Raw genomic sequence first — 53,412 nt, forward strand, 5'->3', positions numbered from 1 at the left:
ACTATTATGTCATGCAATTTAAAAAAAAATCATGTGAAAAAAATACATATACATTTATTAGTATCACAAAGTTACAGTTTAAAGGTGTAATTTTTGGAGGCAGAAAAGCTCTGTTTAATGTTTTCTTTATCCAAACTTATTAAACATACGTAACAAAAAAAACAAAACCCAAACAACTAAAAAAAATCAGTAAATTTTCCTGAGATAATTTTAAGTTGTTCATTAAATTATACTTGTACAGATGTATAACACATTTCTCCGCACATCAAATCACAGGCTCTGCGCATGTGTGTTAACAGACGACCCGGAAGTGGCACAGCTTTATAAAGAAAGGAATCTTTTCAGTAAGGAGGCGGACGTTGTAGAACGTCGAGAAGGTGAGAGTCCTCGCTTTGGTCTTATAATAATCAATCAATCATTCGCGAATGTATTTTAATTTTGAAAAGAAAGCCTTTTCTTTAGCTGCAGTGCGTTTCATTCGATTCCTGTGAAGCAATGACTCAGAATATGTGTTAAACGAACGTTTTGCTAATGATCTTAATAGTGTGCAATGTCACCTGGCTTTTCAATGCACTCTCTTGCCACCATGTTTCACTGTTATAGTTAGCCGTAAAACATATATGTAATGCTTTTATTTTTGCCCAATCTTAATAATAACAACGCATTCTGCGTTATTATTAAGATTGGGCCTGCAAGTGTAAGTTCACTTAGAGCTGGTACATGATGTAACCTTCAGGAACCACTCCCCAACGGCTTCTTGTTTTAGAACTTTATTTATTTATTTAATGAACTTTATTGGACAAACAAAGAGTATACAACATACAAACAGATGAAGTATACAAAAGAACAGAACATGAACACACAAAACCAGGGCTAAAATTCTTGCTTCATTCCTGCTTGCTCTGGTAATGTTTTATAAATGTATGTAAGCCTTATCCTTAATGGAGGGAGGATTTATTTGAAGATCATTGAATTAAACTATGTTACTTGCTGGCTGTAAGATGCACTGCAGCAGGAAGTACTTGTATTATCTGCAGGCTGACAAAATGTCTTCAAAGGACGTGACACATGGGGAAATCTTCCTCCTTTGAGTAAACCACACATGGCATGTTTCAATAGAAAGATTAGTAAATACGGTAACTCATAAGGAAGCAGACATCATTTAGATAGCACAAATATTTTTAGCTTATTTTTTCAGTATATATTTCCTGGTTACGTTCTTGGTGTTTTTAAATGCCAAAAAAAATGATGAAACGTTTTTGTTGTGTGGTGCCTTTATGTGATAAACTTGGTCACTGATATTAGTCGACCAACAATTACAGTTTTTTTTTTTTCTGATGTTTGCTGGTATGATAATGTTCCATAGTTTCATTTCAGTACAGTTTGTCCAGCAGAGAGACATAAACTATTACATCTTTAGTACTGGCTGTAATATTACTCCCCTGTAAGTTGATTAGAAAACTAAACATTGCTAGTATGAACCACTCGTGCCAACCATTGGGTGCGCTGGTTAACTGATGGATGTAATATATTAAGAAGCAGGCTGCTCCTGTTTGTTACAGGCCCACATCTTGTAGATGAGAGGGCTGGATAGCAGAAAGAGATGCTGTAATTCTGCACTGCACAGATCTCATTCTTCCCTTATACAGAGTATATAGTTAAACAGATTCTCACTCTATATGCACTTTGATCCACATAGTGTTAATAAAACAAATTTCAACAACAAACAGCACAGCCTTCATAAGGTGACACAGTATTGTATGCCAAGCAGAGCTGTAAACTGCATGGTACTGTAAAGACAATTGAATACTATTCTTTATCCTTATTTTACTTGAGAACTGGCTCAATTACTTATTTTCTGTTAACTTGTCGTCTGTGCGGGACCACAGGAGACAGCCCCTGCAGCTCTGCGCTGGCTTTTTTTTTTTGATACCAGATGTCCTTCCTGACCCCCTAAGGGATTTGTGTCTCCTCCATTATCGTCCAAGTCTTTCCTGCACATATTTGCATTCTTTGCATTCCCAAAAACAACCAGAAAAGCCAAATCCTGTGTGATCCACAGCTCAGATAGAGAATACCGTGTATATAAAACAAGGTTTTACTGTATATAAAATAAGGTTTTTAAGGCAGTTAGTGTAGAGGAAACACTCCACCCAGCAATTCCATGAATAGCTGCTCTGTTACCCGACTTGCTGCACGTCCTCCTTTTTCTTTTTTTCCCCCCCGCTCCCTTCTCTCTCGTGCGCTCTCCTGGCCTCTCTCTCTTTGCTGCCCACTGCCTCATCGCCTCTTTGTTCTATATTCTGTTTTTAGAACAACAACAAAACCAGGAGCGATGGATCAGATGAGATTGGCGTTTAACGGCGTGGTACGTTCACAGCCTACATTTTGCACATTGTCACGTCTTTATCATTGTTTGTATCATGAGCAAACTGATAAAACGGAAGGAATCGCAAAGTGACAAGCTTTGTTTAGCTTTTTTGTTTGTTTGGTTTTTTTTTTTTTTATTAAAAACAACTGTAGCATTGTCACTACTTATGGAGCTGCTGAATCTGGAGCATGTCGCTCTCATAGTTTTCACTCTGATCTTCTCCAGGTTAGAAGTGTGCGTTACAGCAGGTTCCCCCTGCAGCCCACAGAGAATGGAGAAAGGCATCTGGAGGTCAAACTGTCTGAAGATGGCACTGAGGAGTTTACAGACGTGGAGGCCGAGGGCTCACCAAGCTTCAGGCCGGCACCTCAAAATTATAGCCGGTGTTCCATTGCCTTCCTGCTCCTGGGAACCCTGCTGATATTGATCGTTGGTAGGTTATGCTCTGAAAACCTCTTATACTAATCCAAGTCTACAGAAAGGAAAATGACTCTTTATGTACTTTGTATGTATTACATTTTAATCGGTTTTGGTGTGTGCTGTGTCTTCCAGGCTATCTGGTTGGTTATATCAGTCACAGTAAACCTAAAGTGGAGTTGCTGAACTGCAGCCCAGTGACACAAGCTCCGGTTGCACAACCTGCAGAGGTTGAGATGGACTTCAAGAACATCTCTCAACTTCTTGCGAGGAAAATGACCAGGGAGGCCTTTCAAAAGACTCTAGGGTACACTGAATACGCACACACCTTCAAACCAAACACACATTTAATGTCAATCATTTCAAGACTAAACTGAGATGCCAACAGAAAAAGTAAATAAGATGTCCTTTCTGCAGGGACTTTGAAAATCCCGGGTGTTCAGCAGGAAGTGATAAAGACATGAGTTTGGCAAACAGCATCTTTGATGAATTCAAGAAACTAGAGATGGATCCCTGGACAGACATCCACGATGTTCAGCTGCCGATCCCAGACAGGTACCTGGAACTTTAAAAAAAACAAAACGTTTTTTATTTAATTAAATGATTGTGGCATTAATTCAGAGGGAGGCTTTCTATCTCTGTGATTTCCTGATTTGAGTTTTGCACACCAAACTGTTTAGTGTAAAAGGAGGAGTTACAAAATCAAAAAAAATAAATTCTACAAATTACACCTGGATTTGTCCATTGACATTTTCTAATGCTTCATTATAAGTTGTATATTTGTTAAATAAACACTGGAACACACATGCATGTTTGTGACGAGAAATGGATTGAAATGTCACAAACCTGTAAAATAAAGTGTGTCCAAGGAAAATAATTTTTAACAGGTTCTTGCCTTCTCCTTTGCAGCCAGAATCCAAACAAGGTTCAGTTTGGTTCAGAAGATTTCAGCCTTACTGGGTATCTGGCCTACAGCGCTACAGACAGAGTTCAGGTGAGCCTAAAGCTTTGGCAAAGAACCACCTTAGTTTCACTTTCTGAAACCTGTGACACAAACCACGAATGTCAGAAGATTTGTAGTTAGGACTGTTGTTCAGAAACCTTGTGTATCTTGTTAATTTAACTAACTGCTATTAATTGGTATTTACAGGGCAAACTTGTGTACGGCAACTATGGGCGTAAAGAGGACCTGGATATCGTGAATAAAAATAAGGTTGAGTTAAAAGGCTGCGTGCTGCTCGTCCGTGCTGGAAAGATCAGTTTTGCAGAGCAGGTATGTGTGCATGATGAAGATGGTGTAGGTAGGGCAGCAGAGTGAAGCGTTAGAAAAATGAATTCTACTTGTGAGTAACTCAAATTTAACTGCAACTTTGAGGAAATGGGTTCAGTTACTCACAGCTGGTTGTCAAAGTTTTCTTTAAATTGAAAAACTTTCAATTTAATTCAGCTTAAACTTTTATCTTTTACATTGATCAGCCTTCACTTGGAAGGCTTTGAGATTCATTTACATTAAGGAAGCTGACGAGCAGGTTTTGTTCCAGGAACAAAATTTAGTTTTTTGTTTTTTTTTTGTTTTTTTTTTTCCTCCCCTTCTTTCAGGTGGCCAATGCTGCAGATAGAGGGGCGTCTGCTGTTCTGATCTACCCCGATGAAGCTGATTACAATTATGTAGCTGACACTGTGCTCTATGGACATGTGAGTTTGTAAAATAAGTCAAGTAGGCAGTAAAGTGTTGTTTTGTTATGATAGTGGAATTTCCCCCCCCCCCTTTACCTGAATCTGTGTTTTCATGTCCCCTTCAGGTCCATCTGGGCTCAGGTGACCCCTACACCCCTGGATTCCCCTCCTTTAACCACACCCAGTTTCCCCCAACTCGGTCATCTGGCCTCCCCGAAATCCCAGCCCAGACTATCACCCGCAGTGTTGCTGTAAAACTTCTTCAGTAAGGCCACACACAGATCAATGCAGACATGAACAGTGTTCTACAGATTAAGAAACATTCATGTTTACCCGCTGTGTGATGACCATGATGATCATGGCTCAGCATCAGTTAAACAGGACAGCTGCCAGACACCTCAGTTCAGTATATATCTGCCACAGTTAAAACTTTTTTCATTTGTGTTCTTTTAGGAAAATTGGTGGTCCTGAACCAGATGAAACAAGTGGTTTTAAAGGTGGATTCAAGCAAGTGTCTTACAGGCTGGGAGGCGTTGAGAACATCACTGTTGAGGTCAACAACAAGCTGGTGAACAAGGAGATCCATAATGTGTTTGGGGTGATCAAAGGATTTGATGATCCTGGTAAGACTAAACTTTTATTTGGCGTGACTTAGCTTTTGCTTAGTCTTAGGCCAAGACGTGTGACATTAAGATGGATTTGTTCATGAATCTGCAGATCGCTACATTGTACTGGGAGCTCAGAGGGATGCCTGGGGTAGCGGCTACGCCAGAGCCACTGTTGGCACCTCAGTACTGGTGCAGCTGGCCAAAGCTTTCCGTGAAATGGTCGAGAATGGTAAGGAATAAAAACAAAATGCTATACAAACAACAGTTGGTGGGACTGGGTACACTGGACTGCAGTGCAAGAAGTATCATGTCGTCTATAGATGGGTTCAGGCCCAAGAGAAGCCTGGTGTTTGCGAGCTGGAGTGCAGGAGAATATGGAAGTGTTGGCGCTACAGAGTGGCTGGAGGTGAGAACTGAATACCTTTTGAAAGGAAATGCCTGCTGTGTTGATAGTGTTTTAACATGTCTCATCTGTTTGTTTGTTTTGTTTCCTTTTTAAGGGTTATATGGCCTCTATTGACAAAAAAGTGTTCACCTACATAAGCCTGGATGGGGTTGTCATGGGTATGTAGACAAATTTACACATGCAGGACATCTCAGCACTTAAACGGTGGCATTTGTCAGTTGACCTCTTTTTGTGTGTGTGTGTGTGTGTGTGTGTGTGTGTGTGTGTGTGTGTGTGTGTGTGTGTGTGTGTGTGTGTGTGTGTTTTTTCTTTTTTTCTTTTCTCTCCTTTACAAGGTAAGGGGGGCTTTATGGCCTCAGCAAGTCCACTGCTCTACAGCCTCCTTGAGACCACGATGAAAGAGGTATTACACTGATTCATAGTGATACACGTTTCGTACAAATGGATAGTTTGTGCTGACTGTAATCTGCCTTGTTCTTAAAGGTTAATAGTCCTGTTGGTGCTGGCACGGTGTACAACATGGCAGGAGAAACAATGTGGGAGGCTAATGTGTAAGTAGGAAACCAGTGTAGTGAAATGAACCACAGTGCATAAAACTTTAGTCAAGTAATAGAGAGGAACACTCTTGCATATGAAGGGTACAAATGGATTTACTATAAACAGGCCCCTGGACAATATTTGACTGATGATGATTGATTGTACTCTGAGATTGCACACCTTCATTTATTAAACTATCTGGCTGATGAGCTAGTCCTAAAACATTAAATATACATTTGCAAGTCGAAGCTTTTATGTAGGCAAAATTAAAGTGTGTGTGTGAGTGAGAATATGTATATTTTCAAAGTTGGCAAAGGTGATCTTTAGGGCTGCCACGATTAGTCGACGTAATCGTGATTAGTCGACTATCAAAATCGTCGACGACTGATTTAATAGTCGACGCGTCGTTTGAAGCTTTGTAAGATCACAAAAGATGCAGGAATAAGTAGTAGGATTTAAGAGTGTAATAACGGACTGAAACAGAAGATGGCAGCACTGCATGTACAAGGATGCCAGCTGCCGTTAAATCCCGAAGAAGTAGCTCTGTCCCAGAATTCATAGCACAGCCCAGCTCAGTTTCCAACAATGGCGGCAGCTAGTTAGTTTTAATATTACTCTTATTATTCTTTCTGGGTCACAAAATAAACGTTTAACATATTTTCAGGCGAGAATGTAGCTGTGTAAACCTCAAATATCGGCTCAGTTTATCAGGACACCACATATTTTCAAAAGCGCTCTGACGTTTTCGGAGACGTCTGTTACCCACTAGCTCGATAGCTAGCCGGGGGCAAGGCTCACTAGAGCCCGTGAGAACACCGGACTCCTGGCAAATCGTTTTCAAACCCACCGCCATCTTTCACTAATCAGGTTAAACATGATATACAAGTCATTTAGATAACTTAAAAATGTTATTGTTTGGCTTTTTTTTTTTAGTATTTTATTTGTTCCTGAGTAAATCTGTTTGGCTGAGATTAAAGTTATAGTTTTTACACAGCTGAATAAAAGTCAGACAACTGATTATCAGAAGTGTGAGATGCTCGAGAATATACTCCGGTGTCCTGTTAGATTTTAGATAGCAAGGAGTTTATTAAACACCACCGAAACAAACTATCATCTTGTCTTTATTTTTAGTTAGCACATACCTTAAACACTTAAAGCTGTAAGCTAATGATAGTTATATAAGAGCAGATGCTGCTAGTGCAATAAGCTGTACGTTTTACGTCCAATGGATGATGATCTGATTAGTCGACTAATCGCAAAAATAATCGGTGACTAGTCGACTATCAAAATAATCGTTTGTGGCAGCCCTAGTGATCTTAAATAGTTTGTACAGTAAAACGACTCTAATAATCAGTGAAATCTGATGTTCTTTAAGCTTGCAAATTTCTGCCAGTTATCAGAATCCAGGTATTTTCACATGTTGGTGCAGTTTTATAACCACCCTCTTGAGACAAAAGCTTGAGCTTCACACGGCTCTGAATGCCATAACGAGTGGAATATTGCTTAATATGGTCATCCCAGGTATTCCGGTTGTAACCCCAATCCACCTGTTGTTCGAAAGTGGGGAACCAATTGGAAGTAAGGAAGAGGAGCTAAAATGGCTCGTTTCAGACAGGATGAGCTGAGTGACTACACAAAGGCTCTGTATAAGATTAAAAAATATTAATAAGTGTGAGTCCTACAAAGCTGTTCTACTAGAGCCAAAAATAAGTATAATTGGCCCCTTTAAAATAACTGTCTAAACACTTATAAAAATGACTCTAAAGCAGTTATTTCATAGCAGATAATCAGGGATTACTTTGTTTCTTTCTGTTTTACCCATCTACAATAACTTTTTTTTTTCTTTTTCTTCTTCTTCTTCTTTCCCTGCATGCAGAATGAGACCGATGACAATAGATGACCCAGCCTATCCCTTCTTGGCTTTCTCTGGAATTCCCTCAGTCTCCTTTCACTTCATCAAACCAAATGTGAGGGGTGGTTCATTTATATATTTAAAAAAAAAAAAAAAAAAAGTCTGCTTGTCGTTTTAAACATTAAGCAAACAGTGATGTGTATTGAACTGTCTGTATGTTTCTCCACTTAAGTCTGAGGTCTACACTTATTATGGCACTCAATTGGACACCATGGACCAACTTAACTATGAAACCAACAATCAAACCAACGAGATCACGGCGATAGCAGCGCAGTTTGCTGGTCAGATGGCCCTGCACCTGGTTCACGACCACCTGCTGAGCTTGGATGTGAACCGGTACAGCAAAACTCTCACCAAGGCTGTGGCGGGCGTCTACAAACACATCCGGCTGCTCTCGCAGGTTGGCGTCTTCCTGACTCTTTTTTGTTTCATTTTTATCCATGTTATGAATTTCATGTGATTAAGAATATTTGTTTTGTCTGGTGAAGGATTTGAGTCCCAGCTGGTTGAACCGTGCACGAGGCTCCTTCCAGCGTGCTGCCAGTAACCTCTACAATGACATTGCCAACACCAACTTGGATGACAAAGAAGCCTGTCGAATCTTCAACAACAGGATCATGATGGTAATGCATGTATTACAAGACCTCTGCTGGGTCGTGTGTTGTAATTTAAAAAAACTATACATTTTGAAAATACTTTTCTGCTCCATACCCCTCATTTGTTCAGGTTTGATGAACCTCAATCTAATTTGTCTCTCCCCTCTCATTCCTAATTTTTGTAAGTTGTAATACCTAAAGCTCAACTGTGAGCTTGACGAGCATGCAAAACATCTGTGGCCCTAGTTTTCCTCTTTTACTAAAAGAGGAAAACTAAGGCCACATGGAATTGTAAGCTCAGTCAGTTTATAGATGTCACAGATGCTGACAGACCAAGCTTGGCGTCTGTGTTGCAGTGCTGTGCTCGCATCAGAAAATGTTGGTTTACACAAGATTGTCATTAACCAAAAGCTCAGACATGCCATTTTGTTACTTAGCAGAAGAATTTTAAGTTCAAACAAACAAAACAAAAAAACTACAAGATGCTGGATTTTGTATTTTAATTACAAAAAAAACTAGTGATGTGGTTTGACCCAACTTAAAATATTGTGCAAAAAATCTTGAGCACAATATTCTAAGGTTCCTTGCTTTATATTTTGATAGAAGAAATGGTAAGTGGGTGCATCGATTTATTGCAACGTGCAAACATGCATGGCATGGAAATGCATGCAATCTACACAAGTGGCCGACGTTGTTTTATGGCACCTTATCTGTTAGTTACTGTGTAGTGACGTCCTGGTGTCTTATATCCCAGCTGATGGAAATGAATAAAAAGCTGGGACTCTTTTTCTACACCTAGTCTAGCATTCTTTTCTGGAACCACAAGGAAAAAATGAGCAAGAGCTATTCTGTAGTTACTAATTATGTGAATTTTTGTTTTTTAACTAAAGGTTGAGCACAGCCTCCTCTCCCCATACGTCTCACCTGTTAAGGTTCCCTTCCGTCACCTACTGTTTGGCCGAGGCTCCCACACTCTGGCGTCCATTGCTGAGACTACTGACGTGGATGAACTCCACACCCAGCTGGCCTTAGCCACCTGGAACTTGCAGGGATGTGCCAATGCCATGGTGGGAAACATCTGGGACCTCGATGAAGAAATTTAAATTGGTGGGACGCAGAGATGTGAGGGTGGGAGTTGTGTGTTTGCATGTGTATTTTTTGGAAAGTAAATCATAGCGCTCCAATATCAGCACTTAAAAGCACAAGCCGTTAATCAGAAACCCCAACCTTTGTTATAGGCTCATGCTCAGATTTCAGGGGAATTCAAATCAATTCCACAAATAGTCTCGAAGAGGACAGTGTTAAAGTGTAGGGCTGAAGACTGTGAACAAGGATTACTTGAAGAAATGAAATGCTACTGACAAATCCACCTCCTCTCAAGTAGACTCGAAGCCCTTGCTGCGACCACTTGCCATCAAAGCACTAAAAGACCTTATATGTATTTGTTTTTTTAATTATTTATCAGTGGCAGTGTCCACTATAAAGCTGTTTGTCTTTTTATACGACATTATCGGAAGCAGTGTCTTCCATAATTATGACGGTTATACTGTCGAAACCTACGGCAGTATCTGCTACAGAAATGACTCCAAATGTTGCTGGGAAAAAAAGACCCAGATAAAGTTTAATCTTTCTACCCTCTTTTTCTTCCTTTAGCGTTGAGCTGCTGTAAAAGCAGGCTTTCACAAATAGACTGACATAAGTGCATCTGTGGAGAAATTAAGGGTATAAAAAATTGTATCTTGGTAGATTAAAAAAAAATGTATTTAATGAGATTTTTCCAATGCCTGACTAAAGCTGGCAAGGAAACAAAAAAATTGTCTGCAGTTTGTGGAAAATTGTTTATTTATCACAAGCAAAGAGGTTTATTCTGCAATTGGTGACAAAGTGAATGTCAAATAAGGTTTAAAAAAAACAAAAGCAATGCAGGCACAATACTAAATCCTCCGAGCTCAAAGAGACCTTTATGTTGCACTGTCTACTTTGGAGCATTTAATGAGTTGTAATATTTTTATCGGGAGCAGTGCCTTCCATAATTAAACCGCATTATCGGGAGCAGTGCCTTCCATAATTAAACCGCATTATCGGGAGCAGTGCCTTCCATAATGATAAACAGTGACGGTAGTTTTTGCCTACCATTGTGTGTTTTTTGTATACGTGTATTTATCGAGAGCAGTGTCTCTCATATTTCACTTGAAAAGTGGAACAACTTATCGGGAACAGTGTTTCCCAGAGTTTTATACTTTATTTATTTGTTTTGGGCTTTTGTTTTGTGTGCATATAGGTATTGTCCTTCATAGAGTGTGTGCACTCTTCTGGTTCCTACTGTTTTTGTTTGTGCATACATTTCCTCTTTAATACTATTTCTAATCATAGTGAGCCTCATCTGGGCAGGTCGAGGTAGAAAATGAGGACATTATTCCAAACGGCGCATAAACAAAGTCATCTAGATGAGGTGGTGGGAAAAGCAATTTGTCATTTGTATTGGTTATAAATCAGCTAGGAAAAACTCAATACTCACATTTCTAACTTTTCAATATGAATTGATAGTTCTGTGTCTATAGGGTTATTATAATCAGTAGGGGCTCATAGCCAATTAGGTTTAAATTGTGGCACCAATAAAAGTATACCAGTGTCAGTACCTGCATCAGATTCACAATTTTGCTCTTTGAGTTTAATCAGTTTTTCTTAATTTAATCAAATTGTAACTTGCTGATCCTCAAGGAGAAGTGGTTGGGAAAAGGAGAAAGGGGCTACACACCTAAATCTACCCTGCAGTAGCATATTGAAGCTTTTACAGGGTCTCGCTCTTTTAATAGCTGTGATGTCTATAACTACATTATTACTTTAATGTGACTTAGGCTTGCCTATCCTTCAAGGTTATTTTAAAATTCCGACATTTAATTGACATAACAGGGAAACTGCTGCTTTCATTATCATTTTTTTTTTTTTTTTTTTTTTAATTACCTACTGCCTTCCCAGTGAATCCAGTCCATATGAGGCTTTTACTGCTTATACAATAATTCTAAGCACTGGAGGATGTTGAAATGAGTGCACTATAATCATTAAAGTTATAGCAACAAACCTGGTCTGTTAGCCTTGTGACCTCAAAACCTCTTTTCTTTGTTAGTGACTGAAAACACAAATGAATTCACTTGCATGGGTTTTCTCCTCACTGCATGTTACTAAAGTATAGCTCAGAGTGGAACAATATTACAGTTTCACTTGTCCAAATTAAATTTATTTGTGGTTGTTTGATCATAATTCCAACCTTTTGAATTGTTATCCCTGAATTAGTAGAGTTATAACCGTCAAGTTAAAATGTCATAAATCAGTACAGGATATTAAAAGCTACTAATCGTATCAAAAGGATCAGTCACTGAAAAACTGTTTCATTATTTAAGCGATTTCATTAGTTCAACTACTCCTGTATTATCTTGCATCCATTACAAGAATAAGTTTCTCCACATCCTGAACTAGAAATGTGATCATTAGAAAATTTGTTTTGGCTCACTGTATTGCTGAAAAATACTGAGACTGATTTCTGTACTTCAGATGTTGTTGACATTCTTTATCGTGACATCCATGTTCAGTAGAAAATTGTAATAAACCCTTTGGCTTAGCATAAAGACTGTCTCGCTCCTTCATTGTCTTAATCCTTACGGTTTATGTTATAGCTAAAGGCAGGTTCAGCTTTGAGGGTTTTTTTTTAAAAGTTTTTCTCCCTCTTCAGATGTTCAGTAAATTGAAGATTTACTGAACTAATTTTCTCATTAATAATTTTAAATTTCAATCATGACTGTAGCTTGTGTAAAATAATTTTAAAAAGACAAATTTGTTTTTAGAGAAACTTTTGGTGTACCTCAAGAGTTTTGCAAGTAACCCTACATCGGACAACCGATATAAATCAAATACTTGCCTCCAATTTAATGAAGTAATGGTAAAGAGGACGTAAAAATTAGCGGGAAATAAAATAACTTCTGTAACGTGTGCTTTTACTTTGAAAGTTGAATTTCTAAACAAGATGTGCTGTTATTTTGGTGAGTTCCGTCTTCTGACGTGTCGTGACGCTCTGAAATCCCTGCACGCTCACTGGGAAGCGTCCCGGAATTAACGGAGGAAAGAGACGGAGATAACGGTTCAGGTGAATTTCACAGATACCCGATAAACGGCACGGCTGAGTACGGCGGGCAGAGTGAGGAGTGACCGGAGGAGAGGGACAGTCCCCTCCGGAAAGCCCGTCGTTTTAGGTCGGTACGATGGGGGTCATCTCTGTTGCTCTTTCTTGGATATGGTTTTTGTACATGTTGTACCAAAACAAACACGTTAAGTTCATAAATAAAAAAATTACAAGCGAACAATAGTGGAAAAAGTATAAAACAGTGTAAAAAGGGGGTGTAATATTATTAGCCTTGGCTCTTCATTGTATTGGGACGAGTGTGTGTCCACTTAGGGCTAATCAGCTTTAGGCTGACTGACTGAGAAGATGAATTAAAATCTTTTCTGCTCTCAGCATGAGAGAGATGCTATCTGCTTACTCTCAACTGTTTATCTGACTGATTTAACTTTATGTGGAACTTTTACAAAAACATAAAGCAATCTTATCTTTAGTCACGAATAAAGGGCCAGCCCACTATATGTACATGTCAGTTTATCAGTGTGCAGCTGCACTAAATAGTCTTGCAATGTCTGGTGTGGTTCTGCAGGGCAGGGATGTTATTTTACACTGTGGGCCGCATGCAGCCCACTTGGATCAGAACAGACCTCTTTCTGTCAGTGTAAACTACACGTTCAATCTGAGATATCTCAATATAAGAAAAAAGAAGTGCAGTTTCAGCAGTAGGGCACAGTTTTTCTACACAATAACAAAATGCTGTAGTAAATGAAAGTAACCATTACCACTAAACTTTGGGCTTAATTTGTAAGAAATAAGCAAAAGGGTGAAATTACAGAAAAAGTTCTGGGCACAGACTGTTCTGTGGTTACAAAATGTATTATTTGTTTTGAAATTTCAACAGTCGATAGTGAAAAAACAATAACTTTTATCTGATTTAAGTCTTTATCTACTATTTAAAGTCCAAAACTTATGTATCCTTCACATTTTCCAAAGCCTTCCAGGGGGCCTGAGCTTTGCCGTAGCGATTCTGGACCTGGGCCTTAGTTCTGACACTCCTGCTTAAGAGGACGCATTAGAAACTACCATATAAGTAGAGAAAGATTACAAACACAACTACCAAACACATTCATTAGTCATTTTTGGACTAGAGAGCATTTGTCAATCAGCCAGTAAAGTAACAGCTGTGAAATGCAGAAAATCCTGTACACTATGAATTCAAACACACCTCCTGCCATATGTTAATGAGATGCAATAGTGTGAAAGACTGTCTATGATCACTTGAATTAGTATTCAAACAGTTAACAATTTTAAACCCTAAAATAATCATTTTACACTTTAAAATCTTTTTTTAAAAGAGTTCATTCTCAAACAATTGACTTTCTACACTCTTTCTCAGCGATGAGGCAGCAGGTCTGTCTGAGCCTCCCCCGTGGTGACAATATGGGCACAGCCTGTTCCTGCGTGCTCGTTTTCACCTCCTGCACAATTTCTACCGGCTGTTGCTTCTGAGAGTTTTTCTGCTGCTCTCTTCACAGCAGCAGATGGAAATTTTTGTTGAAGTGTTTTGTTTTTTTCCTTTCTTGTTAATAGTTTTGACACTGACTTGCTCTCCGTCTCTCTTTAACTTTGTGTAGATGTGGAGTCCCTTCATCCATGGCTGCAGCCAGATGACCTCCAGTGACTCCACCAGAGGACCCCTGCAGGGTGCGACAGATAAGCCAAAACATTATGACCGTTCACAACCAATTCCACTAAATGCCTCAAAGTAACTGAGGGTGGTCTCTGCTGCCTCAGGTTACCTTTAGAAGTGCAGATCTTTATGGTTTGGAGCTGTTTGGACTAGCACTGTGTGTATTTGGAAGTTGGTTATAGGAATAAATATTAATGTACATTCTCAGTTCCTACTAATTACTAATGCCTCATCTCTCTCAACACATAGAACCATCAGATTTCGATTCACTATGCAGTAACATCTAGAAAGAATCTGATTGTTCAGCTTCATTTATTAGCATGGAAATTATTCCAAATACACTGCATACCTGGATTGGAAACATACAGTTAAACATTATGAGTCATGGTTTGGCCTCCCCAGTAACATTATTGAAACTAGAGACTTTATAAAAGAGAGACACGAGACTCAACAAATCCTGAATATGAGAAGTTTGTAACTCTAATAATGGCCGTCAACCTCACCTGTCTCCCAACAGCCAATCATATTGTTGCACTGACATATATCCATTTGTTATGGAAGTAAAAAATCAGCTGAGTGTCCTTATTCCTCTCAGCTTCCTGTGTCTATGGGATGAGCCATGAGTCATTGATCATATCCTAACTTTGGACTGAGCTGTTAAAGAAGCTGTAATGTGTAACTTTCAGCATGCGTGGTAAAAGTATAAGCTAAACTAAAAAAAAACAAACTCGTGCAATATTTATATTTATATCCTGCTGACCCTTGAAAGTGAGCTTATGGTTCTCATTCATCCATTTAGTCGCCTAGAGATATGACCAAAATGTCTGTGGTAAGATTTGTTTCTATAAGGAGTTTGCTGTGACAGTTATATTTTACTCTTTTCAGTAGGGCAATATGGCCAAAAATATTTATCACGATATATATTTGAACATTTGCAATAATGATATAACTGACGATATAATTGACGCGAGACAAAAAACTTTACAACTCTGCAACTTTATTAGTGCAAAAAAACCCCCATCAATGTATTTTTACTTAAACAAGCAGCTGTTTTTTTATGTGCATTAAAGTTATATAAAAATGTAACAGTGCAAATGCAAATTCCTTGCTGACAGTTTAACCAAAAGGCATTTCCAGTGGAAATTGGCCGACATATCCTGAGCAGAACCATGTAAAATATCCACAAAACTTAAGGTTATACAGGTTATACACACACAATACGGTAATATTATGTTGAAGCACAGCACGTATCACTCAGCGAGGCTCCTGACTACGGTAGCCATAATGCTCGGACAATCCATCAAGCGGTGCGGCTTCGTAGCTTCAAAGTTGTACTAAAACATTTTTTGACAGATTTTCGAGCGCTGTGTACCACATAAAATGGGTTCGAGGTCAGTAAGCACAACCAGAATTCATACATAAGGCACTGTCGATTTTTCAGAAAATCAAAGAATTTTAAGAGCGACTTAGATTCCGAAAAACACGGTAATAACGACGGGCCGCTTGCATGCTCTACCAAAAAATGTGCTTTGTTGTGTATCTGACGGACGAAAGCCAAACCAGTTCCACACCACTGAAGTTGCAGCATTTTTACAAACCAATTCTGGTTCATCCGTTTCATTTAACGATCCGCTTTCGCCCTTCTCATTCTCCGTCGCTGCCTTACTTTTTCTGCCATGTGCGTATGAAAACAAAGGCACTGCACATGCGCGTTTTACCCATATTCTATCGCCATATTCCATTTTGTTATCATTCCTTTTTTTTTTTGCGGCTGTCCCGTTTGGTTCTTTTGTCATCAGAATTCTTGTCTAAAGGTGAGGAAAGATGCCCAACGGATTTACTTTACCAAATTGACCATCCCAGCCTTGCTGTAGTGGTCTATTTGATTCACCTTTTATTGTTTATTTTATTTATTTTTTATTTTCACTTGCTAGATATGGGACAGACTTGAATGAGGAAAAGAAAAGGGAGAAAAGAAGAGGGGAAAAAAACAGTGGAGAAGAGGGACGGGGATAAAGGGCAAAAAAACTAACCAACTAAATAAGCAGACAAAAAAAAATACATATATCGATCACCTGGATCACCTGTTGAGAAAGAAAAAAGAAAACAAGCAGAAGAAAACGAGAGCAATAGAATAAACAACATCACGATGATATATGGGAATATAACAGTAGCTACTAAATATTAAACATTATTGTGCAGCACGTAATATCGACATTTTCTTATCATTCCTAACGTTATACCAGTATTATGAACTGTATGATATGGCCCAGCCCTACTTTTCAGTTTACTAATTTTCATCTGTTTGCAGTAAGACCAGCAATATTTCACCTGCATTAAATCACAATCATGTTTACATTTCCCTTCTTGACTGGAACATTTGGATCAGTTTTAAATCATATAACAAGCGATTAAATTACACAAGATCATGAGAAAAATCATGTTGACACCTCATGACCCTGATGAAGGCCACAAGCCGAAACGCGTTGGTCAATTATTAAAGTTGTTCATCTTCCTTCAAGTGTTGCTGGAGTTGCTGCATTGTGGCCTCTTTCACAGAAAGAAACCAAAACCTCAAACTTTTTATCTCATTAACTCTAGTGACCAAATATTTGGTGTAACATTTGAATTAGTTATGAAATTGCAGAAGAAAACTGTTGTTTTCTTTCCAAAGCACAGGCTGAATGAATCTCAAAGCTTTCTTTTCCTGCAGTGTTTTTTTTTCTTTTAAGGTGACTTATATCAGAAATATTGAAACACACAAACAAATATGGCAGGAAATTCTACCAGGTGCTGTTGAATTCATATCATGCTCTGCCTAAACCAGGACGGGCCAGGGATGAAATATGCAGAATAAATCCTCATCTGTGCACGTTGACAGTCCCGATTGAACCTCAGATATCTGATGCTAAGATGAGAGAAAAATTAAGCAGCCACTTCCCTCCTATTGCCACTGAACATAAGCTAAATTTAGCTCTCCTATTTTTGGACCATCACCCTCAATAAAACACATGATGCCGTGCAGAGATGAAAGATCTGCTTCTGTCCTCATTTAGGCCGCAGATGCGCCCACACACTCATACATGAGCATGAATGATCCAACCAGTGACTTCATGCACCAGTTAGCTCATCTTGCTGTCACATGTTGCTAATAGTAACAGCCCAGTTTCTCACATTTGCCTTTCTTTCATTTTTGAATTACAGCAGGATCTGCAGCACTGCACTTCAACACTGTTAACGGCTTTAACTGCCAAACAAGATGTACTTTGATATACGTAATCAGATCAGAAACTGTATATGGCAGCCCACCCACTTCTCAACCAGTTCAAACAAAGAAAAAGCCACACTGAGATCCTTTTATGTTAATAATATAAATTCAAAAAGAAAAGAAGAGAAAAAACAATCAAATGTTTTCCACAATAATTAGAGCTGCATAGAAAATAAATTATCTCATGGAGTAATTGATATTCTGATTTTCAGATATTATATCTGATCCAGCATCCATATGTTGTTGATAATCGTGAAATGTTTTTGGTTTTTTTTAATCTAGTTAAATAGCTAAAACATCTGTTTTAAGTCTGCTCAAATGAATTAAAACTGACTAATAAATTATATTTTGCTATAAACAGTATGAGTGTACACAGTAAATGCATAAAGGCTATGCAGTGTTTGCTGCTGATGTTAGGATTGCACCTAGACATGACAGGCAATGTAGCTTATATGCACAATTGTATATTTATTGCAAGTGAACTCTTTAGGAATATATATAAAAGAGGGAATGAGTGATATCCCAGATAATTTGGGTAATGATTTAGAATTCACCCAAAGCAAGCAGAAGACCATCTGTGAATGCATATTATATTGAACCTTGAATAAATAGGCTACGGTAGCAGAAGACCACACTGGGTTTCACTGTTGTCAGCTAAGAACAGGAACAACAGCAAACTGAGGCTTCAATTCGCACAGGCTGAGCAAAATTAGACAACAGAAGACTGGAAAAACATTGCCTGTTCTGATGGGCCTCGATTTCTGCCGTGACATTCGGATGGCAGGTACTGAATAGGGTGTAGCAGTTAAGGTTGGTGGTGGTGTAATGATGTGTTCTAGGCACACTTTGGGCTCCTTAGCCATTGTCCTTTCCATTCTTTGCCAGTGTTTTTTTGATCAATTAAACTCTAATTAAATAGTGATTAAATGCCTCACAGAACTATCTTAATTGCTTGTTGTGAGTCAAGACAAATTACGGTTGTCTTGACTCACAGCAGGACTATAATTTAAGACTGCTGTAGTAAAAGGAGGATTGTGACTTCCATCTGCACTAATTTAAATTCAGTGGTATAGCTTTATTCTGGGACACATCTCTAAGAGCAGGAGCAAGACCCCCACCCCCCGAGGCTGGGGTGGAGATGGTTTGTAATGTAAATTTTGCAGATATGCAGGAACTGTACACAATCTGAAGCAGCTTAAATAGCGCGCCCTATATGAGATTTGCTAATTGGATGTGCGGAAGCTTATCAGCTGAGGCGTCAGCTGATGTGATCTGGGATTGAGATCAGCTGATCTGCCTGGATTGTGACTGAGATTGACCTCATGATCTGCCTGAAACAGTACTGTGCTCGGTTAATATAGAACAGAGAAAAGCAGGAAATCCTCTCGTCTGCCAAACTGCAATCAGTGACTGTTTCACAGTTTTTACTTGACGAGAGATTTCAGCAACGTTTCTGACACTTCCTGAAATTGATGGCCACATCACGTTACCATCTTTTAGAAATGTTCTGCTTGTTTGGGTTGAGCTTAGCGCCTATGCCATCTGCATGTCAGAATCTATTAAATGCATGCTGGGAACTGTCTCCATCTCCTTTCTCTTCAGCCTGACCATCCATCTGTCCACCTATTTTTTTATCTGCAGTCTTTCCCCTCCTTCCTCTAAGATCTCCCTCTTCCACTCGCCCTCTCATTAGAGCTGCTGAATTATTTAACATCAGACAGTGGGCTTGGCTGCTGAGCCAGAAGGAGATGAAGAGGAGAGGAGGAAAAGCTGGAGAGACGGAGAAGCATGGAGGTGTCCGATACTGCGGGAAGTCGTGAGTCAGCAGGGAGAGAAAGGAGCAGTGGGAGGGAGGAGTGAAGGAGTTTATAGATAGCTTTAGGTGATACGACAGGAGAGAGTGGCGTCAAATGCCTCCCGGTGCGTTTGTGTCCGTGTTTGTGCATGCGCGCATCGATTGAGCGGAGAAGGTCATGGAGCTGAGAGGAGATTAGCAAACTAGACTCGGAGTAGGGGGAGCGCGGCAGCAGAGCTAACGCCTCCTCTGAATAGCGCAGAAACAGGAGGGCTCAATACAAAAAGGACAAGAGGAGCTGTTGCAGTATGGGGGAGAGCTATATGTACCAGCGACTCCCCTACACCAGAGGAGAGGGGGAGGGGGAGGATGAAGAGGCGGGAGACAGGAGTGTCGGTGGACAAATGGTAAAGTCTGAAGTTGTGGGTGGATGTGCAGCATCTCTTCTTCTCTGGCTGTAATTACACTATGTCTGTGTCTTTTTGTTCAGTGTTTTTCTATGAATATAAGTGTGGGTGTGGGGATGCAGGTGTATTGATCTTGGGTCTAATCTTACAACAGACACCAGATTTCATTTGATGTCTGTTTAAATTATTTAGTATCCTCATGGTTTAAAAAACAGTGTCTACTTTGTGAACCCTGTAACTGCACCAGTTATAAGTTAAACCAAAAAACTTCATTCTGAATTCAGTTTTAGGGTCTAAAATTACCCAACAGCAATTGACTATAAAGCAATAAATTAACAAACAAGCAAACAAATGTATTCCTGCCACTTAATTATGGAAGCTTGTTTCTGCAAGTCTGCAGAGGTAATATCAAGTTAATTTGGGTTATTGTCTCAAAATTTCATGTCAAAATTTTGACTTACTGATTGAGTATCTCAAAATTTAAAGTTACTTTTGATTAAGTAGGTCAACATTTTGAAATTTTAACGTACCTCTGCCTGGATTTTTTTGTTTTGTTTTGTTTGTTCTGGTTTTTAATTGTGAATGGCAGACAAAAGCCTTCACACTTAATGTTGCTTCCGTTAAATTTTAACTATTTTGTGTTGGGGTCCTGAATCCAGAGCGAACCTGCTAATGCTAGTCCAATGCTTAAGTCATGGTTCCACAATTGGGGCTGTTTGAACATGCGTTTGTCTATGGAGTGGGGATTTCAGCCAACTCAAACATGTTTCTGTGCTTAATGTGCTGCTCCCAAGGGTAAAGTTTAGTTTTGCAAAGAGCTCTATGACAGCGCTGTATTAATGCGTTTACATCTTTTAATAGTTTTGAAATATTAGGATGAAGCTATACAAAAAGCAAGAAGCTAGAGCTAGTGGTTGTTTACCTTAGCTTAACAAAGACTGTAGACTACAGTTACAGACAAATGCTGTAAAGGTAACGCTAACAAACACTCTAAAGATCTAATGAACATTTTGTATCTTTATTAATTATCCAAGAAAATTGTCACTTCACTTATTCTGCCTCAACAAACACACAATATTGCTAATTAGATGCGATTTACTTGGATCTTTCTCTTTCACATAGAGCCTGGCTAGCTCCTCTTTTCTTGGCTAAATTAAACCACTGTTGGTTTTAGGCTTGACATCAGTAAGTGAAGTTTGTATGTAAGAGTGACATTAGATTAAGGCAAAGTAAATGTTGTAGTATATTGTCACCGTATACGGTATACAATTAAAGCAATTAGTTAAGAGGAAATTGTAGTTTGCTTATCATGAAATGGTGCAAAACTGGTTTTAGTTAATAATTTAAAGTCTGTGAAAAACTTTAAAGGTCTTTCAACTTGTGAATCTGTGAATCTGCACATTTGCTGCACATGCAAAAATGACTCCTGCTTCGAGACACAAATTCCAGCCTTAAGGGGTCTCAAGCTAGTGTACTCCTCGTGTCTGCACAAAGCCTGGATAAGTGGGAGGGCTGCGTCAGGAAGAGCATCCAGCGTAAAATTGGTGCCAAATCAAATATGCAGATCTATCCACTTTGGCTACCCCTTGGGAAATAAAGGAGCAGCAGAAAGTACATTTTGCTGGGGAATCTGCAAAAAAAGATGAAACAGTAGCGTCCTAAACAATTGTCAGAAAATGTGTTTGTTGAATCTTGAAAGTCATTTTCAGGAGTAAAAATGCCCCAAATTTTCTTACTCCAGCTTCTTAAAATATGAGCACTTATTGTTTTCTGTTCTTGATGCTTTTCCAGATATCTAATCATTACATTGGTGCTGCAGATGTCACATCCCATCAGTCATTTTGGCTTTTCATAGCTGAGAGTAGCTCCTGCACTTAGAGCACACATTACAGTGTGCCCATTAATGGGGTCCATTAACATCACGCTCAGTAATGGAACAATTCAATCGCATAAGCAGAGCTATGTTAAAACTGGAGGCTGTTAACAGCACTGTATGCATCCTGATGCAGGTGAAATGTGTGTTTGCTGTGTAGATGCAGTGTGAGGAGGGCACAGAGTGGCTGCTGGAGCTGCTGACAGATGTGCAGCTGCAGCAGTACTTCCTTCGGATCCGTGATGATCTCAACGTCACACGACTCTCACACTTTGACTACGTCAAGAATGAAGACCTGGAGAAGATCGGCATGGGACGCCCAGGTACCTCTTTAAGTGTTTTTCACCCCAAACCTACGTGATAAACAGGTAATCTAAACAAATATCAGATGTGTCTGTGTGTTATCTTTTAGAAAAATACACTATAAACATACAATAAAATCCAGGTTTATTTGTGTTTGTATTTTTGCTGGTCCAGGTCAGAGGAGGCTCTGGGAGGCAGTCAAGAGGAGACGAGCCCTTTATAAAAGAAAATCCTGGATGAGCAAGGTGCAGTACCTCTCCTGTCCTGAAAGTTGCTCAAGCAAGGCTGCAATCTCACAATATGATATTCATGTATAAGCTGCATTTGTAAAAATGTCTGCTTTCACCCTCAGGTATATTTAGGAAAAGGAATTTTAGTTTGTATTGATGTGGCTTTGATTCTAATTTTATTTTATTTTTTCATGTTATGTCACATGGTCTATGTGTGTCTTTTATCAAAATAGGTTAATTTAGATTCATTCAGATTCAAATCAAGCGTGTTCGCATGCATAAGAAGTTTCTGGCCCTGCAGGTGTTTCCAGTGAAACGACCGGACGCTGACACACAGCAGCCCCACGGGGCATCGTCTGCCGCGGCCCCGGCCAGTAGTGAGTCAGGGGCCGCGCTCACCTGCCTGATTAGAGAGTCGGAGCTTCAGCTGTTTGAGCGGCTTGGAGACGGGACATTCGGGGTGGTGCGGCGAGGAGAGTGGACTGCACCCAACGGCAGAGTGGTGAGATGAAGAAACACAGTATGAGGCACTTGGGTCCCATCTAGGCTAAGCATGTGGGTCCCATAGCAGTTTATCCCTTTTGGGCCTGTAAGAAATATATCTGTGGGCAACTCGTAGTCTCCTTGCATGAGAAAACCTACGTAGGAGGTAGAAAGGGCAAAGATGCCATGGGCTCTGTGTGCACACCAACTAGGGGCCCACGTAGGATAAATGTGGGTTTGCAGCCCCACAGTTCACCCACAGCTACCCACTGAGGGCCCACACTGGCATGTTGGCTGGTATATTATTTATAAAAAAGAAACATTATACAAGGAAATGTGACTATTCTGGAGAAGATGAAAACACAGAACATGTTTTAGTACACAGTCAGAAATATGAGGCTGAGCGAAGGTGACTGATTCAAACCATTTTAGTAAAATGAATCTTATTGATATACTGAAAAAGAAGTGAATGTTATCAGTCCAATCTTTCATTTTCTGAAATATCACGCGTGTTCTGCGGCCCACTGTGGGTTGTGTGGGTCTGCCCGCAGCGAGGCCACACATGCCCCAAAAGGACACATTTGCTGGGTATTTGTCACTTCCTCTTAAGTTAGAGCATCCCATTTGAACTCCACAAAGTGATTTACTTATTTATTTTTTACAGAGGTTTCTCTAAAATCAGCTCTCCTTTTCTTTGTAGTTGTCAGTGGCAGTAAAATGCCTGAAATCAAATGTACTGGACTCAGACGGTCTGGATGATTTCATCAGAGAGGTGAATGCCATGCATTCACTGAGCCACCAAAACCTCATCCGCCTGTATGGCATCGTCCTCACACAGCCTATGAAGATGGTAATCCATGAGACACACACACACTTATAAGAGGGAGTTTGTCCTCTTTTTGAGAACTTGATTTATTTCCAACAGTCGATACATTGTAGCTGCTGAGCTATCAGATGTTTTCAGTGATTTTACGCTGAATGTTTCAGAGCTGTTAAGCTCAGTTTAGCCTGCAGGAGTTTCTGCTGCCTCAGGTCTGGCTACTTTAGAATAGCCCTGAATATAAGATCAGTGTTTCCCACACACAGAGGAAATTCAAGTACAAAAGAGTTCACACAGTCTACAAGTTAAAGATTTGCCGCTTCCAGATGTAACATATTTTTTAAAAAAGCACTGAAAAACAGTACAGACGGGATTATATATTTTAAAAGCAGTGCACAAAACATAAACACAATGAGCTCTGAGCACATTTTGTTTGTTGGAGTGTAGGTGACTGAGCTGGCTCCTCTGGGCTCCCTGTTGGATCGGCTCAGAAAGCGGCAGGGTCACATCCTCATCTCCTCGCTGTGTAACTATGGCGTGCAGGTCAGTTAATGCCGAAAGGAAAAAACCCCACAATGAAATTCAGTTTTATCACACTGTTCTCTCTATTAGATTTTCTTGAGTACAGTTTCCATAATATTTGTACATTTGTTTAAATTTAAATATTTATTTGTTGGAGATACAGCTCTATTTTATGACATTTCCCATGTGTAAGAATGCAAAAATGCTCCCATCTGTCACTCCACACCTTCTCCACAGGTGGCCTGTGGGATGGCTTACCTGGAGCAGAAGCGTTTCCTCCACAGGGACCTCGCAGCCCGTAATGTGCTGCTGTCCACCAATGAAACTGTGAAGATTGGAGACTTTGGCCTAATGAGGGCACTGCCTAAACACACCGACCAATACGTCATGGAGGAAGGCCACAAAATCCCTTTCCCATGGTGAGAGTGACTTTTTTCTGTCTCTACATACTATCTGTGTTTCATTATCTCAGCGTCTCAGTTGTTTTTCACCGATCTCTCCAGGTGTGCTCCAGAGTCTCTGAAGTCTCGCACTTTCTCTCACGCATCTGACACCTGGATGTTTGGGGTCACCCTTTGGGAGATGTTCACCCACGGACAGGAGCCGTGGCTGGGTCTGAATGGGAGCCAGGTGCATCTTTGAACAACCCTCTGACATAAAAAATAAAATAAATGAATTATTCATTAGCTTCAGCTAATCACGCCATTATTTATGTGTCGGTTTACAGATCCTTCACAAGGTGGACGTGGAAGCTGAGAGGCTGTGTAAACCAGACGATTGTCCTCAGGATATCTACAATGTGATGCTGCAGTGCTGGAGCCCCAAACCTGAAGACAGACCAACTTTCATTGCCCTCAGAGACTTCCTGCTCGAGGTAGCACAGTAGTTTAAGTAAAACACTGTCGATCGTAATCACTAAATGTGCTTTAGGAAACGATTCTTTGTTGGCTGCAAGTATGTATTCCATGTCTAAAGGCTGTCTTTGACTCTGCTGGTGACACTAACGACACTGTGTGTGCTCTGCAGACCATGCCCACAGATATGAGAGCCCTGCAGGACTTTGAGGAGGAAGACAAGCTCCAGATTACAATGAATGATGTTATCACCATCATTGAAGGAAGGTCAGTGTGTGATGTTTTGTTAGCTAGAACATGCCTGTAAGGCATCCTTTTAGCCTGATTTTGAGAGAGCAAGCAGTTTCTTAATCAGGTTAGTGGGTTTGAGAGTCGTGCTTATGTAAGTGCCTACTACACAACGGATCTCCCGTTGAAACTGGATTCCTTACATTGTAGAAAATTACTGCAATTATAATCTTATGACTTCCTTATCATATTAATATGCGTGTGTGCATCGTATATATTGTATGTCTGTAACTACCTAACTACTAAATTAAAACCCAGAAGTTGGCAATTAAGAACGTGTACTGCTACAAGAATGCACATTACTGTAGGACAGTCACCACGTTGTTTTCATACCTGTTTGTGTGTTTTCAGGGCAGAGCACTACTGGTGGCGAGGTCAGAACAGGCGCACACTGCGTGTTGGTCAGTTTCCCCGTCATGTAGTGACGTCAGTCGCCGGTCTTTCCGCCCAGGACATCAGCCGGCCACTTAAACACTCTTTTATACACACTGGACATGGAGACACAGACCCCCAGAGGAGCTGGGGACACGCAGACCGCATAGACAGGTTAATGATACAGTACCTACAGTAATGTAGTGTCATACAGTGTGCTTCGTCAGATGTGACTGTGCTTTCTGCGTCCATGGATGGCTCTAGGCTGCTGGGCTAATGTTAGAGTCCCACCACAAGTCCAGAACGCAGAAATAGAAGACTGGAAAATGAATCTATTACAGAATAGACTCTTCTTTAAAACAGGTTAGGAAGGAGGATTTATAGATTTGTGTTATTTACATTAGGATTCCACAATGATAAGGCAGGAGAACAGATAACAGTTCTAAAAAAAAAAATCAGTTTGAAAGAAGAAAAATCACATAAAGCCAAAGCACTAAAATTGCGTTTTAACTGAAACCATGCATGTACTATTTTAAGACTGCCTATACTGCAGCTCCCCACTAGAGGGCAGCTGTGTATCATGCATAGTTTAACAGATGTTTTGCTGTTGAGCTTTAGAGGATTTTAGAAGACACGTCCACATCACTGCACTGTTTGCAACAATAGAGGAGTAGTGAAATAATTTTACTGATGTTCCAGTTCCTACAACGGGATTATTAACATGTTATTAACAAGTATGTTTATTAGCTTCAACCATCTTCAGTATGAGTTAAAGGACAGGACTTGGACTTATTTTCAATTTTAAACTTTTATTACATAAAAATGATTTTCTTTCCTTAGCCTGTACTTGGGGAACCCCATGGACCCTCCTGATGTCCTGGGAATGGATTCAGGCATTGCGAGACCGACCAAACTTCCCAACCGTGCCAAGAGTAAATTCATTTGTGCCGTGAGACTGTATTTTTGCTGAATAGTGATCTAACTTTTCTGTTACACCGATGCATGTCAAATCGAACCTAAACGCCTTTGTCTGTTTTTATCAGAGCTACCTCCCCCTCGTCCACCCCAACCTGCCGTTCTGCTCAAGAGTGAGATTTTTTCTTTAATCCTTCAAACACATGCATGTCAGTAGAAGCAATTATCTAAATCTAGAGTTTCATGTGTGTCCAGAGCCGTTCTACGACTCTGTGATGGACGATTACGATGACGAGGAAGACGCCAGCGCGTCGTCTGGGTTGAAGAAGCTGGGAGCATCCCTAGGTCTGAAGCTTCGGCCGTGGGAGGGGACAGGCGTGCGTTCAGCCAAGAGCGAGGTGTCGCTTATTGACTTCACCGATGACAGTTTCAGCTCTACCACACCTTCTCCGCTCACTGAGTCTCGGCAGCTGGATGAGGACACCCTAAAGGTAGCTCAGACCTGAGTCAGACTGTAATAGTTGATGCTCTTACCCTCATTAGTAAGAGATTTTTTTTTTTAACTTCACCTAATGTGACTTCAAGACTGCATTGACCAATATGAGTCCCATTTCCCCTTTCATTATGGCCTAGAACTGTCTTTTAATGAACTGTTGAGGGTTGATCAAGCTGAGGTTGGCATGAATCTTTTCTTTCTTTGAATGTCACCCACTCCCTGAGTGGAACCATCCTGTAATCACAGCAGAGGGGTCTTATATTCCCAGCTCATCTGGAGAATTAGCCATCTGATCTTTTCAGTTCACCCTCTACAACTAAACAATGATTGTGATGTAGTTCAAAGGTTTTCAAGACACGAGGGACCTTACACGGCCACATGCATGGCAGTATCCTCAATCAAGTGTAGGTGGTGCACACACAGCTTGAAATCTTTGCCAGTACTCACAAATGATGAGCTGTCTTGTTTCCCAGAGACAGTGGTCCAACCTTTGGCCTAGAAATGTCATAAATAACCCCTTCCACTTGAATTCACCCAAGGCGCGTGCAATGTGATGGATGATCAGTACTTATTGATTGATAATGTACACGTTCACGCTTTAGTGGTCTTCAGCGGAGTTGCACAGCAATTCCACCTCATACCTTCAGTCTGCCTTCAATCATCCTGACCAAGCTGCAGCTTCATGATATTTATACTGAAGTTTTTGAAGTAAAAGTAAAATTTATTTATATAGCACTTTTTAAGACGTGAAGCACTTTGTAATAGCTTCCTATGGGAATAGAAAAGCATTTCAAACAAATCAAGTCACTTTTAGTGTCACGTCACATTACTGGTACACTGGTACAGCACATGTGAGCAAGCTTCACAGGCAACAGTGGTGTGCAAAAAATACAAGAAACATAAGAAACAAGCCAAATATAAGAGCAGGAATGTGAGAATTATAAGAATAAATATGTACAATTTTAAGGATGTATGCACATTAGTAATATCTATGCCAAAGTGTGTGTGTGTGTGTGTGTGTGTGTGTGTGTGTGTGTGTGTGTGTGTGTGTGTACACATACATATATGTAAAATATACAGAGGTCAGCAGTGTGAATATTGTGCACAAAAATGGCATATATGTACATTATGGAGTGCATAGTGTTGAAGTTCCGGTAGGTGAGAGTGAGGTGTCTATGCAGTGTTCAGCAGTCTGGTGGCCCGAGGGAAAAAGCTGTCCCTCAGTCTGCTGGTTCGGGACGGATACTGCAGTACCTCCTGCCTGACCGAAGTAGTTTGAACAGTTTATGGCTGGGGTGACTGGAGCCTTGATGATCCTACCCACTTTCCTCAGGCAACACCACCACCTCCAATTATCCTTTCAGAACACAGCACCACTCTCTGGAGAGCTTTGCAGTTGTAACCGGTGCTGTTGCCATACCACGTGGTGATGCTCTTAATGGCACAGCAGTAGAAGGTCCTGAGGATGTGGGGGCTCATGCTGAATCACTTCAGACTCCTGAGAAAGAAGAGGCACTGCTGCGACTTCTTCACTGTTTTGTGTGTACTCACCATGTGAGATCCGTCGCCAGATGTCGCCTAGGAAACGGAAGCTGCTCACTCTCTCCACAGCAGCGGTGTTGATGGTGATGGGAGTGTGTGCTTCCCTACACCTCCGGAAGCCCACTATCAACTCTTTTGTCTTTGTGAGTTTGAGGGTGAGATGGTTGTCTTGGCACCAGTGTGTCAGGGCTCTGACCTCCTCCCTGTAAGCCATCTCATCACCTTTGGTGACCACCACCACCAAACAAACAATATAACAATATTGAATAATTGAAACTTGTGACTAAAACAAAACTCTAACCCTGGAGGAGGTGGACCTTAATAGGTCAACCAGAAATGACCACTTCCAACTTCTGGGTTCTGTAATAGTTCTTTAAACAGAGCTGTACTGTTAGCTAAACAAGGTTAACTTAATATCTTGGCTTGAACATTAAAAAAAAGAAAGAAAGAGGATATCCAGACCTTTGCAAAACAATTTTTCAGGATTTTCTGGCTGAAAGTCAGGTTTTATTGACCAACAGTGGGTAACTATGCATAAATAAATATAAATGTAATGATGATTTGATGGAAATCGGTGCATTTTCTGGTTATTTCTGAAGAATTAATAACGACATATGTGAGTAATTCAAACCCCAGTGAACACAAAGAAGTAATATTACTGCAGCAGTGATGATTTCCTTTTGGCTCTGGCTCAAACTTTGTTTTTGTTATGCAGGAAAAATCTTAATAACGTTGGATAACTTTTCCTTGTATCTATTTGTCTTCTCAGGACACTCCCTCCATTCTGGACTGGCCTCTCCCCCAGCCAGCGTACGATGAAGTTACTGCAGAGGCTGAGGATCAATCAGAGGACCAGGAAGTGCGGTCCATATACAAAGGGTTGACTGAAGAAGCTTCTTCATCCGCTGGTGGTGGCTTGACAGGAAGGAGCGAATCCCAGTCAGCTGACCTCTTCCAGGAGCTACAGAGGGAGGTAGTGAAAGCTGTATTAATGCCATTCGGGATCGATTTTTACTTTTAAATTATCACCCAAGCTAACATAAAGCTGCTGTTTCTCTGTTGATGTAGGTGATGGTGAAGCTGCAGGTTCCAATGGCAACAGGCCGCTCCCTCCCCTCCTCCCCACTCCCCATGCCTCTGGCTCCTTTGGGCCCGCACCGACAGATCCATCTTCCCCCTCCATCTCCCTCGTCTGCCTCCTCCTTTGCCTCCTGCTTTGAGGACAGGCCTGTGCTGCCTCCTCGCAGTCCCGTCCCTCCTCTGCGTCCCTCCAAACACAACCTCTCCGCCCGTGCCATAAACCCAGAAGCACGCACCAGCTCCATTTCACTGGGCAACGAAGATGACACACCCCCTCAGATCCCACCCAGAGACCACGCCTTTTCTCAGCCAGGCTCCCGCTCCTCGTCACCTGTAGCATTGCCACCTCCTCCTCTCGCCGTCTCGCCCCGTCGGGCATCGGGACTGCTGGGTCCACTCCTGTCCTCCAACTCTCCATCGTCGTCTTCCTCTTTGCCTCAAGCTTCATCCCATTCCTCACGCTTAGGACTTCCTGGCTCATCGTACTCCTCCACGTCCTTACTGGATCCACTCGCCTTTCGTGAGGGGCGTGGCCTTTCCTCACTGATTGACAGTTCGCAGAGCTCTGCCCCCGTCCCACTGCCGGAGAGACCAGCTTTTCTGGAGAGGTGAGTTTTTCATGGAGGCAGATTTTTATGGGTGGAGAGCAAAAAACGAATTTGTTCCCTTGATAATTTATATTTCTTCCAGAGCATATATGTATAAACAAAAAATAGTCCTCAAATGTAATGTTGGGGTAACATTATATTTTTGCCAGCTCAGTGTTAGAGATTTTTATGGCTCTGACATCAGCACTGCACCCTACAAAAAAAAAGAGGATTTGAGGACTTGATAACATGGGACCAATCAAGTGAAATGGTACACACGTACCTGGGGTGTTTGTGCATGTGAGGGATCATCCAATTAACCCCAGCATTGCGTGACACTAACTAAATGGCACGTGTGCTCCTTCTTCAGCGCTTACTGACTTTACACGGATATATTTATTTCCAAATTTCCCACAAGGTAAATAACAAGTGAAAAATATCCACTATTATGTGAATAACACCTAGGTTGAAATGTGACATAATTTTTATTTATTATTATTTATTTTCATGAAGATCAGGAGCTAAAGTGAGTCATCAAATCACTTGGCATGAGGCATTGCTATTTTATTAGCATTTGTTGTAATAGAATATTTTTTCAGCTTGTTTGAATTTGTCGTCAAGCTGTTGAAACAAAGCTCACATCTGTGTGCTGAGTTCAGGGGGGACCCCAATACAGAAAACAAGCAAGCTTTTAAACCAGATACCAAAGACAAAGAGGAGCTGGCAAGTGGTTGCGCTCACCAACCACTTGCCAGTTTGGACCTCATTTGTCCTTCATAGCATCCTTAAGTCTTCATACCATAGATTAACGAGGAGCTAGAAACATTCCTCAGATATTTGGGTCCATATCGACATAAAAGCATCACACAGGTGCTGCACATTTGTGATGCCAATCTCCTGTTTCACTGCATCCTGAAGGTGCTCTAATGGACTGAGACGTGGTGACTGTGGAGGCCACATTTTACTCATTTTCATTTTGCAAAATATACTCATGTATGCTGTGGTGTTTAAGTGACACTCATTTGGTGCCAAGAAAATATAATCCACATCATTACACAACCACCACCAGCCTGAACTGTTGATACACGGCAGGATGGATCCATGATTTCTGACCCTACCATCTGAATGTTGCTGCGGAAATATACTCCTCAGACAAGGCGCCAGTCTTCCAATCTTCAGTAATTCAGTTTTAGTGAGCCTGTACAAACTGTAGTGTCAGTTTCCTGTTTTTAGCTGACAGGAGTGGACAGGAGGTTTGACATGCAGTGACTTCAGAGATGCTCTTCTTCATACCTTGGTTGTGATTGGTTACAGTCGTCTTCTGATCAGCTCAAAGCAGTCCGGCCTTTCTCCTCTTACCTCTGACATCAACAATGCAATTTCACCCAGAGAACAAAAAAATCCCAGAAAAGAGCAGACAATAAGAGTGGGGCAGACAGTCGCACCGGCGGGAAATTAACCAAAAGTAACGTACAACTGGAACAAGATACAGAGGAATCGTAATTAGAAACTAATGAGAAATTTGACATTTTACACAGCGTCCCAACTTTTTAAGTAACACAGTTATGAAAGCAAATAAAAGCTTATGCTAAATAAATGTTTTATAGTTGGAAAATGTCGTCAGAGACTTATTATTACGAGAATTTCTTCAGTGCAACAGTAAAATTTCAGATGTCATTCACAGAGAAACATCATCAGCTAAGGGGCGATGGTGGCTCAAGAGCTGGCAGTTTGTCTTGTAATCAGAAGGTTGCCGGTTTAAGCCCCGGCTCGGACAGTCTCGGTTGTTGTGTCCTTGGGCAAGACACTTCACCCATTGCCTGCTGGTGGTGGTCAGAGGGCCCGGTGGCAATAGTGTCTGGCAGCCTCGCCTCTGTCAGTGCACCCCAGGGTGGCTGTGGCTACAATGTAGCTTGCCATCACCAGTGTGTGAATGACTGAATGTTGTGTAAAGCGCTTTGGGGTCCATAGGGACAAAGTAAAGCGCTATACAAATACAGGCCATTTACCATTCAAAATAATTCATATGCCATATTTCATGTTTCTTAACAGATACGGAGCAGCCAACATGGCGGCAGTCAAACCTATGATGCAGCAGCACCCTAGTGGAGCCAAACCGAACACCTCCTACAACAACAATAACGGCCGAGCTGCAGCTCCCAGCATTCAACGGGAACAGAGCATCACACAGGTGAGGGAGATCATAAGGAATGTCACTTTTTCTATTAAAACAAAAAAGTCATAACTTTTATTTGTTGAGAGTCACAGAAATGACAAACACCGAATGCTGTTGTTTTCCACAGGCAGACAAATTAGAGTCACTGATTTCTAGATAACACATGAAAAGCTAAATTGTCCCTTTTTATTGAATTCACATCCTTTTATCAACAAAGCTTTTAATTGTGAGAATGTAATGCTCAAAAAGCTGCAGATTTGAATCATATTCATATGGTTTTAACATTACCTGAGGAAGAATAATATTAAAAAAGAAAATCATTAACTTTATTACTAATTTCATTGGGACTGCGAATTAGGGAAAAACTTCAAGGGGCTTGTGGCTAATTTAAAAACAGTTTGATTCATTGCATAAGTGACTGAGAGAGTTTGAAAAGAAGGAAACCTGCTCGTTTTGTCACTTCTTCTCTTTGTACAAGCATGGTAACAAATGTGCCCACGCAGAGTTACTCTCCGAAATAAAAGTAGATTTCTTTTCATGTGTATCCATATGACAGTTGCACTTCTTTAAAATGCAAACATGACGTTAAGTTTATTGTCTGATTGTCAGGTCCAAGGAGCTGTGCACGGTGTCACGATAGAGGAGTGTCAGGCTGCTCTGCAGAGCCACGAGTGGAGCATCCCTCAGGCCATAAACCATTTAAAGGTGCAACTGTCTGTCTATACACTTTCCTAGTTTATTTGTTGCCGTTAACAAAGAATATATAAATGAATCAGAGCGCAAAAAAGTGACATATTAACAGCTATTAAGTGTGTTACCTCTTGCAGTTACTGATGGACCATGAACTGCTCTGTAAACTGTGTGATCCAACATAGTAAAAAATTGAAAACAGAATTGCTGAAAAAGAAAAGAATCAATGTGTTGCAATAGCCGAAAGTCCAGACCTCAGTGGGAAGGTATGAGAGCTGTGCATAAATGAATGCACTTAAACCTCAATGAAGCAACTATTAAAGAAGAGCGGGCCAAAATTCAAGCTTGTGATGTCAGATACTGATAAAGTCCTACAAAAAGCAATTACTTCAGATTATTGCTGCTAAAGGTGTTTCTACAAGCTATTAAATCATGGGGTGTACTTATCTTTCCACATGCTGATTCTACATTTTGGCTTAGTCTTGTCACATAAAGACAAGACTAATAATGACACGTTCAACCATAGAACTGAAAGAGGGTTGTATACCAGGGATTGTAAACACACACATTGAGTTAGGGAGGTTACTGATTGTTTTTGTCCTGTGCTTTTAAAGGTCTTATTATAATTAATGAAACTGGATTAAATTGTTTTCTTTCAATTTTAACATTTAAGCGATTCAGTGGCTCTGCTTTTGAGAAGTACATAGGTAGCTAAAGTTTATTGTCATCATAAAGGTTAGGATGTGGGAGCTTTTCTGTTGCTAAAGAAAGCCAGTGTTCATGCTGCAAAAGAGCATCAGAACAGCAAGAAGAGAGTTAAATGTAGTAAAAACAATGATGGTAAATCACGTGTCTAAAATGCTTCTTTCACCATCTGCGCTGTAGGTGGAGCAGCTGTTTCGGCTAGGGCTGCGTTCAAGAGCCGAGTGCGAGGAGCTGCTGCAGCATCACCAGTGGGACCTGGAACATGCCAGCACGGTCATGCTGGACACATACGGACCACATCGCAACAGGTAATCAACAGTAAATGGACAGAAAAGAGCGGATGCCCACTTTGTTTTTTGTAGTACTGAGCTCTGAGTTACTACTGTCTGTAGTGGCTGATGTCTCTCCCAGGTTGAAACCTGCTTTTAATGTGCCGCTAAGTTTGTCAGCATGACATGACAGCACAAGCACAAATGTGCTAACGATCCATCTGCTTCCTCCATCCTCCTGTTAGACTGCTGCTCCGGTTGCTTTTAAGGAAGATTTTATACACTTCTTAACCTGTGGCTGTCAAATTTCTGACTTGTTGACACAGTGAGAAAAAGAACTTGAGCTAAAATAATCTCTCAAGTAATTTTCTTATTTTAGATTTTCAGTTGGTCATATTGGAAAGAGTGTTTGTAAAAAAATAAAAAAATAAAACCTCAAGTTCTCATTTTTACTTTTATCTAACTTTATGGATTTTGCTTTTGTCATTCATTTATTTGTTGTCCACAGTAAGCGTCATTATATGTCAGCTCAGACACAGCTGACACTCGGCGATCATTGTCTCATCAAAGTAATAAACTTTTGTCACCTGCTACTGTCACTAGGGGGCAGTGTCAAAAGTATGTGGAACCGCTGAATGTGGGAGCTTTTTGGAGCCAGAGGTAAATTATCCACTAAGACTTGCAGGCTTGATTTGTAAAATACAGACACAGACTCCTGCTATTAAGTTTGCAGTAAGATAAAGTATCTGGATTTCTGTTTGTACAGTTGACTACACTGCAAAAATTAAAAAAGAAAAAAGGAAAAAATAACAGCACAAACGTGGTCAAGAGGAGGTCAGCAAGTCATATTCTGCTGTGGTGACAGCTAACAGAAAACCAGCAGCCTCGTAAAAATCCATCTGTCATTCACGCATCCCCAATAAAAATGTGAGCAGGTGAGCTTAGTTAGAAATATGAGTAACTGTGAACAGGAAATGTAGATGTAGAGGCAACATGTTTATTTGTTCTGTAAGTTTAGGAATTTTAACACACGATTCACTGCTTTTTTTTTTCTAGCCAACCTCCAGTGGCCACTACAGGAAGTGCAGTTTTTGGCTTCATTTTTCAGCCCTGCTTAGAGCTTAAACACTCAGCGTTCAGCGATTGTTTGCTGTTGTACAGAATCCTAAACAAAGAAGCTGATATTGTACATTGTTTTTCTGCTTCTTAGGAAGTGAGAGCAGGAGGACAAATTGAGCGGCAGTCACCTTCTGACAAGCTCCCGAGCTCATCTGGATCAGCGCGCTGACACAGAGTCGGCAGGATGACTCATTGCTCCAAAGACCAGAGACGCTTTTTAATGACCATTAAAAAGCGTCTCTGAAGCAGCATGTGTGAATACCTGCTACTACCTGTGTCACTCGCATGCTCACTATAACCTAAAGGAGCAGCTGTTACATGATTCACAATATTTACTTGAACAGTTGTTATTTATCTTTTTTTTTGGTTCTTTTTTTTTTTATCATTGCATTAATCCAGAGTTTGTTTCAGCTGGTAGCTGCTGCAGACGTTTTCTGGTTGTGAGGTTGTTGTAGAGGCCTGTGTGTGTGTGTGTCTGCGTGCGTGTGTGTGCATAAGCTTACTGTAATGTCAAATGGCTTTTTGCTGTCAAAAAGAATCAGGGAGGTATGAGCTGGCGTATAGTTGCACTTTTAGGAAAAATATACAATTAATGTTGTATAAAACATTTTACCGAGCATGTCAACAAAGATGCTAACTGCTGGTCAGAAGAACAATCTATCAGTGAAGTGAAAATGTTGATATGACTGAAGGCATATCAGATATTATTATTATTACTGTATTTTTGTGTCTTAAAGGTTCCACGTGGAGTTTTCATGTAAAAAGGCATTCAAAAGTCTTGAAACCTGCATTCTTCACATCCCAGCATGTCGTCGTCTTTCCTGCCGTCGCTGGCAAATTGCAATGTGAATCGTAAAAACTGCTTCATAGTGCTTTGAGAGTTCAAGAACTCCACAGGTTGCCTTTAAGCAAAACATTTCTGGCTTTACAACAGCAGGAATTCTGAGTGATGTCTTTAGTTTTTATTATAGGAATATTCCTACTTTTTCCTCGTGGATACAGGGTATTAGTCAAATCTCTGCACATTAGATATCTACTGCTACTTTAAACTCATGGTTATTATATCTTACTGTGATTCTGCTGTATGATAATCATCATGCTGAAGAACCTGTCACGCACTTGATTTAGTGGGCTACTGCTACGTGCTGTCGATGCCAAATTTCATAATGCGTGTGCAGATATTAAAAATTTTAACAGCTACATGGAAAAGTTTCTTTTTTTTTTACAAAAAAACAAACAACAAAACTGGAAAGTTAAACTTCAGACAGGTGGTAGCAGCTTGGTGAATATGTTTATAGCAGTCATAACTCAGTATGTGTGAAGCATTCAGTTAAGCTCAACTATGAAATCTGTTTAATGTGACACTGACTATAATGTACTGTTTAATCTGAGTTGCTTACAAATGTAAAATGCAAATATGGCCTTCGTTGTTTTATAATAAACTGTAATCTCATTTCTGAAAGCTTTCCTGTGGTTATTTCATTAGTTGGATACAGCGGGAAGACTGGAAGACACAAAGCGGAGATGGAACTCTACATATGTGGTTGGCAAAGATGTTAAGGATATGGAAGTCTGATTTTAATGGGATAAACTAATCCTTTGATTAAATAATGTCAAATTAACTGAAAAAATCCCCCTAAAACTATTTTGTTTACACCAGAGCAAGTGGACCCTGAAGCACGATGTGACACTGGAATCAGGCTAAGAGAAGATGTAAGGGAATGGGAGCATGGATCCTGAGGCTGCGTTCTCCGAGTGGTAAAAGTGAGTGGGCAGGTATTAAAGGTATCTGATGTGTGGCCTCGACACAGGAAAGCCAAAATTAATCCCTGAGATTGTTTCCTCGGGGAAACACAAAGACCTAGAGGTTTCTCTAGGGAGCTTGATACCAGTAGTAGTGAGTGGATGAGCCAGCATTTAATGGGCCTGAGACAACTAGTTTAAGCTGAGACATGCAATGAATTATGAACACCGTTTGTAGGTGATTTGAAATGGGCTGCAGAAGGTATCACACTGCCAACTTCAAAACATCCAATGAACCTGGGTGACAATCTTTTGGACTTGGTCTTTGATGGAATATCCTTTCATGCTGTAGGAGGTCAGAACAGTCTGTCAAGCATTTGTTTTGGTTGACTCTCAGGAGTAAGGCTTCCCTTGCAGTTCTCCAAATCCTGCATGGAGTTGGATGGAGGGACCACCAAATTCTCCCTCCAATGCTAGGAATCAGGAAGGCTGACAACCTAAAGAACACTCAAAAGTCACTGTGTTGTGTGCATATTTTCTCCATGATGAATGAAAGCTCCAGATGGGGTTGCTTTCAGTTCTTGGTTAGGATCCAGTCGTGTGTTGTTGTTTTTTTTAGGTAACCCAGACGAAGCATATTCATGTGTCAAGAATAGAGCCGAAACCCTTCCACACCTTGAAGAGCCTTAGCCCCATATCTTGTCAGTGGGTATATACACGCTGTAAATTGATCTGGTCATTGTGAAGCCTTTTCTCACTGGCTGTCACAGGCCCAATACCCCACACTCTAGGAGGGCACCCCAAAAGAAGTGATTGAATGCTTTCTCCAAGTGCAAAAAACACATGCATGCAAATCCTCAGATATCCTCAAGAGTATAAAGAGTTATTGCCAGGACATAAACCCCATTTTTCCTCTTCAATCCAAGGTTCGACTAGTCACCTTTCAAAGGATTGTGAAGCTGGGGCACATCCTTCGACCACGTATCTTAAAAGGTTAGCTAATCCAGAGACTCTGTCCCAGGTTAGCCCTACAACATCCAAGGACTCAGGGCAAATTTCATTCAATGAATTTATTCAAAGAGTTTATTAACAGCCTCTGTAACCTCAGCCCTAATGATGGGCGAGTTGGTCCTCTTCTTCCCATATTCCTGTACTTCCTCTACCAAACATATCTCAGTTCAGTTCAGGAGACCATTGAAGTATTTTTTCATTTGCCTCACTGCATTCTCAGCTATAATATATAAGAAATCTACATATGGTTTTATTAGAAAATCACCTTCGGGACCTCTATTATACATGAGTATAATACAATAAGTATCCATCTTTATCCATGTTTATGGCATATCTTCAGACTTTAGTCACCAGGAAATATGGCAATCGCAGTTTTAGAGTTCAAGTAAACCTGTCCAAGTATTCTATCTTAGTCACAAGCTCGCTTCCTGTATCTAATGGAAGTCTACTCTGCTTCCTCTGGGACCATCTCCTCTGTCTTCCCCTCTCTCTCACGCACACTCTCTCCTTGAATTGACTGCAGCTGCAGTGCATTGTGGTCTGATTGCCCAGTGTGATCCCTGGACAGCACCCGGACGCTCACACTGCACTTCTCAGCTACAGCAGTAAGCACTCTGTCACTTTCACCGATGATGAATGGGACACACACATACATACTGCACATACTTTGTGCCTCACGCACACACAAAAGAGGCGAGTAGAAACTGGGCTGTGGTGATCAGGAGGTGTCATCAAATTCCTGCTTAATATCACCCAAAATCACTTAATTTGATATTTGCTTATAGTGTTATCATGATTATGTAAACTTAGCTACAGCATTAGATAGATGCTTGATCGATTCATTGTTGATATGAAATGCTTTATTGTTGAAATGACACCCTTTAAGGGGCGGGATACATCAGGCAGATTGTGATCGTTCACTTCTTGTAGCTGATGGGTTTGGAGGATCTTTGACAGGGGATGTATTGTAATGGCTGTAGATGGCTGGACCAAAATGTCAGGTTTTGTGGGGTGTTTCTAGCAAACGTGGTTCAAGGAGTCCAAAGCTCACTGATGTGTGTGAGGAAAAAGGCTGACTCTGTGCTCAGGCTCCTGTCCTGAACACTGTGACACATGAAAATATTTCAGAAAGTTTCAGAAGGTGGCCAGTTTTTCTCGACACTAGTTCATTTACTCTGGCCTAAATCAGTTCATGAGTTTGTAAACTTGTATCTTTTCCCTCTGGTTTGGTTAGTTTTCAGACAGAGGAAAAGCCAAGCGAACTACAAATGAACCAAAATGTGTTACTACGTGAGAACTTTCAGTCTACTTATAGGCCAAATGTGTCTGGGGCAGGAGCAACAACAGTAAATACAGGAAGAAGTTGCTGTGTTCTGCACTACTGGAAAATTTCCGTTCATTGCACAGCTAGTTGTTAGCCTGTACGGACCTTTGCACATCTTTAGTACCTTGCAGCATCCCAGAATACAAAGCATACTGGATGAGGGAAGTTTTTTTTTAGCTCAAACCCGCACAGGTGATAGTCGGGTGGGATCGAGGTCAGACCACATTCACAACCTGAGTCTGCCAAATTCATAAACACTACAGCTCATATTATTTTGAGTTCTGATTCCTATTTAGATTTCTTTACTGTTCTGTCATTGGTTTGAATTCTTGGTTTATTATTTATTATTCTTGCTCCTTTAACTCTGTTTGTTTACTAGTTATCTTTTGGTTACTTCCTGTTTTAATTTGAAAATTTATTTTCTTCCATATCCTGTGATAGTTTTATTTCTCTGGCTTCCCTTGATTGCTCTCACCTGTGTGTAATTACCCTGACCTGGCACTTGTTCTTCCCGTTTCCCCAGTCATCCCTCGGTGTATAAATACCTTGTTTTACTCATTATATAGTAACCTCTCCTTATACACTGTGCAGCACTGTTTTATTGATCATCCATTTGGGATTTTCTTTATTGCAAGCTTATCACCAGCTGTTAGAGTCTGTTTTTAGTTGACTCCCTGTATATGGGTCTTGAAGTCTGCAGTCCATAGCTATCAATCAAAACCATCTCCACACAATTTTGGCACAGGTTTTACATTAGTCTGACACATCAGCAAATAATCAGACTAACAGTGCAATCTTGCCAACTAAAGTAGCTGCAGGCACTGGATAATTTTAGACATTATCTGTGGATGTGAAAATAAATATTTTATTTCCCCACAACATCATAAAATGCTTGTGCAAATATTGAGCATTCCAATGCTTCCAGAGTCTTGCTGCAAAAACAATTGATCATATCCATACTGCAGTTTTGTGGAGGTTTCCATAAACTAGGAGCTCACCTGTGCACTATACACTTCTTTGCTAGAGGCTCATTCAAGCACAGTCATCATCTCACTTGTTTTTTGTAAGCCAAGCATCCAAAATGTTTTTCTTTTCTTGTCATAAATCGAAGATGACCTCATTGTTTCCGTGTCAAATTGAGTCAGAACTTCGACTGTTACATCAATTGCTGTTATTTTTTTCCCAACTGTTTACTGAACCTGAAAACTTGACAGCTGTAGCAACAGTAACTAGGAAAGGCATTGATTAGCTGAACTATATATTTACTTAACCAAACAAGATGATTAATTAACTCAGCCGGAAGAACTAAAAAAAACTAATCAAAAAACTGTATTTCAGCTTTTTGATTTGTTGTCTTTTTTTCACTCTATAACAGCACTGTACATGAACCTGTGATTTACCTTTCAGACATATGATCAACTAAAGAACATGAAGTGTAAAATCTTTGTGTGGGGCTGTGCATTGATTTCCCTTGGGGCCTTTCAGACATTTGGCTCATCAGCAGACTCTTGCAGCCAATCGACAACCAGCTGGAGGCTGTATGTGAGACTGCTGGAGATTGATTGCTCAGAACTCACCTGCCTCTGCTCTACCTGACAGAGTGATCAAACACATGATGGATCAATACATCAGTTAATAGTATAGATTGACTACCTGGACAATTGACCTTCCAATAACTCTCTCTGTCCTCATCCAGGCCTCCCAGACTGTGGAAGCTGTTCACAAACACTCCTGACAAAGATGGAGAGGTCAGAGATGAGACTTTTTGTCATGTTCGGTAATGCCGAGGCTACTTCACAAATAGATTTTCCTTCTCTCCTTGTTCACTCGTCCCGTACATGATTGCTTCATATTTAACCTTGCGTGATACAGCAGGACTTTATCTTCCTTTCAGCTGTTACTTTAAGTCTGTCAGTGGAGATGTACTCATTTCCTCAACCACTGAAAAGCTATTTGTCAAAATTACCTTTAAGCTTCAATCACACGGTTCAATCCTTTTAAAAGAACACATTTCACTCAGACCATTTGACTGCATGTGGGAGGAAGAGGAGAAAAATGGAGGGGAAAGATAAAATATCACTTTTTTGTGTATGACAACTCATCTTCGCTCCTGCTGCACTGACATGCCAGCTCCTCCTTATTTTCTTCAACCTGCCTATCAACTAAAGATAAATTTCAGTGCTGACATGGGTGTAATTACCATGATAATGTAATTATCATGTTGGATTCTCCATATGCAAACTTTATGTACATATTTAAACCTCTTTGCTCACTTGTGCCTGTGACTATACATTGCTGCCGATAGTGGGGAGATTTCTAAGTGTAAGGACTGCACTGGACAATTTCTGTTGCTGTATTTCATTAATGTCAACATGTAATTCTGTTGTGCCTTCCACCCACTTAATTACAGTCAGTCAGCCATAGATAAATATAGCTTATCTAAAATAGTGTACTTTTAAAGTGTTTCAGGCTGTCTCACAATGCATTTCCATTGTAGCTCTTTTGACTTGTACAGAAGTTGTACTGTTCTTGGAATCTGCAGATGGCAGGGAGAGGAAAGGCAAGGTTTCTGAAATATTTGGGGGAGGAGGGTCACAGATTTTTAGAAGGGAGCATTTTGCAAGACAGAGATGTTGCCTTGCCTTATGTTCAGTTTGTTTTGGAGGACACTCTAAACCTAAATTGGTGAAACAGTCTCAAAAGAGTGAAGCTGCCAAACTCTAGCCCTTCCAGGCTCTAAACCTCCTGCCACAGTCTTGTCGACGATGGGCCCAGCAATGCTGGCAGGTTTGCAAAGCTCTACTACAACAAAGACCCTCCCTAGTGCTTCAGCTTCCAGTTCAAGCACTATTAGAGATGGATTTAAACACACCTACAGAGTCTCATGAAGGTTTCAAGAAAAATCTTATCTACTATTAGAGACCTCAGGAGACATCAGGAAAAACACAGTCCTTTGGCATCTGCCCCTTAACAGTTTTAAATGCTGAAAGCAAACAGTCCTGTTTGAAACAGCAACAAAGTCCCTTAAGGAGATTGGATGGGTGGCTGTGGGATCTCAAGATCATTAAATGGTAAATGGTAAATGGCCTGTATTTATATAGCGCTTTACTAGTCCCTAAGGACCCCAAAGCGCTTTACATATCCAGTCATCCACCCATTCACGCACACATTCACACACTGGTGATGGCAAGCTACATTGTAGCCACAGCCACCCTGGGGCGCACTGACAGAGGCGAGGCTGCCGGACACTGGCGCCACCGGGCCCTCTGACCACCACCAGTAGGCAACGGGTGAACTGTTAACTAAAAGATTGCAGTATTTCCCACTCTAAAAATAACATTAACATTAAACCTGCTTAAAATCAGCATCAGTATACTCTCTGATTCTGATTCTCATGGCTGCCCAGTCCATCAACATGTGACGCCAAACCTTCCTGAAGTGCTGGGCATGCGACTGATCTAACCATTGGCACAACATCATGGCGAACCAATGCCAAAAGGAAACCTTGTGGGGCAATTGGCTGATGCCAAACTGATAAAAACAGGATCAAAGGCATTTAAGTACGAATAGGATTTGTGATCAGTCATTCCTGGGAGCCACAACCAACTGCATGGTCTTGTATTCACCAATGGGAAACATAGTATTTGCATACTGACACATTCTGCATTTCTCATTGAGAGAGGAGGTGTAGAGGGCAGAATTTCTGTCCATGTAATAGAAAAAAACAGATTTAAAATGTGTGTTCTAAGAAGATTATTAATTCTTTTATCGTTGAACATGCCTGGAGGAGGATTTTTAAATATAATTGAAATTCTGCACAACCCACCATTAGCACACATGCTAAGACCTTTAGGATGTCAAGTTCAACTGAGAATATCTGTCAACCTGCTGGTTATCTCACCACACTAAAGTCTAATGAAATAATACCTTTATATGTTTCCAGTTGACCTCTTCTAATGCTTTGGACACATCCAAAGACAAGATGAATTCTACAAAGACCAGATAAACCACACTTAAAGGCCGTTTCTACTGTAACAGCTTCCATATATATGATGGCAAAGAGATACATGAGTACATGTTGAGTGTATGAATACTACAAGAATGAAGAATCCTACAAGAGTGCAATATATTATAATACATATTTGTAAAACACCAAGCTCAGTTTTTCACTTTGTGTTAACTTTACATAAAATTAGTTGTTGCTGTGTGGAGAAGGCATTACAGAGATTTAAGAGCTCGTGCTGAAAGAGTGAGACTTTTCTTCGCTTGTGTCAGTTTCTTTGCAATGTCAGACAAAGATGTGATAAAAATGTATAGATTACCAAGCTATATAATGTTAAATTTGCTCAATAATCTCAGCGATGACCTGGAACCTCCAACTAAAAACAGGTGTCATGCAACAAGAAGTCTTCCAACACTTTCAAATCTTCTTCCAAAATAATGTGGTTTGTGTGGTAGAAATTTCACAGGATGAGGATGAGGATACTGAATTTGAAATTAATGTCCAAAAAATGTCCTAAAAATATTCAGATTTGGATCGACGTCGGAAAAGTGAAGTCTTAATAACAATTTAATTTGAATTGGTTTATAGTTTGCTGTTTGTTTTTGTTTTGATCAATACCTTCATGTTAATGAACTTTGAAAGCACACTTTTCCTTAATAAGGTTTTATTACATTCAAATTAAGCAGTTATAATTTCAGGACCATGGACAGAGCACAAAGTTTTCACTTTGTGTAACATGATGGATGAACCCTGACATTAGGTGCTATATAGATCAGTTTTCTATAGCAACCCTGGAGGTTGCCAGGAGCTCACCAACACGTTTCTAAAGCTGTGTGACTGAGTGCTTATCTCCACCTTTGCTGATGGGTGGTTATCTTTTAGGATCATTTATGCTGTGGGATTAAAACTCATGACAAGAGCCTCTGAAATCTATGATTCAAGAATATCTGTGTTTTGGTGGTAGGCTCAGAGTAAACACCATCACGGATGCTGTTGTTTTTATTTATTTTTTCTAGGACATTAGGTGCTACTTTCTGCAACTTCCTTTCCATGTTTGATTTGACAGATTTTATTGATCTATCTTTAACATGGATGCACTTTTCTGATGCAACTCCAAAATAATTTGTGCCTAGCATGATGGGGCCAACATAGAGTTCTCTGTGGTCTTGTTCATTCAGTTTAAAGTACACAAATCATAATTGCAGTAAAAATAAACACAGGAGGTTTGTTTAAAGGAAACTTTTGGTCCCTAACCTTAATTTACACCTTGCTAGATATTTTTGTTTGCATCTGCCATCTTAAGACAGCATACGTTATTTTGGTTGGTTGAACTGGAACTTGAAAGGAACTTGTACTGCTTCTCATTTGTATTTATATAAAGTGTAACTTAACATTGGAGACATTTTGAGTGTTCATATGTTCTCATTTGAAGGGCTGCCATCTTTTATTTGTTCTTGGGTCCAATCCAGTCAATCACATGAACTGGAACTTCAAGGAGGCACAAACTGATGGCATGTCTCATTAGACTGAAATCAGAAGCATGGTGACGCAGATTTGGATCTAAACCCATGTCATCCTCTCATTGTCTTTGGGTTGGTTGTTGTTGGTTTTGAACTTTTGAACTTCGAGGGCAGACAAAAAGTGCTGCCAGTGTTGTTTGTGCTCCTGCCAAACACAATCTGGCAACCATGCCTGACTGAGGCTCTAATGAGTGTACTTGAGAGGGTTAGAATCTTAGAAAAAATAAACGAGCCAGAGAGAAACAGCGCACATGCTCTGTTAGGAACAGAATAGGTGGAGATATTTTTTTGTTCCCGGATACTCCACAGAACACAAGCAACATGAAAAGAATCTCAAATAATGCTAAAAATACTTAATAGATGCTTTTGAATGCCACAACAGATATATGCAAAGAAGCACATAACCAGTGGGCAAACAAGCTGGCAAAAATGTAACCAGTCTTTTCAGCCACACTAATATCTTGTTATGTAACATTTTCATTATGGGAGGCCTGGAACAGGTGATTTTCTAGAGCTCACAGACTTCCTTTTGGACCTGACACTTTTAGAAACAAAGCAGAAGAAGACATTTGATCAAGTTTCCATTTGCCTACAGTTACCTTCCCAAAATACGTGACAATATAAAATCACATCAAATCTGCATTTGCAAGAATGTAGTATGTCCATGCTTATTTTTGCTTACTCATTTATTTATTTTATTTTATTTTTACCATTGCTCAACAATTCTATAACTGTTCTTTCATCAATGTTTGCTTAAACTAGCTTCCAGTAAACTAATTTAATACCCAAATGAAGTCACAATCACAATATTATTGTGATAAATTATAGAAATTGAGTTAAAAATAATAACAACAAAATGCACGGTAAACTGAGTTTGGCTGATAGTCTCCGTTTGACAACTGAATTACCCAAAATAAATGTGCAGAAAGGTCCAGAGACTCCATTCCATAAATATGCAAAAAAGAACAGTTACAGCTTATCATGTTGTTATTATTATAATCATTTAAATATGTCACCAATACCAATGCACTGCTACACAACTTTTTTCCACATTTTCAAACCGAATAAAAATATCTGTAGAAGCATATTTGGTTTTCTTTTAATTAAAACAAAGGATGCTGTTAACCTCTCTTGTTAGTGTTGATTGAGCTGTTGTAAGATCAAAATAACCACTTGGGAGAAGTCTCTATAACTGCATCACTAGATAAAGCAAAAGCTTAGATAACAATACATCAGTAAAAACTGATTTTCCCTGAGAATCATCATATGAAATATGATGTAACAGAAATGTAGCACAGCAATGCTGCATCTGTTTTAATCACAGCCATTTAAGGTCGTATTTTAATTCAGTTTGATTACCTGAAATTGTCTATAAGACGGCATCAAGTTGCATTACTGGAACAGATACCGTCTTTTCACGAACCAAACACTATCGGGGTGGACTTACAGACACGTGAACGGATCAATGAACTGATTAGACTCAAATTGCAGAGTCTTATTCAGTGACCTGCAGAATCAGTGGGATTGCACACCGAAGCTCCTCATTAGTTCCTCTGCTGCCGAAAACATGTTATTTATGTTCACTGAATGACTTTATACTAGTAAAATGAAGAACACTAACATTTAACAAAAGGTAAGCTAATGTCATCATCATGATCTGGTGACATAGAGCTAAATGTATTTTTTTGTTTTTTGCTTTTTTAGAAAAGTTAATGTATTGATGCAAATTCAAACGGGAGTTCAGACAGAACTTCATAGATTTGAAACACAAACACAGAAATTCCTCCAAAAATGTTGAAGTAGTTGCTGGAGGATGATTATTTAACTGCAAAATGACACAAGTGGTTGACTTTTATATAGGAGCATGTCCAGAATACAAACAGCTGGCAATGATTTGCCAATCTGTCAGTCAGGTTGCCTCCCACCAGGAAACAAGTGCAGCCACCTTGCAACCAAAAGTGGTCAACCAGAGGTTGTTGGTGTTGCACGGTAAACCTCTGAGAACCCAGTTAGTCACCACAATTATTTGCCAAATGTGAAAAAAATTCAGTCAAAAACTACCAGGCTGGTTGCCCTGTTTAAAGCTAGTGTGAGTGAGAGATTATGAACAGTTTATGAGACAGAGTGATGGTAATCAAAGAGGTGTTGGGACTTCTGTTAACTGGGCTGAGGCCAGTCTGTCTGTTTTAATACTACTTTTTGAGTGACTTCACACTAGCAGAAAATAACCCTGCTAACCCTGCACACTACTGCAGATTCAAAATAAAAACTCCCCCCAAACAAACCAGTATTAAGTGACACTGGGAATAGCTCCACTTTTGTTTGCACCATAACACATATGAAATATAGATTTTTCTTGAAGAGAAAACCCCCTGCAATCTACGGGTAAAGGGTGTCATAAATCTCTGAGACAATTTTCTGACTCTAGGATTAAATATTACTTAACAGAAGATGTTGTTTAATTAGTCTTAGGAGAAGAGCTTGTACAAGACAGGAAATAGTTTAAGTCTTTTCTCTCTTTTCTACCACCTGCTCCCCTTCAGTCAGTCTTATTAGCAACATGATGTTAACAGCTTCCACCCTGTCATTTAAATTTGTCTCGTGGATGTCTCCATGCCAAACTCTGACTGTGTGTAGGAAACAGGCACTAAGCTCTGAAACGAATTTAATTTGATCTGAGTGGATTGATTGATTTACAAAAGTAATTGAATAATTGTATGATTACATGGTGAGAAAGCAATAGGTAGACAAAGGTGGAGTGAGAAAGTAAAAATGAGACATCCTTGAACTGGGTTGAGATCGATTGTGTCAAACCGAGAGGAAAATGTGTTCTCCCCACGGAGAAGTAAAAGGACTAAAGGACAAAGAGGAGACCGGAGACTAGAGGGGCAAGAAGGTAAAAGGGTTCTCGCGATAAACAAAGCAAAAATTGCACAAGTACTCAAGAGAGCACTAATTCAAACACACACAGGGGAATACACTCATCATGGTGTGATTGTGTGTCTGTGGGCACAACTTTGACATTTACAGTGCAAAAAACTCAGACATTTAACTTTTAGAGACTAAAGACTGTGTTTCTTTTTTGGGGCTTCTAATTAGACCAATTTGTCTTCTTTAAGCTTTTCAATAAATATTCTATTCCAAAGTCTTAAAGGTGGGCACAAGCTGCCTGTTCACCACTTTGACTTTGAAGGAAGGCTTCAAGATGGCCCACTTTGAATGCTACCAGTGTTTAAGTGCTTTCTCACACATTTATGAAGCATTTCTTCACGCTTTCTGTTAGATTACAAGCATGGACACTTTGCTTGAGGGAAATATAACAACTTACAGCACTTAAGATGAAAATCAAGAATAACTGAGACAGATTGGCCATTCAACATACTTTGGAACTGACCAAATGAAAATATGATGGAATATTAGGACCACATATATTAAGAAAAAATAATTTAAAAGTCACATTTTTCTTCTAATTTAGAGTAGAGGGAAGAATTTGGGAATTTTATTGATAGTCTTCAATTGCAGTTTGCTTAAAATTGGTAGTTTTTTTTCTTTCATTTTCAGTCTAAAACTGAAAAAATAAAACAATATTATGTCTGATTTATTTGTTTTTATTATTCTTATAACATTTATACCACACACACACACACACACACACACACACACACACACACACACACACACACACACTTATAACCATACTAACTTTAAAGGCTACACAACAAATTACAATTATAAAATCCTAAACGATCTACTTTAAACCCCATGATGAAATATACCCACACTTTAAAAACAGTTATAAAAGTGTATTTGTCTTTGGTCACATGGTGTACAAAGCAGGAAACTGAACTGTGAACTGTGACAGCCGCGGTCACTGACTGTCAGTTCAGAACATTCTCAGCACATTTCCATTTGTTTTGCAATTTCTGAGCGAGATCATGCTTTAAAAGTTACTTCACAAGCTGATGAATGGTCTCTTTCTAGTTCCAAAGAGACATGAGGGTACTTCCCAAAGTGAGACCCATCTGATCCAAATCAGTCATGTGGCTACAATTGCTACTATTAACCATATAATAACGTGTGGCGTGTATGGTTAACCTTTTCATTACCAACTTTTACTTACTGTTGTAAGGATATATGATAGCATATCATTAAGATAAGATGAGATAAGATACCTCTTTATTGTTTTTCAGTCATAGTGCCGATGGGACAACTAAACACAACAGAACACAACACAATAACTTGTGAATTAGAATGCAGCTGAGTGAGCACAGTGGCCCTTTTCACTGCACCCGGGCCTAGAATATGTCTTTTATCATCCTGGAATTATCTTCATCCTCGTCATCTTTAATTATCTGTGCCTGCTTCTCATGTTTAGCCTGTTTTCTATGCGTATCTAAAATCTAGTTTCTTCCCGAGTATCACGGCTCTCCTGCAGATGCTGCTGCTTCTGAGTGCTTATGTAAGATAACTTCAGGTCCAACCCCAGGTTTCGTGGCGGTTTTTCTCAGGTGCACTGCAGTGGAAACCTTTGCTGGTTTATTAGATAAAGACACAGAAAAGTGCAGCCTGCTGATAAATTTTCCTCCAAAATACTGTCACCATTCTGAAAGGCTTGGTGGGAGGATCATGAGAGTCTCAAAGACTATTCGGAGACCATCAAAACTTTGTGGCTTCCTCCAGTACTCAAGACAGTTAGCTAGCTTCTCAGCTGAGGAAAGAGCTAATCTTTGTAAGCTGATTAACCCAGTTGTTAGCATTAGTTTAATAAGATTTAACCTCAGATTTTGGTAAGCCTACTTAGCAAATTTGACTTGCGTATGCCTTTAGTTTTGCTCTTTAAGTTCAGTTGTATACTGAACACTGCTCCATAGGACAAATAGGCAGTGCTCTGTTTAGCCATGCTTAATGCTGATTAATGGAATTAACTAATTTCCCACATAAGTAATCTCTGGCTGCCTAGTTAGATATGTTTTTAAAATGTACCAGAGTCTTGATCATCAACATAATTTTAAGTGAAAAAAAAACAATGAGTCTCAGGGTTATGTTGGCATTTAAAAAGGAGAATGCACCTGCAAGCTTCTTACCTGCGCTCACACTTTTTTCAATATTTGCTTCTGTGTTTGAGTCCAGCTTGCTGAGCTGGTTTTAATAACATCTACAACTCTTTGTTTTCTGTTTGCTACCGCTGTGACTTAAAGATGTTTATTACAGCCATGATATGACGGAAAACATTCTGTTAAATTCATATGAAACCAGCCACATGAGACACGGCTGTTAATGGAAGAGCTTTAGGTCTTGCAGAACAAACCAATGACCTTTCACTTATAGATTTTGTCTCTTGACAAGCTTCCTGCTTCAATACACTGGAATGGCAGAGGGATAAAGAGAAATAACTCTGGGTCTTGTGTTATTGATTGGCAACTCGAGCATCTGGCTAAGGCTCTTTGCCAGGTTTTGTTCTTTCCTTCAGGTGGAAAAGGGCAGTGAAACCGTGTGCTGGCTCAACATCCTCTGGGACGTCTCACACATTCTTTATCCCGTTAAGCCTTTATCTGATGCTCATCACTCTTTGCATATCCACAAGAGGATCCCAGTGACCCAGTCAATGATGAACAAGACTGCTGATACTATTCACCCACCGCTCAAACACACTGACACAACACAGAGACTTAGTTCGTCTTATATTATAATCATTCTTCAGTGACTAACACGCAAGATAGGTCAAATGGGAAATCTCTAATTAAAGCACTAGCTGCTGGATTTTTTTCAACTGTACAAAGCCGTTCAAAGTGAACATCACAAGGCTGCCTGGAAATCATTCAATCTGCTTGTGATTTACTTTCAAAAGAAGTGACAAATATTAGTTTACAGCTGCTGTAAATCATGAATGAGTATTAGATATACTTTGCTCCATGGTTTGTTGGAGACACAACCTTAGCAGTTTTGCTTCTACTGCAATGCATTTGAAATCAGACAATCAAGATGTGAATGAAATGCTGTCTTTAAGTTAATTTATGCAGTATTACAAAAATGTTGCTTTTACTTTTTACAAATTACAGCCATTTGTATTTATAGTTAATGCTTATTTGTGGCTCTCTCTTAAGTTTTATCCTTAGTAACTGAAAGACATGCTCTATTAGGCTGAGATCAGGTGGCTGACTTGGGCATTGAAAAATATCTAATTTCTATGTATTAAAAAAAGTCTTTGCCTCATTATCCATTTGCAGTGTGAACCTATATCCGGTCATTTTTGCAGCATTGGTCTGAATCTGGGCTGTGAGTACAGCCTTGTCCACTTCACAATTCACCCTCCTGCTTCTGGCACCAACCACATCATCAATAAACATTAGTTCCACTGGAAGTTATAGATGGCCATGCTATAACATTGGCTCCATCATGTTTAAGCACTTTTAGATGTTTTCTGGCAAATCTGGTCTTCTTTTTCTTGAGTTATAACCTGTGGTTTGCACCTTGACACCTGCTTCTTCAAGAGCGCTCTTGACTTGGTTAGATGTTATGAGGCTGTTTATTTTTTTTTAAACCAATGAAATAATTATCTACATCATGCACTTGTATGCACTTGTGTATTCTGTGATCTTTTAGGACTTTTGGTGTTGGTGAGCAGGCCAGTTCATTCCTTTTTAAGAATGTGCCAGATTTTTGATTTGGTCACTAAGAAAGTTTTTGCTTTCGTTAGTAGGGATGGGAGTTGAGAAGGTTACCAGTCCAGTTCCTTGGACTTGTTAGTCTCCTTGGGTATTGATCCCGCTTATCGGTTCCATTTGCACTTGCGGTACAATCAGCTGATTTAAGTTTGTGTGCTGAAGGAGGGAAAACAGTGGTGCAGTCTACAGCATTGATATGGAGATATTGTCATTGTATAAAGGACAAGAGTGGAATGGTAAAGTGGAAACTGCTTCCAGAATAGAAAGAACAGCATTATGCTGCTATTACAACTTTGGCTCTTTGCTAACGCTAAGCTAGTCGAGAACCGAGAGTAATGTTAAAGCTGAGCAAATGCTCTTCCAGCCCAGCAGCCAAGCCAGACTCTGAACTTCAACAGGTAACAAACTGATGAGCAGTCAGGCTGCTGCCTCTGTTTCTACCTGTTCTTGTTTCTGAAGTAGAATCAGTTTGGCGATAGCTTTGAAGTGTCTATGTGCTGGTTTTCATCTTTGCTTTGTGTTGTCAGCTTTGTGTTCTTACCTAAAAACTAAGAGAAATATCGTATGTGTGTCCTCATTAGGATAGGGATTTGTGTTGGTGTGTGGGACTGTAGCCTACAGATTTATAGTGTTAAATGCTAATTATGAGACATTTTATTTCATGTAATTTGCAGAAAAATGCAAAAGGAATAATTACATAATGTACTGCAATACTTCTAAGAAAAGTGTTCTGTGTAAATTTTGTGTAGTAACGACCCCAACACTGATCACAACAAAGAGGAAAAATACCTCCTACACACAATCATTTGACCACACAGCATGCAATTAATTTGCAGAATGTAATGTCTTTGACATGCGATGGTGGTGACTCCCAGTGTACGCAATGAGAATCCAGTGAAAATCAATAATGAATCAAATCGATAAATAATATCGATAATGGAATCGGAATCGCTAAATCCTTATCAGTTCCCATTCGTAGTTGTCGGGTTTTGTTATTAGCCCAATAATGGCCCCTCTCTCTGGAGCTAACATCCCTTTAAGCCCCTAATTGAAAATTACAGTAAAAAGCTATAAAACACAAATTCAACCATTTGAATCAGCTTCACACATTAGGTATGGTTTAATATCAAACTAATAAGAGAACAGGCCTCACCTGACGATAAAACTGATTGTCAGTCAATTTTCCATTTACTTTCAAGCCTCTGAAAATCCTGGGACTGTGTATAAAATTTGTTTATAATAGGGAGATGCAGCAGGCACCGGATAAAACTGTATTATCCGGATTATTGCATTATAATGGAGATATTTGTGCTCTGTAGGTTCCTTGCATCTTGTTGCCTCCTCAATTCTCTCCAGCTTGTCGGTACTCCTACTCCCGTGGTTGTCGCAAAATGAAGAGAAAAGGATCAAACTCAAAATCAGGGGATTTTAATGTTGAAAAATTGGCTTTGTTCCTAAAGGATAACTTTTAAGGTTGCATATACCAACAAGCTATCACGTGTATTATATTCTTATGTAGATATTTGCATGTTTCAGAGTGCATGTACCAGAATTGTTAAGTAACTTTTTACACAACTGAGTTCTTGTGCCAAATACTCATTTATTGTTTTGTGGCTGATTGACTTCCAAGGTGCAAAGGCAATTACCTTAAAGTGCAACACCTGAGTGTTTGTTATTTAGCGGAGGCATTTATAGTGTATGCAAGGAGCTGAGGACGTCAGACAACACTTTATCAACTGGAAAAAATCGATTGTGCTCAAGAATAAGGATACATAGTATGCACTGGAGAATGACTCGGCATCAAAATGTAAAGGTTTGCAGCTGCTGTTCATCCACCATCTAAATGTGCTATTATTATGTAAATGCGTGCATCTTACCAGATCTGTAGAGTAGTCAAAGTGCAGCAGAGCAGAACCGAGTTTGAATGAGTTTGGAGTTTGGTATTCGGCCATGCTGGGAAATCACAAATGGAAAAAATGAACCTTTTGACATTGTGCCATATCAAACTCCTGATCATTCGAACT

At 40.0% G+C, this 53,412-nt stretch overlaps 2 protein-coding genes across 2 annotated transcripts; both read left to right on the forward strand.

Annotated features, from left to right (window-relative positions):
- Positions 1 to 316: 316 nt before the first annotated feature.
- Positions 317 to 10,910, forward strand: tfr1b (transferrin receptor 1b). Its single transcript, XM_085362051.1, has 19 exons — positions 317 to 377; positions 2,314 to 2,368; positions 2,597 to 2,804; positions 2,924 to 3,095; positions 3,206 to 3,343; positions 3,698 to 3,782; positions 3,939 to 4,061; positions 4,388 to 4,483; positions 4,591 to 4,730; positions 4,919 to 5,088; positions 5,183 to 5,302; positions 5,394 to 5,479; positions 5,574 to 5,637; positions 5,815 to 5,882; positions 5,963 to 6,030; positions 7,893 to 7,983; positions 8,101 to 8,328; positions 8,417 to 8,551; positions 9,415 to 10,910. Exons 2-19 carry the CDS (start codon positions 2,336 to 2,338, stop codon positions 9,625 to 9,627), a joined length of 2,238 nt encoding a protein of 745 aa, XP_085218177.1. The 5' UTR covers positions 317 to 377; positions 2,314 to 2,335; the 3' UTR covers positions 9,628 to 10,910.
- Positions 10,911 to 19,699: 8,789 nt separating this feature from the next.
- Positions 19,700 to 34,667, forward strand: tnk2a (tyrosine kinase, non-receptor, 2a). Its single transcript, XM_085362052.1, has 20 exons — positions 19,700 to 19,798; positions 21,832 to 21,994; positions 22,149 to 22,219; positions 22,506 to 22,706; positions 23,388 to 23,537; positions 23,955 to 24,050; positions 24,267 to 24,448; positions 24,533 to 24,659; positions 24,757 to 24,903; positions 25,056 to 25,150; positions 25,523 to 25,717; positions 26,384 to 26,475; positions 26,587 to 26,631; positions 26,714 to 26,949; positions 29,266 to 29,469; positions 29,565 to 30,184; positions 32,216 to 32,354; positions 32,949 to 33,044; positions 33,915 to 34,042; positions 34,607 to 34,667. The coding sequence occupies exons 1-20, from the start codon at positions 19,700 to 19,702 to the stop codon at positions 34,665 to 34,667; spliced, it is 3,147 nt and encodes a 1,048-aa protein (XP_085218178.1).
- The last annotated feature ends 18,745 nt before the right edge of the window (positions 34,668 to 53,412 follow it).

Source organism: Diplotaxodon limnothrissa, linkage group LG9, assembly GCF_057381915.1.
Source record: "Diplotaxodon limnothrissa isolate DT_005_m linkage group LG9, D_limnothrissa_male_GT1.1, whole genome shotgun sequence".
Lineage (NCBI taxonomy): Eukaryota > Metazoa > Chordata > Actinopteri > Cichliformes > Cichlidae > Diplotaxodon > Diplotaxodon limnothrissa.

Bases quoted from the DNA above. Each gene is read 5' to 3' on its own strand.
- tfr1b (XM_085362051.1), top strand. From the start codon at position 2,336: ATGGATCAGATGAGATTGGCGTTTAACGGCGTG. The intron at 3,783-3,938 runs GTGAGCCTAAAG...TGGTATTTACAG, and splicing joins GCGCTACAGACAGAGTTCAG to GGCAAACTTGTGTACGGCAA. The intron at 4,062-4,387 runs GTATGTGTGCAT...CCCTTCTTTCAG, and splicing joins AGATCAGTTTTGCAGAGCAG to GTGGCCAATGCTGCAGATAG.
- tnk2a (XM_085362052.1), top strand. From the start codon at position 19,700: ATGGGGGAGAGCTATATGTACCAGCGACTCCCCTACACCAGAGGAGAG. The intron at 23,538-23,954 runs GTAATCCATGAG...GTTGGAGTGTAG, and splicing joins TCACACAGCCTATGAAGATG to GTGACTGAGCTGGCTCCTCT. The intron at 24,051-24,266 runs GTCAGTTAATGC...CCTTCTCCACAG, and splicing joins TGTGTAACTATGGCGTGCAG to GTGGCCTGTGGGATGGCTTA.